The sequence below is a fragment of the Bactrocera dorsalis genome, chromosome 5, assembly GCF_023373825.1.
Source record: "Bactrocera dorsalis isolate Fly_Bdor chromosome 5, ASM2337382v1, whole genome shotgun sequence".
NCBI classification, from domain to species: domain Eukaryota; kingdom Metazoa; phylum Arthropoda; class Insecta; order Diptera; family Tephritidae; genus Bactrocera; species Bactrocera dorsalis.
Window position 1 is genome coordinate 22,476,973 of NC_064307.1, and position 72,089 is coordinate 22,549,061.

The following is a 72,089-nucleotide window of genomic DNA, read 5'->3' on the forward strand; positions in this document are numbered from 1 at the left end:
CGGACTATAACGAGATGCCTCTTGATGTCTCCGTTCCACCTACTCCGTGAGGCCCGCATGCTTCCGGTTAAGGAACATAGCGAACTCTTTCCAACTAGTTTCCGCTGGGGTGTTTTCGAAAAAAGCAGTCGCCTGCTTGAAGCGTCGCCGCCTGGTAGGCACATCAATAGGTCTTTCCTTGACTACGTCGACGATATTTTAAGGAGTACGCCGACCAAACTTCGCAACACAACACATTTCAGACGTGTACTGAGAGCTTGAGTTACTGCGAGAATCTTGCGCAGCTTCGTTCTGGATACAATAGCAGGTTAAACTCTTACTCCTACTTATACAAAATCGACCCCGACAAACCAAATATATGTAAAGCATGCGACCATCTAACACTCCTCTATCTGTAGTCCGACCACCGTCGAAACGTTTCCTGGGCCTACCGTTGGATGACCTCGATGACAACTTATCCAAACCTTACCATCACGTCATAAATGCTGCTTGAAAGCTACAAGAAAAAACTATGTTTATCGGATCGGATGGAGAGTGGATCCACTAGTATAACTCAAGGCGAATTTTCATAAAACCAAGGTAGCACTAAGCACTTGGGGGAATGAGAAGGGCGTGCTTTGTAACGAGTTTCTAAAACTGGCTGAAACCATTAATGGGGAACGCTGCCGACAACTACACATCAAGTTGAATCGAGTGATTGCCGAAAGAATCCCAGAATTAATTTTCCGCAATGACAACGCTAGGTGTCATATTTCAAAATAGTGTTAAAACTAGTTCAAAAACATTAGCTGGGAAGCTCTACCCTTTTATAGGCCAGACCTTGTCCCTTCTGACTACCATTTGTACTGGTCGACGGCGATTGCACTCACTAAATATGGTTCACATTAAAACAGGGTATCAACAATTAGCTGTATTCAACCTTGGCCGCCAAGCCGGCACAGTTCTATGGGGATGGAATCCACAAATCGCCAGAAAGATGGGGAAAATGTTATAGCTTCAGACGGACAATGCCTTGAGTAATACCATTGTACATGTTTTTCGGTTTCGCCGATCAGGCTTTCTTAGGTAGAAAAAGTGGAAAATAATGGTGTGAAATTCTTTCTGCGGACCTTCGGTCACCTTCTCTCTCTCTCATTCTTATTTTATCTAATTATAGTCAAGTCACATAATTTGTCATCCTGACATTCCCTCAGTTTTTGAGATATTGAACCACTATAGCACAAATATGCTATCTGCTATCCAAACTGACCGATCCGACTCAAATTCTGGTATGTAGAACTTTTTTATTTGACGTGGTATCTTCACGCTATTTGGTATGGATCATTGTCCAAGGCAATGCTATAATCAACGAAAATATTTTTCTGATCGAACTACTATAGCATATAGCTCTCATACAAACTTACCGATTAAAAACAAAATAAAGATGTTTTTAGACCTTTTATGGTATAAGATATGCACCTGTGAAGGGTATTACAGCTTCGATACAACTAAGGTCCATTTCTTTTATGTTTTCATTTTCACATCTTCATTTTATTTTCTTGAAGTTTTATATTTTAAATATCTTAAATATGAATCTTGTTTGACTAAGTATTTTTTTGTTTTAATTTTTATTTATAAATCTTAATATAATTTATTTATTTTTTGTTTGTTTTAAATATATTTTTTATATAATTATTCATTCATTAATTTTTTTGTAAATTTTTTCTAATTTTTATTTTTTATTATTTGCTATTTTTTTAATATTTTTACAATTTTAATTTTTTTGTTTTTTTTGTTGTTTTTATTTTTTATTATATATAATTTTAAATATATTTTTTATTGCTTCTTTTTACTCTTCGTAAATTTTTATAATTTTTTGTAATATTTTTATTATTTATTTTTGTTATATTTTATAATTTTAATTTTTTATTTTTTTATTTAATTTTTTTAATTTTTTTTATTAATTTTTATTATTTATTATTAATTATAGCTTTTTTTTCTTATTATTTATTATTCGTTACAGTTATTTAATGTGATTTAACGGCTTGGGCTGAAATTATTTCTTTCTCACTTTTATATATTTACATATACATATGTTGTTGTTTTTGTAATTATCGTTGATTAAAAATTGTTTATATATATTTTTGTTGTATGTGTTTAATTTCATTTTACGCTAATTTAATTGACGATTTTCTCGTGCTTTTTAAAATTTTTATGCTCCGAGCGCAACTGCTGACTGCTCTCACTCTCACTATTTGCACTGCTACAGTTCTCACCACTCCTCAAACTTTACAAATATGGAACAAAAACAAAAAAAAAAGAACAAGTGCCAAAGCTTTCGACACCCAACGCTCACACTCCCTTGGGACCGGTCCGTTGGGTTGTAAGGCAAAGCTTTGCCTCCAATTATCACCACCAAAGGTCAGCGTCGAGCATTCGCGTTATAGCTTTCACACACAATAAACGCAACAAACTACTTATTAACAAAACAACTACAACAACAACATTGGCAAACAAAAACTATCGTCTCAGCTCGGGGTCGAACGCATGTTTCCTTGTAGCAATGTATATACATACATATGTATGTATACGAAAAAACAGCAAGTATGCATGTGTATGTGTCTGTGCTTGTGTAGATGTGTGTGAACAACACATATATAGCTAATTTTCCGCTGTATTCTCTCACTGTCGCCAGAATGTCTTTCGTTTTTGTTTAGCTTCACCATCAGCTATTGTCTTCAGCAAGTCATGCCGGGCCACTTTGGAGTCCCCCCAACTGCGTTGGCACGACTGGCGCGGCGTGGCGTCACAACAAATCAGTGTGATTACGACGAAAGCAGCGCCATCAACGCGCGTTGATTGAAATTTAAATATTCATGCCGGAAAAGGTCTGTCTGGCTGCCGAAATTGCGGGCGTGAGTGTGTGTGTGCATACATACATACAACCATATAAAGGGTGATTTTTTAAGAGCTTGATAACTTTTTAAAAAAAAAAACGCATAAAATTTGCAAAATCTCATCGGTTCTTTATTTGAAACGTTAGATTGATTCATGACATTTACTTTTTGAAGATAATTTCATTTAAATGTTGACCGCGGCTGCGTCTTAGGTGGTCCATTCGGAAAGTCCAATTTTGGGCAACTTTTTCGAGCATTTCGGCCGGAATAGCCCGAATTTCTTCGGAAATGTTGTCTTCCAAAGCTGGAATAGTTGCTGGCTTATTTCTGTAGACTTTAGACTTGACGTAGCCCCACAAAAAATAGTCTAAAGGCGTTAAATCGCATGATCTTGGTGGCCAACTTACGGGTCCATTTCTTGAGATGAATTTTTGTCCGAAGTTTTCCCTCAAAATGGCCATAGAATCGCGAGCTGTGTGGCATGTAGCGCCATCTTGTTGAAACCACATGTCAACCAAGTTCAGTTCTTCCATTTTTGGCAACAAAAAGTTTGTTAGCATCGAACGATAGCGATCGCCATTCACCGTAACGTTGCGTCCAACAGCATCTTTGAAAAAATACGGTCCAATGATTCCACCAGCGTACAAACCACACCAAACAGTGCATTTTTCGGGATGCATGGGCAGTTCTTGAACGGCTTCTGGTTGCTCTTCACCCCAAATGCGGCAATTTTGCTTATTTACGTAGCCATTCAACCAGAAATGAGCCTCATCGCTGAACAAAATTTGTCGAACAAACACATTTCGAACCGAACACTGATTTTGGTAATAAAATTCAATGATTTGCAAGCGTTGCTCGTTAGTAAGTCTATTCATGATGAAATGTCAAAGCATACTGAGCATCTTTCTCTTTGACACCATGTCTGAAATCCCACGTGATCTGTCAAATACTAATGCATGAAAATCCTAACCTCAAAAAAATCACCCGTTATATATGGTTGTCTGTATGTACCGCTGTCTGTTGCTGCTTTGTCAAACGAATTAACACAGTTACTTTCAGCGTTGCAATTTGAATTAGTTCGAACCCCCTCTTCCCTCCAATAGACAGCTGAAGCCTTCACACACACACACACACACACACTATACAACAATAACAACTTGTTTGTTAGCAATGGCATTTGAACATGAAAATTAGTAACTGAATTAATTTTCAATTCAATTTGCTTGTCGAACAGCACAACAACAACAACAACTTTCGCCGAATCTTCAAAACGCCAATGTGCTATTGTTAATGTAGTATGTTGTACATATGTATGTCTGCTTGTGCTTATTTCAGCAGCAACAGGATGCAGCCGGCAACGCAAGCAGACACACATACATATGCATATACATTAGGGTGGGTCAAAAACAAACGAATATAATTTTTTGTATCTATATGCATTAGGGTGGGTCAAAAACAAACAAATGTCATTTTTGTATATACATTAGGGTGGTAAAAAAATCGAATTTTTTTTTCGCTTGATACTCTGAAAAACAGATTTTTAGACACCACTAAGAAAGTCTCTCCAAGTATGAGGGAGCTTCTCCGCCTTGCAGTTTTTATTCCTTTCTTATTATCAGATAGCGAAGTTCGAATCTCGCTTCCAATTACTTGAAGAATTATATATCTCGTTTCATAGATTTACGATTTCTACAATTTTTTCGTACACCTTAACGTTTAAAAGATATTAACGGTTAAAGTTTGATTATTTTAAGGCAAACTTGTTTTCTTCTTTTGAATTTTATATGTAACTCAAAGAGAAAAATCATTTTAAATTGCAAAGCTAATAGTATTGTAGGAAATTTACAGCTACATTTATAAAATTGGTCTGTTATTTTTATTTTATTTTATTTTATTTTTTTCATTTTTATTTATTTTTGGTAATATTTTTTTTTTCTTTAATTTTTACAATTTTTTTTATTTAATTTAATTTAATTTTATTTTATTTTTTTGAGTATTCTTTTTTAATTTGTTTTTTATTTAATGCAATTTAATTTAGTTTAATTTAATTTAATTTAATTTGGTTTAATTTAATTTAATTTTATTTTATTTGAATTTATTTTATTTTATTTATTTTGAGTATTATTTTTTTATTTTATTTTTTACTTAATTTAATTTTACTTTATTTTATTTTACATATTTTTTTTAGTTTTTATTTTTTTTTAATTTTTTTACGTTTAGATTTCTCTTTTTTTCAACTTTATTTTTTTTAATATTTTTTATTTTTAATTTTTTTTTCTACTATTGTTTTGCGGATTTTTGACGTTTGTTATATAAACGCTTAACTTAATCGAAAAATTATACAAAAATTGTTTTTGATTTTTTTTTTACCCACCCTAATATACATAAAAATATATAGATGTACATATATGCAAAAATCTCTCATGCCAATTTTCGCTAATTTTTGTTGACAAATTTAACGTGTTTTGGGTTTTCCAGCATGCCAGCATGGCGTATACGTAACTAGCAAGTATGAATGTAAACATTTTAAATTAATTATACGCAGTGGTGTACACAATGCAGGTAAGCGTTTACCATACACAAATATGTACGTTTGCATATGTGTGTATAACTGTTTGTAAATATATATTTGTATTCGCTTAATTGTTAATATTAAAATGTAAATACAATTATAAAGACAAGCAAAGTGACGGAAACCGTTAAATGGCGTAGCGTATGAGGGCTCGGAGGTATGGACAAATTTCAATGATTTTTTTCTATGCTGAATATCAAACATGAAGCAATAACAAATAAAAAGCTACTAATACTAATAATATTTGATACCAACCGACATATTTTGTTGTCAGATTTGTGATTACTAGACTCAGTATTATAAAGCTTGCGTCACTCAAAAAGTTATATCTCAGCAACCAATTATCCGACAGTTATAAAATGCATATCATATCTTTTGGAGGTTGGGTCTCACTGAAAAACGGCAGAATGCAATACCAGTGAAGCAGTTTCATAAAAACAATACGAAATTTTAACTGCCAGTCCTTCATTTTGACCCGTCTATGCAATGGATCTTCATATTTAGTAAATCTACCCTGTGGGTACAAGGTATAGAAGGTTTGCTACGAAGTTTATTTGTATATAAATGATCATAGTGGCGAGCCGAGTCGATATAAACAAGTCTGTCTGTCTGCATAAGAGATTTGCTTCCTTAGTTTTCGAGAAATCCATCTGAAATTTCGCGTACGTCCTTTTCTCTGTAAGAAACTAATCATTTGTCGGAGCCACCGATATCGAAGCACTATAGTATATAGTTGCCAAGATCCTCAAGTCGCTAGCCGGCAGCACATGGGGAAAAGACAAAGAAACGTTGTTGGCAACTTACAAGGCAATCGGCCGGCCGGTCCTCAACTACGCAGCGCCGATATGGTCGCCTGGATGCAGTGGTACGCAGATGAGGAAACTTCAGACCTGCCAAAATACAGCACTCCGGACTACGACGGGATGTCTCTTGATGTCTCCCATCGAACACCTCCATAGTGAGACGCGCATGCTTCCTGTAAAGGAGCATAATGAACTCCTCTCCAGGCAGTTCCTGCTGGGATGTTTCCGTAGGAATCACCCTTGCAGCCATCTGCTTGGAGCGGAGCCGCCTCCTAGGAGCATCAAGAGGTCATTCCTCGACTACGTCGACGACGTCGTACAGTACGCCGACCGAACTTCGGACGCTACAGACTTCAGACAGGTACTGACCGCCATTCACAGTGGAGCCATTAACACCTTCACCGACTCCCTTCCCGTGAATGGCGTTCTTGGAGTCAAAGCACCACCTATTGCAGATGAAGAGCTCCAGTTGCCGCGAGAAACGCGAGTGACCCTAGCGCAACTTCGTTCTGGGTATTGTAGCAGGTTAAACTCCTACTTATCCAGAATCGACCCCGACATATCCAATATATGTCCTGCATGCAACGAGTCTCCGCATGACACTGGCCACCTCTTTGCATGCCCCACAAACCCAACTCATCTAACACCTTCCTCCCTTTGGTCCGACCCCGTCGAAACAGCGCGTTTCCTGGGCCTACCGTTAGATGACCTCGACGACAACACAGATGACCCTTACCATCCTAACGGGGATTAGCATATCCGTTAAAACAACAACAACATAGTTGCCTTTTAGCTTAGTGATCAGAATCAAGTCCTTGTATGGACTATGCCATAAATAATAGTATAATCGAACAAATAATAAGACAAAATAATATTTAATTAAATTTTTAAGTAATAAAAAATCATAAAGGAAAGAAAAAAGGCAGAATGTAAACAAAAGTGTCATCGACTTCATAAAACATAAAAAGGAAACAAACGGGTCATCGACCTCATATGGAAACAAAGGTTGCTGTGTTGGCTAAATGTAAACAAAAAAGATCATTGATCCCACATGTAAACAAATGTTGTTGTCTTTGGCTGAATGTAAACAAAGGTTGTGGACTTTGCTAAATGTAAACAAAAAGATCATCGACCTCATATGTAAACAATGGCTGCTGTCTTGGCTAAATGTAAACAAAGGTTGTGAACATGGCTAATGTAAACAAAAAAGATCATTGGCCACAGAAAATGTAAACTAACGGGTCATTGACCTCGGAAAAATGTAAACAAAAGGGTCATTGACCGTATAATGTAAACAAGGGGGTCTTTGAAAATTAATATACATATATATATTTTTAGGAATTACTTATATCAATTACAAATTGCTAACTGCGAACAGGTTTTCTAAAAATCAGTATGCAATATCCAGAGACAACTGTATACCAATCTTATAAGACGCCGAGCGGTAAGTGGTCGGCAGCAATAAAAAAAACGAATACATACATACATAAAACGCAAAGGCTAAAAAAAAGAAGCAACATAACCACAACTTATTAGCACAGCTTTATCAACAATTTCTTTAAATTAAAAATAGACACTAAAAATGAAAAAATATCACTTACCAGTCTTAAGTAATATTTGCGGTTAAAATAAATTAGTAATATATCTTGAAATGAACTGATGAATAAACAGTTTTGTATGAGTGTATTTCAACTGCTTCAATACTTGATTGGATTGAAGAAAAATGTTGATACTTAGAATTTCATATGGCTTTTGAAGCTACAAATAAATAAAAAATAAACTGTGGTTGGATTTAATGATGCTGTTGATGTAACATGTGACACTAATAAAATACATTTTATTTTAATCAAAAATAATGGTATTAAACCCTCACCTTTGCACATATGGTGTCTGCATAAATGATTAAAAGTAACTATATTATTCTTCAAATTAGTTTTTAAACCGAAACCAACGAAATTTTAATATTTTTGCAGCCTTTAGTGAACTTAGAACCGAATTTAAATAACGATTAATTTATTTAATTAAATAAAAAAATTTGTATGTAATAATTTTGGTGAAAATGGTTATTGCTTAAACATTAAACTCGGGAGTACGGGCAGTCAACTCAATTTTGTGACTGCTACAAATCACTCTCGGTCACTACATCATGTGACAGATGCTCGAAGTTGTGCGCCAACAATTGGGTCACAATACAATCGGAACATTGATTCAAATATATATAACAGGTATTGCAACGAAAACGTAAACGTGAAATGGCTCTAACGCGACATGTTTCACACATGGCCGCCAATGGATCTGGATTATATCCTTCAGGTATCTTCAATTTCTCATCCTTTATCATTGTCAAAATTTTTATTATACGTTCACGGTCGTCATCGTTTTGCACCTCAATACCGTTCGCAATCGCATCTTCTAGTGGCGTTTCCGTTAAGACTTTACGCGTGTCTGTTGGCAATGGCGAACTTGACGTTTGTAAATCACCCATTAAAAAGTCATCTTCCGGCATATGTACAGGCACATTAAAGGCTGGGAAGAAAGTGGTCGGTCGAAAAAAATGTTTCGCTTTCGATTGTCCACCACGCCGATTTTTTGGCCGACGTCCAGGTATGGGCAAACCAGCATCGTGTAATTTTTGAAAATACTTTTGCACGCGGCTACACACCTGTTGTGGTGTACGATTGCCCAAAGCTTTGGCAATTTTCACATAACGACGACTTTCAATCGCTTCAGCCGGATATTCGATAAGCAATTCTTCGAGGCGACGTTGTTCTTCGCACGACCACAACTGTGGAAAATATTAAAATTATGAATTTGTATGTTATTTAAGTAGATATACACTATTACTAACCTGATTAAATGTCTCGGGCTTAGACTCGTCTATAACGCGCCCACGCACTGTTGCCGGTTTTGTATCAGGATCAGACTCTTCTTTGATTTTGATGTCTACAGGCGGTAGCAAGTCCAAATTGGTAGTAATTTCGGGCAACTGTATGCGAGAAATAATAAAATAATTGAGCGTTATGCTTATAATATATCAATGGGTTTAAATTTGCCTTTTCAATGGTCATATAATTGGGCGCTATAATTTCTTCATTATTCCGCAGTTTTTGCAGCAGCAACTCTGGATCATTTAAATACCGTTGTCTCGCCAATTCCAACTCCTCTAACTGTAATGTTTATTTGTTAATATTGATAAAATTTTCTTCTTTTTTTCTTTTCAAATGTAATGGTTGCTACCTGTTTGTGCACGCGCATTCTTTGCACCTCCAGCATGGCTATTGTACGCAGCATATTTGTGTAATCGGCATTACCTCGCAAGGCTAGATGATCACTTTCAAAATAGAACGTACTATCTTCTTCACAACTATCACTTTCGTCCATATTAAACTGTAAATATTGCGAATATTAACCAAAATTCACTTTTATTAAAATTAGACAGATACTTTTCAATCTGCTGCTAAAGCGTAAGCAACGAATCAGCTGTGCAGTAATATTGTGCAATAATTGACGGCTGTAGATCGTATTGAAATATCGTAACTTTAGTGGCAACACAGTTACTTCATCTTTTTCATTCCAGTTTTATTCCAAGGAAAAATTACAAGAAAGCGATTATTATAAAATACCGTTTGCTTCAAGCACACTTGTATCCAAATATTTGAAAATTACCTGAAACGACATAAAAAGAGCAGCTTTTAAAGAAATGATTCGTATGGCAAGACTTCTAATATCGAATGTCATAACAAACCGCCAGTGCGTAATAAAATCAGTGTTACCAGCGTTTTCCCCTAAATTTTGGAGTCAAAAAATATTTTTATAGCGGGATTCTGTAACCAGTCTCTAGTCTCTATTTGATACATTTGAGGTAAAATCTCAATTTGTGACTAGTTACTATTCACTAAACAGTCTCTAGCGTTAGTCTCAAAATATTGCCTCAGATGTGAGACCTGGTAGTTAGCAGGTCACAAAACCAGAAGTCTTGCCTGCCATTTTGCGTATATTGTATAGAAATCATCATAGATTGTCGTTTTTTTTTTAATTTTGTAAGCAACTCAAACACGAAAAGGTTAAAAATAAATAAATTTTACATAAATTTCGTAAATATTATGAATCAAATTTATTTTTATTTTTGTTGATAATTTGTTTTTTTTTACAATGTTATAGAAAATTTAATATTTGTTATCGACATATTTATTTTCATTCAAGTTTGAAAACATCTCTGAATAATGAAATGTAATAGATTTTGTGACTGTCGCTTACAGAATAGCAAAATCGTCTCAAGTCTCAAAAATTGTCTCTAGCTAAAAATCTCAAATTTTTCGACTTGAGACTGTCACAGTACAGAATCGCACAGTTAGTGCGTTCGGTTTTCATTGGATTAGCATTGGAGGAAATTGAAAGTTGGGGATACTGAATAAAAGCCTTCTGTAGGTAAAGATTAAATTATTATCTAATTTATAGCGGGATTCTGTGACTAGTCTCTTGTCTCCATTTGAGACATTTTGAGGTAAAGTCTCAATTTGAGATTAGGGGCCATCCATAAATTACGTCACACGAATTTAAGGACTTTTTAATCCCTCCCCCTGAAACGAAACTTATGTAAAATTGATTTATTTTTAACCTTTTCGTGTTCTAGCTGCCTACAACATATAAAAAAACGACAATCGATTAATATCTATGATGATCTCTATTCAGTATATTCGAAATGGCAGACAAGAGTTCTTTTTAGTTTTGTGACCTGCTGATTATCAGGTCTCAAATTTGAGGCAATGTTTTGAGACTAACGCTAGAGACTGTTTAGTGAATAGTAACGAGTCACAAATTGAGACTTTACCTCAAAATGTCGCAAATAGAGACTAGAGGATGGTTACAGAATCCCGCTGTTAAAATCTGAAATTTAGAGACTTGAGACTGTATCACATTACAGAATCACACGGTTAATTTATTGTGTTTTGTTGCCAGCTCAGAAAAAAGATCAGGGTCCGCTGACAGCTGACAAACCCAGCTGACAAGTGAGAGAGTAAACAAAAGACTATCTAATCATTTTATCCCTGGTCTATGCTGTGAGACTATATTTTACAATTTGGGGAACTACATACTTACTCAATTATAAAAAAGGAATATTTTGCAAATGCATGACATCAGTTTAGTTCGAGCTGTCGTGGAAATTTCTACAAATTTAACATATTAATATGTCGTCCAAAAATGTTGCTGACTTACAGCAAGAATTTGCTAACAAAAATGGTAAATATAATTTTCTGAAAACTACTTCATACATGTAAAATGTTTAAATAATTTACACATACATATATTTGTCTTAACTAAAAGTGCGTCTATCCCACTTGCCTGTGACAAGAATCCTTATTATTGTGGTTGAAAAAGATGTCACAGATATTCTGAATTGCAAAGACTTCAAGTGCCATCAAGTCATCACCAAGCTAAGAAAAGGCGGTGAGTCACATGTAACTACAATATTTGCTAGAATGATACAGATAGTGATAGAAATTTTCTATCATTCCACTTTTCAACTATTTGTTTAACACGACTGCTGTCACTACATTGTTATATGTACATATGTATGTATTTTAGCAGATGGCGATAGCAGAACTTTTACAGACGAAAATGGTAAAATATATCCTGATTGGAATTCGTATAAGGATGGAAATACGTTGGAGTATGGTATTATGGTTGCGCCATTGAACGGTTATTACGCATTTGATGCAGCTGGAAAAGTGAAACTAGAATATAGTGAAACTCCAGCCGCTTCTGCAGGACCTACGATTCGCGAGGTACAACAAGATTTTGCAAGCGATGGTAAATTTTTTATTATATATTTTTTTACCTATTGTATTATATTGTCCTTGTCTTAAGATGAAACAAGTGGCAGTTCACAAACAATATATGTATTGGTCACAAATTCTAATGACTTGAAAGAAGCTGAAAATTCGCGAGTATTTAGTTATCATCCTGTAATACGTTCCGGTATGTGCATATATGTTTATACTAATTTTGATATGGAATTGTAATTTTAATATATATTACTAAACAATTTGCAGAACGAAATGGAACATTTGTAGACGAAGATGGTAACACTTACAAAAATTGGGAGGCTTACAAAAGTGAGAACAAATTGGATGCAGGCATTTTGGTCGCGCCCACTAATGGACGTTACACCATAGCTGCAAATGGTAAAGTCGAGCTTGAAGCTTGGAAAACAGCAGCTATAAATAAACCAAACATGAACATAAGCCGCCAAAGTAGCTATAACGACAATAACAACAATATCAGCCGTCAGTCGCTTACGATTCATGAATATCATAATCATATTGCGCGAAAAGGTAATGAAAGGAATAAAAATCAAATTGTAGCCCATGATTACTATATTTTTATTTTATTGCTTTTGTAGATAGTGCATCCGATCCTAATCGTATATTATGCTATATTTATGTGTTAGTCACAAAGCAAACGAACATGTATGATGCCATGAATTCACAGGAGTTTACAACTCATAAAGTGCTAAGGATACAAAATACTACAAGTACGTGTAAAATAAGCCATCAATTTGCTTCAATATGTGTAAAACTGTTAAAACTTCTCTTTATAGCTAAAAGTTACCTTTACATGGACGACGAAAAGAATGAATATTTTTGTTGGCAATTATATCTGACGGAAAATAATTTACCCGAAGGCATTATGGTTGCTCCACTAAATGGTATTTACAGCTTCAATAAGGATGGAAATGTCGACTTGGAGATATGTTTAACGCCGGCTTGCATTCCAAAGTCAACACACAACTCGGATAATATTACCATTAGGAGCCTGCAACAACATTACGCAACAATAAGTGAGTAGGAAAGCTGTTTAAAAGTAGTTTATTGTTGTTTTTGTGTGTTACAGATAAATATTTGAATGCTGACACCTCTATTCTACATATACTTGTCACAAACAATGAACATGAAAATGCACTGGAAGCAAAAATATTTCAGGACTTTGTCGTAAAACGAAAGGGGTATACAGGTAAGAAATATTATTTTTTGATTTTATCTTATTTAGACGTGTAACAGTCAAATAAATAATATATATTATACATTACTTGTAAAGTAGCACGGTGTACGCAAGATAAAAAAATTATAAAACTGTTGCAGTACAGGCAATTTGTGTAATCTTATCACATTTCCCAGTAAGTGCTTATACCTTTACTTATCAGTATTTTTAGGGAATCGGAAGTTAGTCAGTGCTATTGCAAAAAAAAAAACAAAAACAGTTAATGAACGATCAAATAATGGTTAAGCGAAATTTACGAAGAACTATTACTTTAGATCCTCCTCGGGGAGTCGCGGTGGTTGTGGTTAACACGCGAATGTGGAAAGCACTGTCACTTTGTCAGTAGAATGTGAAGCTGCATTGCAACCGGGTGTCGGACACAAAGTACAGCAGAGGTTTTAGTTTGGTCCCTACCAAGGTATTTAGTGTGTACATTCTACACTACCAATTGGTACCCTGACCTTTTCAGGGCGCTGATCAACGCATTGAGTTGACCTGTTGTGCTTTTGGGCACCGTAGGGTAAGCCTGTCCTCAGCAGGTACATACGTAAAATACACCGGATGTTGTCTGTATCTACGTCCCTCTGTTTCTATTACAATGACTTGAAATTTTACACACGACCTTTTCTCCACGTGAAACTGCTGCATTATTGTTGTTGTTTCAGAGGGTAACTAGTCCCCGTTAGGATGGCAAAGGATGAACTAAGTTGTCGTCCACGTCATCCAACGTAGGCCCAAGAAACGTTCCTACGACAATCGGGTCTACGTAACCGGAACGGACCCGGATTTTTATCCGGCCAAGGACTGTCAACTCGGCAGAATTCTGCCACTACAACAACAACAACAAACGTACAAAGCAAGAGGGGTATCAGATGAATAGGGTTGGTGGGGCATGCAAAGAGGTGGCCAGTGTCATGCGAAGACTCATTGCACGCAGGTTATCTAATGGATATGTGGGGGTCTATTCTGGACAAGTAGGAATTTAACCTGCACTCTCGTTTCTTGCGGCAACTCGAGCTCTTCGTCTGCAATGGGCGAGGGTCTGACTCCGAATACGCCATTTACTAGAAGGAAGCAGGTGAAGGTGTTGATGGTTCCACTGTATATGGCAGTTAGTGTTTGTCGGAAGTTTTTTGCTACTATATCTATATATATTTTTGGACTACTATATCATATAGCCACTATACATACTGGTCGATCCGAATAAAGTTTTTGTATTGAAAACTTTTTTATTTGAAAAAATATCTTCACTAAATTTTGCGCAAGTTATTGTTCAAGATTATTGAAGCTTCGGTGGAGCCGAAATTAACATTTTTTCTTATTTTTATACCAAAGTACTGTTACTCGCTAAACTTTCAAAAACCATTTTCGAAATGCAAAACGGTCTTAATTTCGTTGACGATAATAATGATTTGAATAAATGAAAATTTATTTACGTTTTTTTAATTTAAAATCGTATCCTTTATATTGTATGTTACATAAGTATTTTAGCCTTCAATATTGTAACTGTAAAATTTACTAACATTTTAATTTATCATTGTTATTTGCGGCAGTTAAATCTATAGCTGAAGTATTTTATGAGGACCAAGAAGGCAATATATATCCGAGCTGGGAGCGTTATCTCAAAGAAAATAACCTACCAGGGGGTATAATGGTTGCGCCACTTAATGGCGAATACACATTAGATGAAAATGGCAATGTAAATCTATACATACAGCCGACGCCAAAAACAGTAAAGAAAATGCGTACAGTTCTGGAAGTGCAGCAAGATTTTGCAAACAACAGCGGTTTTAAGAAGGAAATTATTTGGGACTTGTGAGTACACATACATATACATACTATGTTTATACCGGAATAAATATCCTTAGCATGCTTATTGTTGTGATTGTACTATTTAATTTGCCTTAACCCTGTAGTTGTTGTTTTCGTAGTGGCAGAAAACATTACTGAAGTAATTTCGAGGTATGGTGTCACGTTGACAGTTCTTGGGCGAATAAAAATCCAGGTCCGGAACAGGTCACTTAGACGCGACTGTCGTATGAACAGTTGTCTCAACCCTAGCAATATGTAATAAAAGTCCCTACGACGGTCAGGCCAACGTAACTGGAACGGATTAGGAGTTTTCTACGGCCCAGTACTGCAAACTCGATAGTATTCCTAAAATCTATTTCAGGAATATTTTCTGCCGCTACAAAAACAACAATTTTGCCTATTCGGTGGAATTTGTTACACCCGCAACGAGGCATACTAAATTTGTTTGTATTTGCGAAAGATATTATAGCTTCCGTGCCACCGTAGCTGACATTTTTTCTTGTTTTTTATCTAAATTAATAACTTTTCCTTCAAATATTTACCAAACAGGCTAGCTGAAGATCAAAGTGGAATGTTGAAAGATAAGTTAAACAATCTAATTCCTGATCAAGAAAAAGGAAATAAAAAAATAGAGGAAATGCGAAAAATAATTTTTGACAGTGTTTGGGCACAAAGTGAGTATGCAAACTAAAAAGAAACCTCACCACTTTTATCCAACTTTCAAATTTATCTTTCAGGAAAATACACTAACCGAAACTCTTTGAGTGCAATTATTTATGTGTTTGTAACCGATTGCGATAATGAAGAACTTGCCATAAACGCTAAGAAATTCTCCTGTCATCCCGTCTTTAGAACACGAAAATGTACAAGTAAGTATCTTCGTGAATTATCTCCGTTTATGTGCATATATAGCTTACTTCATATACATATCTAAATGTATGAATGTATGCATATAATTTCTCAGCTGATGGCGATAGTTCGCATTGTTGTATGATATTCATTGATGAACTGGGCCGCGTTTATCAAAATTGGAAAACATATTTGGCAAATAATGAACTACCAAGTGGATTGATGATTGCACCGCTTAACGGTATTTATACCACCGATTATAACGGATGTGTAGAATTAGAGGTGCATACTACACCAAATGGTAGCGCCGCTAGACAGGTACTGGGTGTTGCAGATACAGCGACGGCTGTAGCCGGACTTGGTGCAGCTGCAATACCATTGGCAGCAATGATGGTGACGGTAGCGCCGGCTTTAATAGCTGGTGCTGGTGTTGTTTGTGCTACCACAGCAGCATACTCAACCGTACGTTCAGTATGCAATTTAGTAGATCGTAAAAAACACGAACAGTCTATCGGGTTGGATAGCTCGCAAGCTAGAAATGCTTGGATAGGTGTTGGTGCTGGTGTTGTTGGTGTAGGTGCTTCAGGTGCTACGAATGTCATGACAAGAGCAGCTGCTGCCGGACAGGAGATATCGTTGGTAAGTAAAAATTATAAATTATTATGAATTTTATGAATTTCGACTGCGAAAAACAAATCAGCTACAGCCACAACAAATGCAACGCGTTAAAGAAACATAAATAAGCTTGGGTGAATTGTTAGATATACATTAAAGTTCATCTGCAAGTGGCAATGTCATATTTACTACCAACTTGTGGCACTTATACGCGAGCTAGTGCAGCAGTTCTTCGGATATCGATCTGACATTTTATGCATCTGCTTTCCTCCCCAAGAAGCTGCTCATTTGACGGAGTCGCGGATTTCCGACCACTATAGGATATAGCTGTCATGCAAACTGTCCAAACAAAGTCAAGATATTCGTACATATTTATACTCTCGCAACAAAGTTGCTAAAGAGAGTATTATAGTTTTGTTCACATAACGGTTGTTTGTAAGTCCTTAAACTAAAAGAGTCAGATATAGGGTTATATATACCAAAGTGATCAGGGTGACGAGTAGAGTTGAAATCCGGATGTCTGTCTGTCCGTCCGTCCGTCCGTCCGTCTGTCCGTCCGTCCGTGCAAGCTGTAACTTGAGTAAAAATTGAGATATCATGATGAAACTTGGTACACGTATTTCTTGGCTCCATAAGAAGGTTAAGTTCGAAGATGGGCAAAATCGGCCCACTGCCACGCCCACAAAATGGCGGAAACCGAAAACCTATAAAGTGTCATAACTAAGCCATAAATAAAGATATTAAAGTGAAATTTGGCACAAAGAATCGCATTAGGGAGGGGCATATTTGGAAGTAATTTTTTTGGAAAAGTGGGCGTGGCCCCGCCCCCTATTAAGTTTTTTGTACATATCTCGGAAACTACTATAGCTATGTCAACCAAACTCTATAGAGAAGTTTCCTTCCGGCATTTCCATATACAGTTCAAAAATGGAAGAAATCGGATAATAACCACGCCCACCTCTCATACAAAGGTTATGTTGAAAATCACTAAAAGTGCGTTAGCGGACTAACAAAAAACGTCAGAAACACTAAATTTTACGGAAGAAGTGGCGGAAGGAAGCTGCACTCAGGCTTTTTTAAAATTGAAAATGGGCGTGGCGTGGCCCTCTTATGGACCAAAAACCATATCTCAGGAACTACTCGACCGATTTCAGTGAAATTCGGTATATAATATTTTTTTTACATCCTGATGACATGTACGAAATATGGGCGAAATCGGTTCACAACCACGCCTTCTTCCAATATAACGCTATTTTGAAATCCATCTGATGCCTTCTATGTAAAGGGTGATTTTTTAAGAGCTTGATAACTTTTTTAAAAAAAAAAAACGCATAAAATTTGCAAAATCTCATCGGTTCTTTATTTGAAACGTTAGATTGGTTCATGACATTTACTTTTTGAAGATAATTTCATTTAAATGTTGACCGCGGCTGCGTCTTAGGTGGTCCATTCGGAAAGTCCAATTTTGGGCAACTTTTTCGAGCATTTCGGCCGGAATAGCCCGAATTTCTTCGGAAATGTTGTCTTCCAAAGCTGGAATAGTTGCTGGCTTATTTCTGTAGACTTTAGACTTGACGTAGCCCCACAAAAAATAGTCTAAAGGCGTTAAATCGCATGATCTTGGTGGCCAACTTACGGGTCCATTTCTTGAGATGAATTGTTGTCCGAAGTTTTCCCTCAAAATGGCCATAGAATCGCGAGCTGTGTGGCATGTAGCGCCATCTTGTTGAAACCACATGTCAACCAAGTTCAGTTCTTCCATTTTTGGCAACAAAAAGTTTGTTAGCATCGAACGATAGCGATCGCCATTCACCGTAACGTTGCGTCCAACAGCATCTTTGAAAAAATACGGTCCAATGATTCCACCAGCGTACAAACCACACCAAACAGTGCATTTTTCGGGATGCATGGGCAGTTCTTGAACGGCTTCTGGTTGCTCTTCACCCCAAATGCGGCAATTTTGCTTATTTACGTAGCCATTCAACCAGAAATGAGCCTCATCGCTGAACAAAATTTGTCGATAAACACATTTCGAACCGAACACTGATTTTGGTAATAAAATTCAATGATTTGCAAGCGTTGCTCGTTAGTAAGTCTATTCATGATGAAATGTCAAAGCATACTGAGCATCTTTCTCTTTGACACCATGTCTGAAATCCCACGTGATCTGTCAAATACTAATGCATGAAAATCCTAACCTCAAAAAAATCACCCGTTATAATACGAGTATGTACAGTAGTGTGGCCCATATTATATAGGCGAAAAACTAAATCGGGTTTACAGATCGGGGCACCCCCCAAATTTTTTGCTATCGCCAAAACAAATATTCTGGGAAAGTTTCAATTTAATATTCCAACGGGAAGAGGGTGCTCAATGACATATAACATTAAGGAAAAAAATGAAAAAATCCGCAATTTTGGTAATTTTTTTTTAATAAGTACAACTACGTAGGAAGTAATAAATTCATTTATTTTATAGAATAATGTTAATAAATAACGCAATCTTATATAATAATAAAGAGGGATAAAAAAAACATGGCTTATTTCTTTGAAGTTGCCGACCCCAAGCTTTTAACAACTGCTCTCTTTGTCGTTTTTGTCGGAACCCACTTTCTATTAGCTTCTACCACTTGTAGGAGCAACTGCTTCTCTTCTTCATCATTTGTTAGAAGCTTATTGAAGTCTTCAAACAGTTTGACTCCACGCTCAGCAATATCATTAACAACTTTCAGGTTTCTTACGATTTGTTTCCCTCCAATGTAATGCTGATTGATGTTCCATTCATTTGGATCTGTGTTTAAAAACGTTGAATTTATCTTTAACTTTTCAAACACCTGCAAAGATCTTTGATTGGCAAAATCGGCCAATTCGGCTTGGTCACTTAAAAGTGACGAATCACCTCTTACTTTTCGGTCAGTAGGTTCACACCTTATCTTTTTGACAATTTCAGCCTTTGCATTATTTGTTACTTTATCTGAGAACAAACTCAACCCAACTAATTCATCCGAGAGGTACCAAAGATGGGATTTTATAGCATTTTTAACCACTTCACTTATTTGTGGATCAATAGCTTCATAAGTGGTCATGTCTTTCCATAGAGAAAGGTCTGACCAAGGAGCATTTGCAGCCATAGGAGCCTCAAACCAATATTTCACATATACAAGCATTCCAAATTTCACAAAGCGTTCTAGCTGTGATTTTTCCCTTTGTGTGGTTTCAAAAACATCTCCCTCACGAAACAAGAAGATTTTGATGGCGTATAAGAGTTTTGCCATCCAGCGAGCACGGTGTAAGGCACCCGGAGCTCTCCAATGAACGTTATCTAGAGAATGGCCCAGGCCTAGTAGTGATAGCTCTATTAACTCCATGTGATCGTCTCTGGATTGGGTTTCCGTCATTAAGATATCTAATAAAGAATTTACTGCATTAACATTTAAATTGTCATTACCAGTAGCTTTTTCCAATGGTTTAAAGTTATTTAAGTGAATTGATGGCCATGCTGCCTAAAACCTTTTAACAAGGGAATGTCAGGAGAGCTGGATGGTCCAAAACAAAGAGTAAATACCTTACTGAGAACAATCTCTAAAATATGATGCCTGCATGCTAGCCTTAATAGATCTTTGCCAGTTTTATGTTCCAGCAAAACACAAGCTCCATTTTTCAACCCTGTATTGACGGCTGTAGTGTCAAAACACATGCCGACTATAGTTTTCTCCAAATGCCATTCTGTTAGTACGTCATATACTGCATTAGCCGAGTTATGGCCAGTGCCACTTACAAGTATTGGTACTCCAAGCAATTTTTCCTTACCGTCTGCAGAAACTAATACTGGCACACGATCTACTTTTTCATTGCTCAAAATATCGGGAAGAATCTTACCATCCCAATGAACTATAACTGGATCATCAAAAGAAACAGATTGCTTTATTTCCTCAAATATAGATTTTCGCCCTTGTTTTCTTTGGCGTTGAATAGTGCTGCGTGATAATGGCAACGAGCTAGGGTCTTGGCCCAGTGCTGCTGCGATTGGGACCATCAACCTCAAGGCTTCTCTATCAGACACTTTATTGCGGTCTAAAGAGCTTATCACATGCTTAGAAAACAAGTTTTGCTTAGCAGCCTTCACAGGTTTGTCACTGCTCGGCTCATTAGCATGATGGTCAGTGATCTGGTACCGGGAGCTCTTCTTTACAAAAGTTGAAACTGGATATTCTTCATCTTCAGAGGAACAGGAAGTGTCACTAGAGAGTCCAATTTCGAAATAAGGCTCATACATTAAAGATGTCCCTTTGGAGGTACTAGGTGTTGTTTCTAAGAGCTGGGCTTTTCGTCTTCTCTCTTCATCTTCGTTAAATCTCTTTAAAGTTCTTTCCTGCTTTTTGGCTAAGCTTTTGTCAACTTTAGTCATAGCCATTTTTCGCTGGTCTCGCTGATCTGCTAGAAATTTACGGTCTTCTTCAATCTTTATCAAATTTGAAGCATCTGCATGAGCTATATCAAATAAAGAGTCAAGCTCAGATGTAAATTCATCTTCACGAGCTTTTTGATGTTTTGAATTACGAGATTTATTTTTTTTTAGCAACAACCACTTTGAATGGAGTTTCTCAATCTTATCAACGCAGTGTTTAATTAATCTTGTTGGTATGAGAGCTCTTTCCCATAACTGAGTTACCTCCTCAACTGTCATATGACTTGCACTACGCACTAAATTAAATTTATGCAAGTGCCAGTGAAAACGCAAAAGCACTTGCCGATTAGTAGGTAGTTGATTTAGTCTTAATAGAGATTCCACATCTGTAATACCCAAAAGGAAAACACGGTCACACTGCCTTGTTGCAGGAGAATTGGACGCCATGGTTTTTCATAAGTTATTGATGAAATGTTTAAAACAGGTATCACTTTGGGTACTATTATGAGAATTATTTCGTAATAATATTAAGTTTTGTCAATCTAGATCTTATTGATGATATTTTTCAGCATCTGTTTTAGATATTTGAAACACCTGCAACAAAGAAACAAAAAAAAATTATTAAAATATGGATTTTTTATTTTTTCGACTTTTTGTTATCAATCGTGAAACTTTGGGTTCTTTGAGCACCCTTTTCCCATCCATCAAAAAATCTGAAAAATTTACAGAGGTATATTGAACCCCATTCTAAAAAAATGGAGGGGTGCCCAGGGTGAATTTTTGAAGTTAGTTTTTTTGGGCCACCCTAATGTATATACATTAGGAACCAAAATAAAAAAATATGTAAACGACGGATAATGAAATCTCGATTATCACCTTATCATGCGAGAGTATAAAATGTTCGGTGACACCCGAACTTAGCCCTTCCTTACTTGTTTTTGATAGCCATTTATGTTTTAAAACTATATTATAGCTGCGGTGCAGCCGAAATTATTGTTTTTCTTGTTTTTTTTTTTATTAAAATACTGTATTAACATGCTTTATTTCTAGGCTACCGAATTACTTGTGAACGGTATGAACATTTCATCTATTGTACTATCCGGAACCGGGGTTGCAAATGGAATTCTAGATCTATTAATTGTAAGTTAATATATATATGCTACAATCGTTATAATTAGTTTAAACTTCGCCTTTAACATTTCTTTTAGAAATATCGCGATGATGAGGAGGTGACAAGTATGGAACTGGTGCAATTGGCTGCCTCTTTGGTACTCTTCACACATTCTGTATCGAATTTTCGTATGGCATCAACACTAGTAAATGATACACATAATGCCACAATACAGGACTACCGAAAGTCTTTAAGTAATCGCCAGAGAAAAATATTTGATAAAATGTCAAAGGAAACGATTCGTATCAAAGGTGCACAACAAGGAAAAGTAGATATTATACGTGGAGCTAACGATATGCCTAGCAAACAATATCTAAATGATCTTTACAAAATTAACAAGAAATTAAATGAAGCTAAGGTACGACCTGCATTCGGCGCAGCTGGGGAAGGAGTTGTGCTCAATAATGACGTGGCAGTCAATACCAACGACCTACGCAATAATCTTCAACATAATAAGGGTCCTAATGTGCTAAATTCGGTTAACAAACCCATACCTAAAGCGAATGCTGAAGTAAATGCCGTTAGCAATTCCAAATTACTGTTCTCAAACGTACCCAATAAAAGCGAATCATCAGCTCAACCAAGCGCTGTCGCCATCGGCATGGGTAGCATTATGCTTCCGAATAATATCTTAATTTCATTAAGCGAATATGGTACGCGTCTTTATGAGATTATTGCTAATCCTGGCAGCTTTGATGACATCATAACTACCATGGCTGATGCTTTTTCGGAGCAAACATTTGATTTTCTCATGAAACTGGCACAAGAATTTGTTGAAGGAAGATTAGAAATGATAAGGAATACGATAAAAATTTTTATATCCGCCGAGAACATACTTTATCGCATTTTTTTGTATGTAGAAAATGAATGCATATCACAAACATTTGCATACTTATATAACAAAAAGCAAGAAATATTGAACGCTTTAAATGGCTACTTTAATTCACTTAATCCAAATAGTTATTTAAATAGGAAAAAATGTGATATTTGTGGCGGTTCTTATTCAATATGCGAACTATAACGTTTCAAATTGTTTTAACAACGCACAACGAAATATAAATACCATTGAGGCCTTAATAACAAGCACTTTAGTGCCTATACCATATTGTAAACATTTTTAATGTTGTAACTATTTACTAAATTATTATATTTATATAAACTTGTACTTTACACTTACACGCATATATATTATACAAATAAAATTTATTCCGCATACGTAAAATATTAGGGTTAAAGTATTGTGGTTGTTTGATTAGGCTAATGGGCTGCTCTTGCCGTGACGTACAGGATTACAAATATATTATATATATATGTACATATATTTTCATCCATGATGACCGAAAAAAATCTGATACACCCCGGTGTTGGACCGCCCAGGCTTATTTTTTTTGAAGCGCGGCCGTAGGTGGCCCACGCAAAAAGAAGTTCAACGCGAAAAAAAATCTGATACACCCCGGTGTTTGACCGACCAGGGTTATTTTTTTTTAGGCGCGGCCGAAGGACGTTCACGCAAAAAAGAGCCATACGCGAAGAAGTAGCAACGTCATAGAGGGCATAACAATCTCTTTAACATCTGATCATATTTCACCGCTTGTATATAGCTCTTTATTGTTAGGTAAATAAATTTTAACAATAAGTTAAATATTGAATTAAAACTGTTTTTCAAATAGTGGTAATTTTCAACTTTAAACGCGAATATCTCGAAAACTATAAGCTTCCTGCGGCTATAACTGTATACATTCTTGATCTGAAGAATCTTCTTTAGAGCGCTATTACATGAAGCAACTTTTGTTGCTAATTCTCGGGCGATTCTCTTTTGCTGTCGCCCATTACCTTCACACGAGCAACTTGTGTTGCGCAACTCTGTTCGAGTTTTTTTCTCATTCTCTTTCACCTTACTTTAACCTATTGTCTACTCTTTACTTTAACCCATTGTCGTTTCTTTTTTCTTATAGATATTTGTTCCACTCTATCACATATATTAATCAGTTCTGTCAATTAAGAAATACATTTTATTTATAATTAAAAATTAAAAAAAAGATTATATTACAGACTTTCACATATATCACCCTTTTCACTATCGTCTGAATCAATTTGTATGGCATTCTCCATACATTTCACAATATCTTTAATTAATTCGATTTTTTCGTCATACTCCATTTTCTAAAATATTTATATTATATTATGTATATCTGTATACATATTTGCAAATTATTTGCCAAAAGATGATATTAATTTTTTTAAATATATTCAAAATATTAATTTCAAAAAAATATACTCAAATGCAACTATGTACTACGAAAGAAAGAACACGAATGCCGAAAAACGTCGCAGCGAACTGCTACGAATGAGAACACAAAGCGAGTTGCTGAACACTGGAAACTCGGCGCGATTCTCCTCTCCTCGTCGCCCCCTCGCCTATAAACCAAGAGTTGCCGAGACAAAAGTTGCTGCGTGTAATAAGCGAGTTACCGACCATACTCATTTTATTCCCGAAAACTTAGGACGGTATACTAAAGCTTTCCCATTTATTCTTTTTTTTTTTCAAATGTAATGGTTGCTACCTGTTTGTGCACGCGCATTCTTTGCACCTCCAGCACGGCTATTGTGCGCAGCATATTTGTATAATCGGCATTACCTCATAAAGCTAAATGATCACTTTCAAATAAGAACGTACTATCTTCTTCACAACTATCACTTTCGTCCATATTAAATTGTAAATATTGCGAATATTAACCAAAATTCACTTTTATTAAAATTAGACAGAAACTTTTCAATTTCAGCTGCTAGCGCCTTAGCAATGAATCAGCTGTGCACTTATATGGAGCAATAATTGACGGCTGTAGATCGTATTGAAATATCGTAACTTTAGTGGTAACACAGTTACTTCATCTTTTTCATTCCAGTTTTATTCCAAGGAAAAATTATAAAAAAAAAGCGATTATTAGGGGTATTCTCTTGGGGTAAAATTTAGAATAGCATCCCCGGCTTTCGGGGATAAAATGGGTATCAGTGGAAAGGTGACGTTCTCCAGATCACGAAAATATCTACATATAGTTGCCGCAGACTTATAGTTTTCGAGATATTCGCATTTAAAGTTGAAAAATTGACAACTTTTACATTGATAATTTGTGTATTGTGAGTAGCTTTTTATCTTATATTATGCACTTTTCACTTACTAACACTTCACTATAACGTTTCTGCATATTCATTTTTTTAATATTTGTTGTAAATAAAGCTTTATTTTAATTATTTTATTTTAGTTACAATTTTCTGCATTTGCACAATGAGAAAAGTGCTGCCATGGTTATTTTTTTTTCCGCGCCGCGCTTCAAAAAAAATAACCATGGCAGCACTTTTCTCATTGTGCAAATGCAGAAAATTGTAACTAAAATAAAATAATTAAAATAAAGCTTTATTTACAACAAATATTAAAAAAATGAATATGCAGAAACGTTATAGTGAAGTGTTAGTAAGTGAAAAGTGCATAATATAAGATAAAAAGCTACTCACAATACACAAATTATCAATGTAAAAGTTGTCAATTTTTCAACTTTAAATGCGAATATCTCGAAAACTATAAGTCAGCGGCAACTATATATATATATTTTCGTGATCTGGAGAACGTCACCTTTCCATTGATACCCATTTTATTCCCGAAATCCGGGGATGCTATTCTAAATCCCAGCCTTCTCTTGCTCTTGCAAGATTGCAGATTGCAAAAATACTACACCGAAATATACAAGGGCACGAGAGCACCCATTGCAGAATCTAGTGATATATGAGCGACTCATTCAGTCAATTTATTGTAAATGACTATTGTGCATGTCTATCGTGAATTGGCGCACCTTCTGCATGCATTTTTAACAAAAAACTGGGTAAATGTTCAGGAGAGCGGCTTTTCCGAAAACGTGCACCAATTTTCACGGAAAAGGTCTTAAAATACTCGTTTTTAGTTCTAATTTACGAATATGTTAGGCGCGTGCCTTTAAAATTAGTATTTTCTTTGTTTTTATCAAAAAACATCGTATTTCCCGAAATCAAAAATTCACTTTTGCACTTTACACGTCTTTGGATGTTGAAATTATACTTTCTATAAGTTATATTCACGTAATTATTGATGTTCTTTCGTTAATCAATAAGATAAATAGGTTTTTTGTTATTTTTATAAAAATATGAAAAACTTCACAATAGGGGTATTCTCTTGCTCTTGCAAGATTGCAGATTGCAAAAATACTACACCGAAATATACAAGGGCACGAGAGCACCCATTGCAGAATCTAGTGATATATGAGCGACTGATTCAGTCAATTTATTGTAAATGACTATTGTGCATGGCTATTGTGAATTGGCGCAACTTCTGCATACATTTTTAACAAAAAAACTATAACAAAACTTTATAATTTAAATAGAAATTATAAAATCAAATTAAAATTTACCTTTCTCAACAATTTACCGACGTAATATGTCTTTATGTAAAATGGCAACTACAACAGGGTTGCAATTTTATTTTTGCGTGACATTGCACGCTAATATACACGGGTTTTGGTCTGACATATTTCACAGCCCTTGCAAATATTTTTCTGCGTGTGTTTGTTGTTGTGCCGTTGTAAATTTGCAATGCTTGCACCGTGCACCGGGTTTTGCAAGAGCAAGAGAATACCCCTAATCACTTCACTTCAACGAAAATGGCAAGGTATGTTCGAAATTATGGCACAGCTGTTGTAAATTCGAATGGCCACTATTGATTCATGATCGTTTTCGAATTATCGATACTCTCAATATTTGAGGCTGATCGAGAATTGGTATTGTATTGTATTTCTCATTTTTACCAATTCTCGATCAGCCTCAAATTTTGAGAATATCGATATTTTAATTTATTTATATTTTCCCAATTATTATTATTTTTCTATTGTGTATTTCTCATTTTTACCAATTTTCTTTCAAACTCGAATATTGAGAATATCGATATTTTAATTTATTTTTATTTTTCCAATTAATAATATTTTTCTATTATATATCTCTCATTTTTATCAATTCTTGTTTAGTTTAGAATATCGAGAGTATCGATATTTCGAACCCGATCACTGCATGTATCACTACCCAGCGGGATATGGTAGACATTGGTAAGCGAGCAAGGTAAACGATACAGCATGATTGTATCGCTTACCCCGACCGATGAAAATTAACACGGCGATGTCCTACGAAAAGTAACAGATCACCTTTTACGCTTACCATGGGACGAAGAATTCTTCGATGCCAAAGTAAACGATGAATTCTTCGATGCCATAGTTAACGAAGATTTCTTTGATGCCAAAGTAAACGAAGAATTCTTCGATGCCACAGTTAACGATGAATTCTTCGATGCCACAGTTAACGAAGAATTCTTCGATGCCACAGTTAACGAAGAATTCTTCGATGCCATAGTTCACGAAGAATTCTTTGATGCCAAGGTCAATAGGAAAAATTGCATATTCGTATGAAAATAAGTATTATGTGTACAAAAACTCACCTTATAGGCCACTCACACTTTTTGTTAAAAAGAAAAATGCACTAGATTCAATACAATCGTTATAAAGGTTTTATTTTATGCGAAATGCACTTAAAAATTGTTATAACAAAATGTGTTTAAATGAACCGAATTATTACAAATTGAAATAGTTTAAAAACGTTAAATACATATTATATGTATATGTATGTATGTATATATAAAATGATCAAAGGTTGAAAACAGTTTTAAAAACGTTAAATATACATATATACAGACGGGTAACTAGCGGAAAGAACCGGGATGCTGCCAAAGCGGAGATGTTGGTCGCTACTCATTTAGCCATTATGGTTTTCTTTTAATTTTGTGGCTGAGTCTCTTGCCGTTTTTTTTCAGGCAACGAGACTTGAAGAAACTGCGTTTGGCGAGTTTGATAATTTTTTGAATTTGGTGAATATACTCCGATTCGGTGAAGCCTTCAACTTTCACACATTCTACAAAAAAGTTGAAAGAGTATGTTTATAAATTTGAAGCTATGTCCTTCAATGTTAAAAACACGAAATACTTACCAAATAGTAACCAACTTTTTGCTTGATGATTTGACGAAATAATGAAAAAATTTACTTATAAATTTTATTCCATCAATTTGTATTTGTCGTTTTTCACGTACTTACTTGACTTGTAAATATGAACACAGTAGAATTTAGCCGCATAGCTTACTTTTATGCATTACCTGGTATCGAAGAATTCTACATAGAATTTTTTTCGAAGTATTCTTCAAAGAAAAATGTAAGCTATTCCGCATAGCTTACTTTTATGCATTACTTGGTATCGAAGAATTCTACATAGAATTTTCTTCGAAGCATTCTTCAAAGAAAAATATAAGCAGTGAACCATTATCCCGCATAGCTTACTTTTATGCATTACCTGGTATCGAAGAATTGTACATAGAATTTTCTTCGAAGCATTCTTCAAAGAAAAATGTAAGCAGTGAACCATTATCCCGCTGGGTAGTTCTTAATTGAATTTCGAACAGTGATGCCATTTATAGCGTCAATATTGTGCAAAATCGAAATATTTTTTATTGTTTTTATTGCAAAAATACATAAAATTAGATAACGCGCCATACATATTCGTGAATCGGAATTAAAAACGAATTTTTTAAGACATTTCCCGTGAAAATTGGTGCACGTTTTCGGAAAAGCCGCTCTCCTGAACATTTACCGAAGTGAAACCAATGGCAATGTCTTTTTCTTCTAATATCGAATGTCACAGCAGTTCGCCAATGCATAATAAAAGCAGTTTTATCAGCGTTTTCCCTTAAATTTGGGAATAAAAAAAATATTTTTAGTTCGTTAAATTTTCGTTGGAGTTGCAGGGGGACAAATTTTTGAAAGTTGGGAATACTAAATAACAGCCTTCGGTGGGCAAAGATTAAATGATTATCTAATTTAATTTTACAGTTGGTTTTAGCGCTATTCTTCTGGCATCCCGCCTTTTTTAATAAGTGCTGATTGATGGGACCCTGATTGTGTTTTGTTGCCAGCTCAGAAAAAATATCAGAGTTCGCTGCCAGCTGACAAGTGAGCCATAAAAATAGTCTATGCTGTGAGAATATATTTTATAATTTGGGGAACCCCTTTGCAAAGTCAAGACATCAGTTTAGTTCGAGCTGCCGTGGAAATTTCTACAAATTTAACATTTTAATATGTCGTCCAAAAATGTTGTTGACACACAGCAAGAATTTGCTAACAAAAATGGTAAATATAATTTCTGAAAACTACTTTATAAGTACATGTAAAATGTTTTAATAATTTACACATATATTCGTCTTAACTAAAAGTGCGTCTATCGAATTTGCCTGTGACAAGGATCCTTATTATAGTGGTTGAAAAAGATGTCACAGATATTTTGAATTGCAAGGATTTCAAGTGCCATCAAGTCATCGCCAAGCTAAGGAAAGGTCCAGGTGAGCCAACTGCAAATACAATATTTGCTAGAATGATAGAGATAGTAATAGAAATTTTATATCCACTGATCAACTATTTGATTAACACGACTGCTTTCACTACATTGATATATGTACATATGTATGCATTTTAGCAGATGGTGATAGCAGAACTTTTACAGACGAAAATGGTAAAATATATCCTGATTGGAATTCGTACAAGAGTGGAATTACGTTGGAGGGTGGTATTATGGTTGCGCCATTGAACGGTTATTACGCATTTGATACAGCTGGAAAAGTAAAACTAGAATTTAGCGAAACTCCAGCCGCTTCTGCAGGACCTACGATTCGCGAGGTACAACAAGATTTTGCAGGCGATGGTAAAATTTTTATTATATATTTCTATACTTAATGTATTATATTGTTTTTGTCTTAAGATGAAACAAGTGGCAGTTCACAAACAATATATGTATTGGTCACAAATTCTAATGATTTAAAAGGAGCTGAAAATTCGCGAGTATTTAGTTATCATCCTGTAATACGTTCCGGTATGTGCATATATGTTTATACTAATTTTGATATGGAATTGTAATTTTAATATATATTACTAAACAATTTGCAGAACGAAATGGAACATTTGTAGACGAAGATGGTAACACTTACAAAAATTGGGAGGCTTACAAAAGTGGGAACAAATTGGATGCAGGCATTTTGGTCGCGCCCACTAATGGACGTTACACCATAGCTGCAAATGGTCAAGTCGAGCTTGAAGCTTGGAAAACAGCAGCTATAAATAAACCGAACATGAATATAAGCCGCCAATGTAGCTATAACGACAACAACAACATCAGCAGTCAGTCGCTTACGATTCATGAATATCATAATCATAAGGCGCGAAAAGGTAATTAAATGAATAAAAATCAAATTGTAGCCCATTATTACTATATTTTTATTTTATTGCTTTTGTAGATAGTGCATCCGATGCTTATAGTACAAGCTGCAGTATTTATGTGTTAGTCACAAAGCAAACGAACATGTATGATGCCATGAATTCACAGGAGTTTACAACTCATAAAGTGCAAAGGATACAAAATACCACAAGTACGATTAAAATAAGCCATCAATGTGATTCAATATGTGTAAAACTGTTAAAACTTCTCTTTACAGCTAAAAGTTACCTTTACATGGACGACGAAAAGAATGAATATTTTTGTTGGCAATTATATCTGACGGAAAATAATTTACCCGAAGGCGTTATGGTTGCTCCACTAAATGGTATTTACAGCTTCAATAAGGATGGAAATGTCGACTTGGAGATATGTTTAACGCCGGCTTGCATTCCAAAGTCAACACACAACTCAGGTGATATTACCATTAGGAGCCTGCAACAACATTACGCAACAATAAGTGAGTAGGAAAGCTGTTTAAAAGTAGTTTATTGTTGTTTTTGTGTGTTACAGGTAAATATGCTGACTCGTCTATTCTACATATACTGGTCACAAACAATGAACATGAAAATGCGCTGGAAGCAAAAAAATTTCAGGACTTTGTCGTTAAACGAAAGGGGTATACAGGTAAGAAATCTTCATTTTTGATTTATCTTATTTAGACGTGTAACAGACAAATAAAAAACATATATTATACATTACTTGTAAAGTAACACGTTGCACGCAAGATAAAAAATTATAGAACTGTTGCAGTACAGGCAATTTGTGTATTCTTATCACATTTTTCCAGTAAGTACTTATACCTTAACTTAGTATATTTAGGGAATCGGAAATTAGTCAATGCTATTGCACAAAAAACCAATTAATGAATGATCAAGCAATGGTTAGTTTAGATACACTCCTCCTCGGGGAGTATCGTGGTGATTGTGGTTAACACGCAAATGTGGGAAGAACTGTCATTTTGTCAGTAGAATGTGAAGCTGCATTGCAACCGGGTGTCGGACACAAAGTACAGCAGAAGTTTTAGATGGGGCTCGGACCCTACCAAGGTAGTTAGTGTGTACATTCTACACTACCAATTGGTACCCTGATATTTTCAGTTCGCTTATCAACGCATTCAGTTGACCTGTTGCGCTTTTGAGCACCGTGGGGTTAAAATACACCGAATGTTGTCTGTGTATTTCGCTTCGCCAATCTGTAAGTTCGAACACGGGAGTTCTTTTTCAATGGCATCGCAAAGGACTACTATTAGTCTACGTGTGATCTTTGATCAGCCATCTAACCTAACCTGTATCTACATCCCTCTGTTTTTATTATAAGGACTTGAAATTTTACAACGACCTTTTCTCCACGGGAAACTGCTACATTGTTGTTGTTGTTTAGCGGGTAGTCAGTCCCCGTTAGGATGGCAAATGATTAACAAGATGTCGTCCACGTCATCCAACGTAGGCCCAAGAAACGTACTGTTTCGATGGAGTCGCACCAAAGAAAGAGGGGTATCAGATGAATAGGGTTGGTGGGGCATGCAAAGCGGTGGCCAGTGTCATGCGAAGACTCATTGCACGCAGGTTGTCTATTGGATATGTCGGGGTCTATTCTGGATAAGTAGGAGTTTAATCTGCTATAGTATACAACGTCCGGTGTGTTTTACGTGGGTACCTGTTGTCGACAACCTTACTCCACGGCGCTCAAAAGCACAGCGGATCAAATCAATGCGTTGATCAGCGCCCTGAGAATGCTAAGCATTTTCAGTACCAATTGGCAGTGTGGAATGGACACACTAACCACCTTGGTCGGGTTCGAGGCCCATCTAAAACCTCTGCCGTGCTTTGGGTCCGGCACCCGGTTGCAATGCAACTCCACATTCAACTGACAAAGTCAGTTCTTCCCGCGATTTGGGTTTCAACCACAACCACCACGATACTCCCCGAGGGGCCAGTCCGCATGAGCAGGTTGGAGTTACCTCCAAGGGCTCCTGCTCCCCGTGGTACCAGAATTAAGTCTACGGTCAGACTTCGTAGCCGAATGCTATAGTATACAGAACGAAGATGCGCAATGGCACACTCGTTTCTCGCAGCGACTCGAGCTCTTCGTCTGCATGGCGTGATGGTTTGACACCGAGTACGCCATTCACTGGAAAGAAGTAGGTGAAGGTGTTGATGGTTCCACTGTGAATGGCGGTCAGTGCTTGACGGAAGTTTTTTGCTTCCGAAGCTGCTGCACTGTCGGAATTGCCGATATGTGACTACTATATCATATAGCCGCTTTACATATTGGTTGATCCGAATAAAGTTTTTGTATTGAAAACTTTTTTTATTTGAAAAAATATCTTCACTAAATTTTGCGCAACTTATTGTTCAAGGTTATTGAAGCTTCGGTGGAGCCGAAATTAACATTTTTTATTATTTACCAAAGTACTGTTACTCGCTAAATTTTCAAACACCATTTTCGAAATGTAAAATGGTCTTAATTTCGTTGACGATAATAATGATTTGAATAAATTAAAATTTATTTATATTTTTTAATTGAAAATCGTATCCTTTATATTGTATGTTATATAAGTATTTTATACCTTCAATATTGTAACTGTAAAATTTACTAACATTTTAATTTATCATTGTTATTTGCGGCAGTTAAATCTATAGCTGAAATATTTTATGAGGACCAAGAAGGCAATATATATTTGAGCTGGGAGCGTTATCTCAAGGATAATAACCTATCAGGGGGTATAATGGTTGCACCACTTAATGGCGAATACACATTAGATGAAAATGGCAATGTAAATCTATACATACAGCCGACGCCAAAAACAGTAAAGAAAATGCCTACAGTTGTGGTAGTGCCAAAAACCGTAAATAGAACGCGTACAGTTCTGGAAGTGCAGCAAGATTTTGCAAACAACAGCGGTTTCAAAAAGGAAATTATTTGGGACTTGTGAGTACACATATAGATGTACATCTTTACATACTATGGTTATACCGAAATAAATATCCTTAGCACGCTTATTGTTGTGATTGTACTCTTTAGTTTGCCTTAACCCTGTTGTTGTTGTTTTTGTAGTGGCAGAAACATTACTGAATTAATTTCGAGGATTGGTGTCGTAATAAAAGTCCCTACGACGGACAGGCCAACGTAACTGGTCCCAGTACTGCAAACTCTATAGTATTCCTAAAATCTATTTCAGGAATATTCTCTGCCGCTACAAAAACAACAAGCTCGCGTATTCGGTGGAATTTATTATAGCCGCAACGCGGTATACTAAATTTGTTAGTATTTGCGAAAGATGTTATAGCTTCCGTGCCACCGTAGCTGACATTTTTCTTGGTTTTTTTTTATCTAAATTAATAACTTTTCCTTCAAATATTTATTATTACCAAACAGGCTAGCTGAAAATCAAAGTGGAATGTTGAAAAATAAGTTAAACAATCTAATTCCTGATCAGGAAAAAGGAAATAGAAAAATAGAGGAAATGCGAAAAATAATATTTGACAGTGTTTGGGCACAAAGTGAGTATGCAAACTAAAAAGAAACCTCACCACTTTTATCCAACATTCAAATTTATCGTTCAGGAAAATACACTAACCGAAACTCTTTGAGTGCAATTATTTATGTGTTTGTAACCGATTGCGATAGTAAAGTACGTGCCATAAACGCTACGAAATTCTCCTGTCATCCCGTCTTTAGAACAAGAAAATGTACAAGTAAGTATCTTCGTGTATTATCTCCGTTTATGTGCATATAGCTTACTTCATATATCTAAATGTATGTATGTATGTATATAATTTCTCAGCTGATGACGATAGTTCGCATTGTTGTATGATATTCATTGATGAACTGGGCCGCGTTTATAAAAATTGGAAAACATATTTGGCAAATAATGAACTACCAAGTGGATTGATGATTGCACCGCTTAACGGTATTTATACCACCGATTATAACGGACGTGTCGAATTAGAGGTGCGTACTACACCAAACGGTAGCGCCGCTAGACAGGTACTGGGTGTTGCAGATACAGCAACGGCTGTAGCCGGACTTGGTGCAGCTGCAATACCATTGGCAGCAATGATGATGACGGTAGCGCCGGCTTTAATAGCTGGTGCTGGTGTTGTTTGTGCTACCACAGCGGCATACTCAACCGTACGTTCAGTATTCAATTTAGTAGATCGTAAAAACCACGGACAGTCTATCGGGTTGGATAGCTCGCAAGCTAGAAATGCTTGGATAGGTGTTGGAGCTGGTGTTGTTGGTGTAGGTGCTTCACGTGCTACGACTGCCATGACAAAAGCAGCTGCTGCGGGAAAGGAGATATCGTTGGTAAGTAAAAATTATAAATTTTATGAAAATATGAATTTCGACTGCGAAAACAATATCAGCTACAGCCACAACAAACGCAATGCCTTAAGGGGCTATACCAGTGTGACACTTTAAAAAAATCATTTTTCAAAATTGCTGACATCATAACTAAACGAGATATTGACCGATCGACTTCAAATTAAAACTGAGTATTTTTGAATACATTTGCCATACAGTGAACTACGATCTTTTTGATTGGTTGAAAATTGTCAACTTGGCATTAAAAAAACGACCATTTTTTACTTAAAAACACGATTTTTTTTTTCAAAATTACGCCATTTTGTTAATTTTCGACATTTTTCAAAGATCGTAGTTCATTGTATAGGAAATATCTTTAAGTTTAATAGACTTTTCAATTTTTTTTTCACCTACTCATTTGGCCGGAATCATGCCAGCAGTAGGGGCACTTTTTTTTGGCCCCTCCGTAGACAGCCCGTAACTCCGTTATTTTTCAACATTTTTGTAAAAAAAAAAATCGTAAAATATAGTTGAAAATATACCTTATTACGTTCAAAGAAGTTCGAAATGATCAATTGCGTACTTTCTCTTAAAAAAAAATCACGAAAATCGCCTAATATTTAATGCGTCATACTGGTATAGCCCCTTAAATAACTTTAAATAATCTTGAAGAAGCTTGTGTGAATTGTTAGTTATACATAAAGGTTAATCTGCAAGTGGTGACGTCATTTTTACTACCAACTTGTGGCTCTTATACGCGAGCTAGTGCAGCAGTTCTTCAGATATCGATCTGACATTTTATGCATGTGCTTTCCTCCCCAAGAAGCTGCTTATTTTTCCGGCATGGATTATTTTTCAAGGCGACGCTACAATCCCCGAACAAAATCAAGTTATTTATTTTTTGATAGCCATTTATGCTTTAAGAAAAGTACATATAAAATATATATTATAGCTGCGGTGTCGAAATAACTGTTTTTCTTGTTTCTTTTTATTGAAATACTGTATTAACATGCTTTATTTCTAGGCTACCGAATTACTTGTGAACGGTATGAACATTTCATCTATTGTACTATCCGGAACCGGGGTTGCAAATGGAATTCTAGATCTATTAATTGTAAGTTAAAATATATATGCTACAATCGTTATAATTAGTTTAAACTTCGCTTTTAACATTTCTTTTAGAAATTTGTCGATGATGAGGAGGTGACAAGTATGGAACTGGTGCAATTGGCTGCCTCTTTGGTACTCTTCACACATTCTGTATCGAATTTCCGTATGGCATCAACACTAGTAAATGATACACATAGTGCCACAATACAGGACTACCGAAAGTCTTTAAGTAATCGCCAGAGAAAAATATTTGATAAAATGTCAAAGGAAACAATTCGTATCAAAGGTGCACAACAAGGAAAAGTAGATATTATACGTGGAGCTAACGATATGCCTAGCAAACAATATCTAAATGATCTTTACAAAATTAACAAGAAATTAAATGAAGCTAAGGTACGACCTGCATTCGGCGCAGCTGGGGAAGGAGTTGTGCTCAATAATGATGTGGCAGTCAATACCAACGACCTACGCAATAATCTTCAACATAATAAGGGTCCTAATGTGCTAAATTCGGTTAACAAACCCATACCTACAGCGCATGCTGAAGTAAATTCCGTTAGCAATTCCAAATTACTGTTCTCAAACGTACTCAATAAAAGCGAATTATCAGCTCAACCAAGCACTGTCAGCATTGGCATGGGTAGCATTATGCTTCCGAATAATATCTTAATTTTATTAAGCGAATATGGTACGCGACTTTATGAGATCATCGCTAATCCTGACAGCTTTGATGACATCATAACTACCATGGGTAATGTTTTTTCGGAGAAAACATTTGATTTTCTCATGAAACTGGCACAAGAATTTGTTGAAACAAATTTAGAAATGATAAGGAATACGATACAAATTTTTATATCCGCCGAGACCATACTTTATCGCATTTTTTTGTATGTCACAAAGAGATGCGAATCACAAACATTTTCATACTTATATAACAAAAAGCAAGAAATATTGAGGGCTTTAAATGACTACTTTACCTCACTTAATCCTAATAATAGTTATTGTAGACGGTGGAGATGTGATATTTGTGGTGGTTTATATTCAATATGCCAACTTTAACGTTTCAAATTGTTTTAACAACGCACAACGAAATATAAATACCATTGAGGCCTTAATAACAAGGACTTTAGTGCCTATACCACATTGTAAACATTTTTAATATTGTAACTATTTACTAAATCATTATGCTTATATAAAATTGTACTTCACACTCACCCGCATGCATATTATAGAAATAAAATTTTTCCGCGTACATAGAACATTAGGGTTAAAGTAATGTGATTGGTTGATTAGGCTAATGGGCGGTAATGTACAGTATTACAAATATATAGTATACTTACATCTATGATGGCTCACCGCACTAAATAGTATATTATCAAAGAATACTTGCGTTTTGGGATAAAATTTATCATTTTTATTCTCATCTCTTATCGGATAAAGTCAAACTTACAAGGACCAGTACTGTTTTTATTATTCAGCTTTCGTAACAGATTATGTCGCGATATTTCCGATATGCAACAGTTTCTTTTAGATCCATGAGGACAGTTATCTTTGTCTTACAGTCTTTGAATATAATTTCTAAAGCTTGAAGCATGTTACACTATATTGTACATAAATTCGTTTCACTTTTATTCAAATATGATTTTATCAAATAATTATACAAATTTTTTCCTGAAGTGGAGAATTTTGAATGTCAAATACACAACTTGGCGGTGTTGCCAATTTGTTTAAGATGATTTCAAATCTGACTGCCAAAACCTTGCACAGAATGCCAAATTCTGGTGTGGCATCTATAACTGGAAGGCGTTACCGCCTGATTACCGGAACTGCATTGCCAATGGTAAAGATTAAGCAGTAGAAAGCAAAGATTTCCGTCTGCCTTGTCAGTTTAGCGATTGTAAGCCGACGGAAACGCGTAAAATACTTCCGCGAGTGTAATATTTATTTAAATAAAATAAAAGCGGTATATTAAAAGTGTTCATATAGAGTTTTATGAGTGACTGGCTGCAATTTTGAGGTAAGCTCTCGGCTTCGCAATTTTCTTGAACATTGACAGAAATGAATGCATGTGTATGTTAACAATTAACCAACAACGGCTAATAAGAAATTGCTATGTGTCCAGGTGCTCTTCCACTGAATTCATTAAATGGATTTACATACATTTAGGTGAGATAACCTCAAAATATTCGCCAAATGAGCCTCGCATATTGAATTTATATGTATATATGTACATGCATATACAGATGTATACATGAATGCAATCCGTTAGTATGTACATATGTATATACACATACATATGCACATAGTAATATGAACTGTTAAAAATTGAGGTAACGATGAAATGATGCTACCTAATTGCAAGTAGTTGCTTTTGCTTACAAAAACGGAGTTCTAACCAATTTACATATATACCGACTGCAGCGTTTTTATATACTCATATATTCGCATATATGTATGTACATAATTTCTATAAATGTGATTAAAAACACAGGAAACCACTTGTGTACAAATATTGTACAGTAATTTAGTTCCAATTTTTTATTGTTTGAACTGCATTGCCTTTATATTTTACTGCCATATCGGCTTCGCGTAGCAACATCGATGGAAGCAATTAAATGGTTTATGTTTTAGTGAAATTTATAAATAATAATTATAACTAAAATCAAATTAAAAACTTTTAGTAAATTAGTGTAGAACGTTCTCACTACTGTGATGTGAAGCGTACCTGTATAAATAAGTGTATGTATTTCCAAAAATTATAAACAATAAGTAGAAATCGACTTTCTTTGCAAGGTAAGCCACATCATTTCTAATTTGCTACAAATTAACAATTGCTACCCTTAAAGTGTATTAGATATAAAAAACTAATTAAAATAATTATATAAAAAATTAGAAAGCAGCAACCGACTAAATATGAGAGGCTTGTCTATAATTCGTACAGTTAACGCACTACAGCTGCAACTTAATAAAGTTTAGGAAGAATGTGTTATTAATTTACAGCTCCAATAATATTTTTAGCAAAAGTGTGTTGTTGTACCAGCATAAGCACTATGTACATGAAGTTGAGGTGAAAAATCTTCTGAAAATTTTTCTAAAACTGTATTTACAGTGTTCTTTGTAGTTATGAATTAAAAACTGAAATTCCTAGTTATTAAAACCACAACAAATATGCAGTTGCAATTTTTTCGGTAACGCCCATTGTTTGCAGCTTAAAAGCGCCGCTTATGAACATGCCACAGCTTTTATAATCATTTCCCATGTTAGTCCATTTGAAGATGTTTAAGAAAATATACCGTTCTATCTCAAGCGGCACAATAAATTAAGTTTTAACATTATATGTAAGTTCTAATAACATTCCAAGGTTGTTGTTGTGGCCCCGTATAATAAAAAGCAATTTAAATGCTTTGTTTAATATTAAATTACTTGTATTAATTTAACAATTATATTAGGTAAAAAGCACAATTTTTATGCTTTCTCTACATTTTCTGCTTCTTTGGCATCACCTTCACTCCCTACTTTCTCAGCATTCACCGCCGATTCTGAAGCTATTTTATCGGCTAGCTCTGCTAGCTTTTCACGTCTATAATCTTTTCGTGCTTCATCCAATAAAACATTATGTATTAAATTACGATTGTTTGTATAATCAGGCAATAACGATGGATATGGATTGCCACGCAACTCCAGCACCGATTTTCTATAATACATGCCAGGGTAATCACGCGGTGCTTTGTACATGCGGGTATATGAAAAATTACAGTTTTCCAAACGTGGCACTAGCACTTTGAAAAGTTTATGCACCAATTGTTTTTCGAGCAACCAATAATCCGCCAACTCCATTGTAGCTTTATGACGATCGCCATAACGTATCGCATTGGAAATTAACTGCAATTGTAAAAAAAAAAAAAGAATTATTATGTTAACACATTGTTGTGCTATAATTTACTAACCAATTCTGCATAGCCGCGCGCTTCATCAGCTCTGTTGTAGTATAACTCTATGCGCTCATGCTTCACTAGCGCCGTCACAGTTTTGCGTAGTTTCAATAAACGACCCTCAGGACCATCTGGATTACGTAGGTTACGATGTGGTTTAACAGCGATACGCAATTGCGACATCAGCTTACTAACGTCGGCTTGATTCATTTTAATGTTTCACTTATTTCATAAATTGTTTAAAATGAATTGTGCGGTAATATTAAATGCCGCAATTGGTGTTAGATTTTTACGTAAATATTGCGATGCGGCGCTGCACGAGTGGATTGTCAAATCACAATCAGCTGTTTGCTGTCAAACGTGGGTAGTAGATTGAATTATTGTAATAGCACAGTGCCTTCGGGTACTAATAGAATGGTATGAAGTGTTAAAAATTTGGAAAAATTCAATTTGTTCAAATTTGAGAAAGCCCAAACAAATTGTAGGATTTGATGTACATATATCAAATTTGTTCGTAAGTTGTTTAATAAACAGTTTACGGTAAGAAAAACAAGTTTCATGTCGAAGTAGTATTTTCTGCTGTTGTTGTTGTTTATAAAATTTTTGGGATACATTCCTGAAGGCTTGATACATACGATACTTCTCAAAATTCCTTAATTCACGCAACTCAGACCAAATTAACTAACTGAAATGAATTGATCCATTGTAAAACCTTCCAGTTCAATTTAGCGTTAAGATTCCATCGTAAAATAATGCCTCTTTATATGCTTCAAGTTGCAGACATACTTTCCCTCATAAGGAGGCAATAATGCTGTTCCACTAATAAATAGTGACTCAAGCCCCACAAACTCAGTTATTTGTTAACTTTTCCATTTGCGTGGCATTTACAGCCTCACTACTCAACATGCCAACAACTCATCAGCTTAGTTTGCAACAGATACAACCCACCCATTAATACTAAGGGGGAGTGGGGAGGGCACAACTCACCAACTGAGTTCGATTGCTGGCCGCGGGCATTTTATTGCCGAGGTACAAACAAAATTTAAAAATTCACAGGTAGAAAAAAAGTGAAATGAACCAAAAAGCAAAAAAAAATCATCAAAAAACAAATAGTTCGCAAAATGCTTTCCCAACGCCGGAAGCCTGTGGAGCGGCAACAAATCCTTTTAGGTCAATTGCATTGGAATTTATTACATTCGCATGCGTGCGTGTGTGTGTTGATTGTGTATGCGACTGCATTTTTTGTTTTTGTATTGGAAACGCACAGCACGTATCTATGGCCAGCATTTACTGCAGCAGCTAACGCCTCAAAGGTATTTTGTGCATTTTACGCCCCCGTGTGGCCAATAAAATGCAACACTGTGTTGAATAGTGCATACGTCGAATGGTGCTGTGCGCTACATTGCGGTAGAATTAAAATGGAAATGCTAGCAAAGCGTGAAGTAAATGAAAATAAATGCAAAAATGGCATCCTGACTTGCATATAAGCATGTACATATTTATACCATATATACCATATGTATGTATATAAATATACTTCTGCACTTTATCTATGAACATAGTCTATTTAGGCATATATGAGTGAATTTTCCTAGGCACTTGGCTGCATCAGCGCACTATCGACCATTTTAGATTGCTTGCGCTCATAGCAACTTCATCAAGGCTGGCATGCAATGTAACGGAACTCTCTCATGTACATACATACATTGTTTACAGCAGCAGTGAGGGCGAATGGATGAAAGTTCGCATGAGTGTTGTGAGGCTTGTAAAAACAATTTTTTAGGTGAAGTTTGAAAAAAAAGAATTATAGAAGCAAAAAGAATACATAAGGATTTAATAATCTCCAATTAACATCTTATTTATTTGAAAATATATTTTAATAGTATATACTGAAGATGTTTTTTCCTGTGAATTCAGTATAGATATACAAGGTGCGTCCAAAGTAAACAGGACTTTTTGAATCTAGCGCCACCTTATGGCGCCATCTACATATATGTATGTATGTTGACTAGTGCGTTAGAATTTGCTTTCTTTATCGATTGTTCTGTGAGAATTTCATGACATTTCATAGATTCGAAGTGAAGTTATTGCGTTTTAAGTGTCAGTATGTTTGTGTTATCGGGGCGAAATGAGCTTCGAACAAAGAGCCAACATTAAATTTTGTTTTAAAATTGGAAAAACTTTTACCGAAATGGCGATGATTGCCTATCCCGTAGCAGAGTGCACGAGTGGTTTCAACGTTTTCAAAGTGCTCGTGAGGACATAAATGACGATCAACATGTGGGCCAATCAAAATCCGTGGTTATCGGAAATTCCATCGAAACTGTGCGTGAATTCATCAAAAATCAGCCGAAATCATCATTGAAATTCATGGAAATGGAATTGAACATCTCAAAAACATCGAATTATCGCATTTTGATCGAACATTTGGGCTTACGTAAGGTCTGCACGGTTTGTTTCGCACAAATTGACTGACGACCAAAAATTGCTCTCATCGATCGACACTTGTGACCGATTTTTTTTTACCAAAAATCACATTTTAACCATTAACCACCCCCGTATTCACCTGATATGGCGCCGTACGACTTCTTCCTTTTCGGAAATATGCATTTGCCCTTGAAAGGAAAGCGTTATGCAGTCATAGAGGCCATTCAAAAAGCTTGCACCGGCATACTGGCGGCCATACCGACCAACGTGCTAAAACACTCGTTCGACATGCTTTTTGACCGTGCAAAACGCTGTATTGAAGCAGAAGGAGACTATTTTGAATAAAATAAATTGATTTTGCCGAAAAAAAACATTTGTTTTTTTTTTCAAGTCCTGTTTACTTTGGAACGCGCCTTGTACATAAATGATCAGGATGACGAGACGAATTGAAGTTCGTGCGTCTGTCTGTCTGTCCGTCCGTCCGTCCGTACAAGCTGTAACTGTAGTAAAAATTGCGATGAAGACCATGCGATGTGTAATTTAATAATAAGAAGTATCAACCGATCTTCCTCAGTCTGAACAGTTCATGAGCCTTTTCAACGTTTTCAATAGACACGTGAAAGGACTGATAGGAGTGGAGTCTTTAGCAGTAATGTGCGAGCTTTTAACAGTTTTAGGGATACATGTTATCCTAACCTCTCAGCAAGTCTCCCGGAGATGGTCTAATCTTATCAACTTCATGGCTACTTAATTACACGCCGAGCTACGCAGGTTTGATGTTGTCCAGTTCAGCGCCTATACGGACGTTGCTCATCAGAAAGTTTAAGAAGGCTATGCAGCCTGCTCGAAACTCTCCAAGGGATGCCTCTTTCGCACTTTACTTTAGCGACTCCGCGCTCGCGACTCAATGTGCAGTCATCAGCCCGATTTCTAAAATACCTCAAACCTTAACTAACTTAGGATACGAACTACAAACTACAAATTTGGACCTTGTGACTTTTATATATTTCCGAGCTTGAAATAGCAATTCGTCGGGCAAAAATTTAAGTCGAATGGGAAGGTTATCGTCGCGAAGGAGATCTACTTTGCAGAACTGCCTACCAGACGGCTTATTTTTTAGACGGCTTGAAGAAGTTAGATCATTGCTGAATCAAGTGTAGCGAGAAATAAATCGCATTTTTTTATTTTTTGCAAGGTACCTTTGGGTGAGCTCTTGTTTTCTTCTGCAATCTAGGCGAACTCTCGTGAAACTCCACTTTCTGTATACTTAAGTGTGTGTGTGTGTGTGAATATACTAATATGTATGTAAGTACTTCGAAGCGAGCTAAATGTACAATTTGCAAAACACTTCCTCGATTTGCACTCTAAATGAAAACGTCAGCAACAACAACAATAACAACAACATGTGTATAGTGGAATAACAAAAATTGTGAGAAACAAATTGTATTTGCTTGGAAGGTATATACATATGTATGTGTGTATGTAACCGTGTTCACAAAAATAGTATTGCCTATTTTGTTGAAGGAAAAACATGCTTTACATAGAGTCTATTACCCTGTTCGATCCATGATGGTATAAAAGATGATTCATTTCCAGGTTCCTTACTTTTTCAAAGAAAAAAACGCATAAGCTTCACATCGAGTGGGGATTGTTTATTATCATTCGAAAGAACATTCTTTGGCATTTATTTTTTGTAGATTATATATGTATATGTATGTATATATCTTATATGTATATAAGCAAGTAAATGTGTCCGCGTTGCATGAAAAGATCATTCACAAATTTTTGGCAACAAAGTCGTGCAAGCAACGCACACAAGTTTCCTTTCTTAACAAAACACTTCTGTTCTTGCTTCACACACGCACTCCCCCCCGCTGGTTGCTGCGTCATGCCTGACCGGCGCACAATTTCTTTGTTCATGACCATGCCGGTCGCTATATACAAATTTACGTATATAAGACACAGATGAATCATTCTCAGCAACAAAAGTACAACAAAAGAAGTTGACAACAACAACAACAATGTGTATGTTGTACCTTATATTCGTTGGGTACTTGAGCAACATGTATGCATTTTAGTACATTTATGTATGAAATTGTATGTATGCATACATATAAATATGTATATTAGGGTGAGCTTTATTTTCCAAATTGACTTTTCTGGCAGCATTAAGTTTCAGCTTATGCCTTTAAAAATATTTTTGATATTTTACAAAAAGCAAATAAACCTACAACTTTGAAAATCTTATTTTCTAATACAAAATTTATCAGTCAACAAAAAAGGTCCTAATAATTTTTTCCATAAAATATCTCCTTTTAAAGTTATGCGCAGTTAAAGTTATACATCAAGTGTACTGGCATTCATAGAAGTGATTTATACTACATACATTCTGTGTTGCTCATACGACATGGTGTACCGTATGCAAAGTAAAATGATTTTGCTTTAAATTGAAAATAAAAATGCTGATTTACGTTGGATCCTTGCTTTGGGGCTAAAACTGACACTTCAGGGGGTGTTTACAAAAAAAAAAATCAACTTGGAGAAATAATGAACACCCTAATGTACATACTTGTATGTATGCCATATGTATCTAAATGTGAAGATTTAGGATTAGAAATATTTATGTGTTTATATATACTGCTATAAGTGTATTGTTAAAGACTGTGTCCCTAAATAGCTACATTTCTACACACTTCCGTTCTAGACCGGAAATGTGGTTGTCATGTTGTGAAGTGCAATGATTTGCAAGCAGGCAGCAGACGGCACAGACAAGGGCAATGGGTGAGGTTTTCGTAGTGATATTGCACTTTTGATTTGTTGAAACAATAAATTTTACTAATTGGCTAAGATGTTGTTGTCCGGGCACTTGAGGTGGAACAAGCATTGTGTGCAGTGCTGATTTTTGACAAAACAGAGAAGAGAAAGCAAAATTTACAAACTAAAAACACACGCTGTACGAAGAAGTTCAGAAAACAAAAACATTAACCTTAAAAAGCAATTTTTGAAAGTTGTTGCGATAAATTTTGAAGATTGTGACCAGAAGTGGGCTATTCATATAGATAACTCGTTTGATAGTCCAAAATATTTCTGGTCTTTCCTAAGGGCTTGAGGACTTCCGCTTCCTTGTCTTCTTCTTCCGCAGAACTTTTCTCTCGAAAACTCGTAATGTCGATTCATCAGATATTGTCAGCAGCTGTATACTCTTATAGAAGATTGTACTTGCTCGATTAAGCTCTGCAGCTCGAGTTATGTTCTTTAGCAGTAGATTGAAGAAGTCCATCGAAAGGAAGTCGCCTTGTCTGAAACCTCGTTTGGTATCGAACGGCTCGGAGAGGCCCTTCCCATTCTGACGGAGCTTTTGGTTTTAGTTTTGCGGGGATACCGAATTCAGATATAGTGGCATTAAGGCAGTTCCTTTTCCACAGTAGTTGGTGCAGATTGTGGGGTCTCCCTTTTGTGGATTGGGCAGAGCACAATTCAATTCCAATCGTTGGGCATGCTTTCGTCTGACCATATTTTACAAAGAAGCTGATGCGTGCCCCTTATAAGTTCTTCACCGCCGTGTTTGAATAACTCGGCCGGCAATCCATCGGCCCCGCCGGTTTGTTGTTCTTCAGATAGGCAGTAGACACTAGATCACCTCTGGGGGTTCTACAAGAGTATGATACGGTGTTCTGTTAGCCGCCGCAGTTACATCCAAAAAAACAGAGTTACCACCCTTTATAAAAAAAATTATTAAAACGCAAAGAGCTCAAGAAAACCTTTAGATAAGTATTTGGAGAAACGTTAAGAAAAAAATTGTTTGAACAGGGTTGCCACCCTTTTGGTGTAAAAAATATAAAAATACAAATGGGAGAAAATGCGAAAACCTTTTGAACAAATTTTAATGCAGTTATATTAAAAAACAGAGTTGCCACCCTTAATAAAATATTAAAACAATGCAAAATATTAAAAAATCAATAAAACATTGACTATTCGCTCTGTTAGCTTAAATATCAACATTTGAGAAAATGTAGGGTTGCCACCTATTTAGTGTAAAAAAAATGTAAAACTGGGAATGGGAGAAGCTGCGAAAACCTTTTGGACAAATTTTTAATGCAGTTATATTCACAAAAAAACGGCAACTCTGTTTTTTCTAAAAATAATGACTATTCGGTCTGCTCGTTTAAATATCAACATTTGAAAAAATTCACCGATTTTTTACGCCAAAATTGAAAATAATTTTCAACAAAAATATGTCGGCATGCACGACTACACATTTATTATGTTCAATATTTATCGCGCCGAAATATTTATTTTCGCTTTTTTTGACCACTTTTGAAATATTGCCCTGTGCAAAATCGAGTTTGCGATAAAGCACGCTTTTAATTACTTTGGAGCCGTTGTGTGCTGCACGTGCATGTCGTAACACTCTTTTCTCACTTAATACACACATAAACAAACACACAAATGTATATACATATATCCATATTTTTTTTATTAGCCTGTTAATAAGGCTTTGCGAAGTCATTTTTCATACTTAAATTTGTTTGCCGCCTGCCTTTATGGTTTTACGGGGACACAGCCTGTCAACAGCGCCTTAACAGCTTATGTGCTGCCAAGTCATTATTCATCGGTGACAAAACGCCCAGTTTATAGCGCGTTCAGTCTTCGTTTTTCTTTCTTTTGGAGTCTCCATGTGAGTTGGCAAATTAAAATGCGATAATTTGGTGGATAATTTGTATGGAAGGAAAGAAAGCGATTATGAAGTTTAGCAAATTAAGGGAGAAAATAGTAATAAGGAAGAAGTTAGGACCAAAAACGTAAATTTTTCTATTTTTTTTTTAACAAAAAATACAAAAATAAAAAAATAAATAAATGTAAAAATTTGTGGATGATTTATATATTTATATAGATTATTTTCATTATATTTTTAATTACTTCTCTACTGTTAAATCAATTTTTATCTAACTTTCTATTTTTGTTTTCTTTCCCATTTTAGAACTTGTAAGAATGTGTAACAATTGGCGGAGTAACAGGTAAGTTTTTTTTTTTTTTCAAATATATCGATACCGGATTTTTCATATCAATAAAAAGTAGTGACGGAACGCTACTTCGGTTCGAAAGTCATTGTAATTTTGGAAGTTTCTAGATTTTTCGAGTATACTGTGATCAGTGGCTCTACGCAATACAAAAGGCTGTTATAGTAGCCACGTCAGTAGACAGACAATTTTTCGCCAGTTGTCATATTTAATAAGAATGTACTATATATTTTTTTCGTAAGCCGTTTTTTTAATATTCAACGCTTACTATTTTCGGTCCAGAACTTTCTACATACCATATACTTATACTAAATTCAGGTAATTTTTCGAATACCCTTCTCATTTACTCGAATAACATTTTCACTGCTTCGGTGTTGTAGAACGAAATTTGTTGAACTCATTCATTAATATTTCTATTTCGTCTGCTCTTACAACCCTGCTATGACATTGAGCTACATGTGGAGAAAACTCCTGTCTGTTACACGTCTCACACACAAGCACTGTTCCACCTTACCAAACAGTTTTTTTATTTACTTTTCAATTAGGTAAACTTTATTGACGGCTTAGACAAAATCAACTCATAAACCGCAATAAGCTTAGCTGAAAGCACGTTGATGCGTGGGCAAAAGCTCTCAGCTTCAATCAGCGTTGGGTCTTTCGTTGGCACTACTTGTACGAGGCACCTGTTGGTTACTCACTTGCTATGTGCGGCTCGTCTCTAGCGATTAACGGTAGTGAAATTAAATTGTAGCCGGCTAACAGTAATTTGGTTACAAAATTGCGTAGCTTAATTGCATAGTCGAAATTTAGCGGCGGTTTTAGTAGTTTGATGGGGAGAAAATATTTACTAAACACTTCCTGTATTTAACACCACTGATGGCTGACAGCTGTCTCACCAATCACTGGGCGGAAGTTTGAGAATTCATTTTAAACTGCTGCAGAAAGTCGACGCTCTGGGAATTTCATTATGAATTCATAAAACTATAGGTTTTTAGGCTTTGGGGAAAAAATTCGAAAAACCAAGCGACCAAATACTAAAGATACACTGTCAAATAAAAAGTTTTTCATACAAGGGCTTGATTTTGATCGAACAGTTTGTATGGCAGCTATATGTTATTGTGGCTCCTTTTTGGATAGCGGAGATCTGTGCAAAATTTCAGTTCGATATCTCAAAAACCGAGGACCTCCGACGGAGGTTAGTTCAAGATATAAACAGAATTTCATTTCAATAAAATGGTAATTTCACACGTTCTAAAGTATTTACCACTGAGCCGAATGAGATTGACGTGGGTAATTAAAAATTTTGAGTTATTTTGTCTGTAGTGTTCACCTTAGAGTTCTATTCACATTTTTAAAAAAGTATAGATCAATAATTGACATTCAAATCACAACATATTTTTTTTCTTTTAAAAAGTAGCCTAAATATTATCTTCAGAATGTGTAAAAAATATTTTTTTTTAAGCCAGAAATGTGGTTAATCACTGAAGATCCAACAGAACTAAAGTCTAGAGCTCAGTCTTCAAATTTTAAAAACGCTTTTCCGCTGTAAGCCTTTGATGGTCATCTGTTAGAATTTGCTGAACATAAATACCAATTAAGTATGTTTACTATGTCAGTTTTTGCTCTAGGAAATTCCATGCTTCTACAAGAACACCCTATATTTTGGTAAAATATTTCACGCTACCCTCACTAACATTGCAAATGCCTTCCACTCATTTTGCACACTTTCATTAATTTGACGCGATTATCCGCTTGTAATTTGCTAAGGTTGACATTTCGCCCTTTAAATGTTTAGCGCGTAAGTCAATTTGACGCGTCAGTAAGCCGCAGGCAGTTGCTTAACCACATAAACTCGCCGCAATTTATTATAAATGTCAGAGAGAATATAAATATTTGGATACAAGTTTAGTGACACAACTATGAACACCTACATATCACCTGAAATGCAAAATAACGTCACGTCATTTTTCATAAGTTTACAGGCGAGAGGAAAATAATATAATAGAAACCACTCACAGATACAAAATTTGAGTTTTGGTTATAAAATGGTTATACTTGCATATTGGTTGTCATACACTCACATAAATCGGTTATATATTGGTTATATCTGACAGTGGAAGCAGATAATGATATGTTCGAGGTTTGACAATTAAGTAATGAGACTGATTTTATTGCCGCGCTTGTGGTAAATCTTGAAATTGCCTTTTCTCTTTATATATTTATATATAAAGGGATTTTCCGGCTTCCCTCCCCTCTCCATTGATATATACTCCATCGCTCTAGCTTGTTTAGTTCGCCTGCTGCGCCAAGTTGAGTAGACGTGTGTTTGTAGTGCTCGTCAACAAAATGGAAAAACGAAATCAAGAGCAACGCGTCGCGATAAAATTTTGCGCCAGATTGGGCGAAACAGCTTCGGAAACGTACGTTAAAATTGTAACAGTGTATGGTGATAGTACTCTTAGTCGTGCTCAGGTGTTTCCAAAGCTCACAATGGTTGTCTCCGCGCGCCCCCCGCCCGAAAAAAGCTCGCATGAGCAAGTCGAAAGTGAAAACGATGATTATTGCCTTTTTTGATAGCCGTGGAATCGTCCACAAAGAATTCGTTCCACCGGGGAAAACTGTGAATCAAGTCTACTATTGCCAAGTACTCGAAAGATTGCGAAAACGAGTCAACAGGGTGCGCCCAGACATCGCTCGTAACTGGATCCTTCATCACGACAACGCGCCGTGCCACACCGCCCTCAGCGTGTCCCAGTATTTGGCCTCTAAAGGGATCGCCGTGTTGCAACAGCCGCCTTATTCGCCCGACATGTCACCCTGTGACTTTTTTTGTTTCCTAAAACAAAATCGGTGATCAAAGGAACCCATTTTGAGTCGATTACGGACATCCAGGCGGCTGTGACGAGGGTACTCGCGGACATCCCAGTCGAAGCGTTCCAGAAATGTTACGAAGAATGGAAAACGCGCTGGAATCACTATATAACTGCCGAAGGGGACTACTTTGAAGGGGATGACAGAGTTGTAGAATAATTTTCAAATATACGGTTTTTATGGAATCAGTCTCATTACTTAATTGTCATACCTCGTATACCCTGAACAGAGTCACAAAGTTTGTAACACCTAAAAAGAAGCGTGGAAGATTCTATAAAATACTGTGTAATCCAACAGCGTGAAAAGTTGAGTCGATGCAACAATGTCCGCCGCAATACGCGTACAAATCATTTTTGAACGATCTGAGTCAAGTTTTTGTATGGAAAACTTTTGTTTAATTGTGAAAGGTATATTTAAAGCAATTGAAGTTGACGTTTTTATAAAATTAAATGCGCATTTTTCACTTATCCTCGCAAGAGTCGTGCAGCTCTCAAATTACGTTTCAGTTAAGAAAATTTGCAAGAGAATTTTTCATCTTTGCTAATGAATTGTCACCACTGCAAGCCAAAGTTGTAACCATCTGGAATATAATGAGACCTCTTGACCTGGGTTCCTAAAGTGACCATTTTACATGGCTACATAGTTATACTACCTTACCGTCACAGCTATTCGCTTAACAATGTTTGAAAAACAAACAAAAAAGAGAAAGAGAAAAAAATTCTGCTAATAACCATTTGACTTTTCCAATTGATTAAACAGCACTGCTGGAAAGTCACTCGCAATCGCCAAAAGCCGCACTGCCAAACGATTGCATTGCTAATTCATTATAATAATTTCTTCTATTATTTTCTCTTAGTTGTTTTTATTTCTGCTTTTTGTTTTGTGTAATTTGATTTTCCTCTTACTTTGCCGAGCACATTCATAATAATTACAATGGCTTTGCCTAGAACAACTCGCTGCTTGAAATTGATTTTTATTGCTAACGGTTAATTGAATAAGAATTGACTTGTAATTGAAGTACATGCCTTGTGCCACCGCCCTTGTCCTCACAACCTGCTCCGCCGCCGCCGCCTCTGGTACGCCGTCCACATTACCAATCGGCGAATATTATGCAACTAATGGAGTCGTAAAAGTGTAGCAATGTTAGGTGCTGATGTGCTGTCAACTGCAGCGGCGGCGTCGGCCAAAGCAACAACAACAGCAACGAAATGTTCGCAAGTGAATTTAATTAGCCAATTTGCGCTCAATTGGCAAAATGCAAAAACGACAGCAATAGTCATAACAATCCAAAGCAGTAAGGCCCCCATACGAATTCCTGTACCCTTACACATACATATGTATATACGTGTATTTGTGTTATATCGAAAGTATATTGTTGTTGTAGGTGAGGCAAAGAGGTGGCTAAGCAATTTGTTGCGACTTACTCAAGTGCTGTTATGACTAATTGGTCGGATAAATAAACGCTCCTCAAATTGAATCATTGATTTTTGTTAGAAATGCTTTGATGCTAATGTGCATTTACCGTTAAACAGGTGCTATATTGTCACATTGACTTAGTAGTTTAGAACAGTCTGTTTCTGCTTAATGCTGAAGACAGTAGGGATTAGGGGCTCAACCATTTTATACCAAATTTTATTGTTTTATTCGAAAGAGAAAGAGTCCGACCGTCCAGCCGGCATCTAACACCATTTCCGAACTTACTTCGCAATAGCTCCATCGAATTTCGAATATACAAAAATCTTCATCAAATCTCATATAGAGCTCAAAGATGACCACAAATAGAGCTATTGTTTTTTTCGCTCCAAAATTCTTATGACAATTTTTCCACTCTGAAGGAGACCTAGCAATTGAGAATTTTCTGGCTGCAAATCTCACTTTTCCAAATTTTGTTCATGCGTTTCGTCCATCTAACCTCTGTTAAAATCTCTATGTAAAATCGAAAAAATTTAAATAAATAGTGCTTGAAAATCGTTGAGTTGGCATCAGAAATAAAGTAAACATTGATCTTTTGGTTAATTTTTTGGGTATGTAGTGGGCCAATGCTTATTTTCATTGAGGGTGTTTTTTACATGGCAGGATGTTGCGCCTTCTCAATTTAGCTCGCCTTCAAAAGTATGTTTTTTTGGCTACCCAGAGAATACTTGGTCTAAGATCGCTTAGGGAACTTTCCTCATTTGCGTGAACTTCTACACATGGCTTCATTCTCTGCCGTGTCGCAGTGGATGGGAAACAGACTGCCCACCACGCAACGTTACAATCGAACACAACACTTGTGGGTTGGGATAGATACCAAGAGTTGAAGAGGGAAGTGAGATGCATTTGCAATTGAAAAAAGAAAGAGAATGAATTGCGTGAGAATGAAGAGCTTAACTAGCTGGTCGACAGGCCTAACGCTCTAAATTTTACGAAAAGGTGCGGTAACAAACAGGAGATTTCAAGATCGGAGCATACTCTTGTAGAATCACCGAAGTGATCTAGTAGGTCTAGCCTGCTGAATGGCAGGGAGACCATGAAGAAGTTCGAATAGCAATTAAACGTCTGAAGAGGCGGGGGCCAAAGATTGCCGGCCGAACTATTAAAATACAATCTTACAGAACTGATAAAGAACATGCATCAGCTTCTTTGTAGAACATGGTCGGACGAAAGCATGCTCGACGATTGGAAGTTAAGAGTGTTTTGCCCAATCTACTAAAAGGGAGACTCCACAATTCCCCTAACGTGGGACAAGCGTTCTCAACATCGCATATAAGGTTCACCGTCAACAAACTCATTGGACCTTAAGGGTGTGGCTTTAGGCCTAGAAAATCAACAACTGACCAGATATTTACCATGCGCCAAATAATGGAAAAGAGCTGTGAAAAGAAGATCGAGACACACTACCTATTTTTCGATTTTAATACTGCTTTTGACAGCACACAAAGGAGCTGCCTTTATGCCACTATGTCTGAATGTGGTCTCCCCGCAAAACTTATAAGGTTGGCTAAACTGACGTTGCGCAATACCGAAAGCTTCGTCAGGATAAGGAAGGACCTCTCCGAGCCATTTGATACCAAACGGGGTTTCAGACAAGTCGGCTCCCTATCGTGCGACTTCTACAATTTACTGCTGGAGAAAATAATTCAATTCTGCATCGCTCATTAGAAAAGTACAATCTTCTACAAGAGTGCGCAACTGCTGGCGTACGCCGATGACATGATATCATTGACCATTTCGACCGCGCCGTTAGATCTGCTTTCTCCAGGTTGGACAAAGACGCGAAGCAAATGAGTCTGACAGTCAACGAAATATCTCGTGCCATCAAACAAACAGTTGTTGCACTCGCGACTTGGCTCCCACGTCATTGTTGACAGTCATAACTTCGAAGTTGTAGGTAATTTCGTCTATCTTGGAGCCAGCATTAGCACCAACAAGAACGTCAGCCTCGAAATCCAACGCAGAATAGCTCTTGCTACAGGTGCTACTTCGGACTGAGTGGGCAATTGAGAAGTAAAGTACTCTACCGACGAACAAAAACCAAACTCTATAAGTCACTCATCATCCCCGTCCTGCTATATGCTGCAGAGGCTTGGACAATGGCAACATCAGATCAGCCGGCGTTAGGAGTTTTCGAGAGAAAGGTTCTCTGGAAGATTTATAGGCCTTTGCGCATTGGCAACGGCGAATACCGCCGTCGATGGAACGAAGAGCTGTACGAGTCATACAACGTCATTGGCATAGTTCAGCGAATTAAGAGACAGTCGCTACGCCGTATAGGTTATGTCGTCCGAATGGATGAAAACGTTCTGACAGTATTCGACGCGGTACCCGCCGAGGGAAGCGGAGGAAGAGGAAGACCTCCACTCCGTTGGAAATACCAGGTGAAAAAGGACTTGGATACGCTTGGAATATCCAATTGGCGCCACGTAGCGAAAAGGAAGAACGACTGCTGAACTCGGCTATAAGCGCATACGCGTTGTTTATGCCAAAAAAGTAGAAGAGATACTGTACTTCTCGGCGGAACTAACGGTGTTATTTGAAATTATAATATGAATCTGTCTTCTCTTTGTTAGATTTTTTTCGGGAAATCTTTGTCGAGCTTATTTATATTTGTATTAAATTTTGTTTTCCTGATCCCTCGAACCTCAAAATTAAAATATAATACCAAACAAGGAACTCTTAAGCCGCTTGACGGCATACAGTTGAATTGGAAACTTTTCAACCCCAACGATAAGTCCAACGCCAGCGTTACGAACAAAATATGCAACAACAACTGCAAACAAAGTGATCAAAACTGAAAATACCTTAGCGCAACTTTTCGCCGAGGTACACTAACGATTGCACACTTAAAGTTCCGTTTGGGCTACATTTCGCTCACATAATTTTTACTTTTCACAATTACACCAACTTAGTACCGTTCGTTCGTTGCCGGAATTTCACGTTGCCGCAGCACAAAGTTTCGTGCAATAACAAAAATACACGAACACTTACCGAGTTGAGATTTTCAAAGAGCATACACATACACAGACACACACAAACCAAGCCAACAAGTCAGAAACAAATGAATAAACAACAACAATGTTGGCAACAATCGTAGCATTACCATAATCCAAGTACGAGTACGAGTTGCACGGCGAAAAGTTTCCTCTTAAGCCCCTCGTAGACTTCCTCGTACAAAGCGGCGGGTTGGGCGTCTATTTCGGATTTGGGATGACGACATAACGGGCACAGCGGGGGGCGATGCTTGAAATTCTAAACTTTATCTAAGTCGCCACCTGCAGTTGATGCAGTTAATTAAAAAGTATCATGGTCACAAAACTGGATAGACCAAGACCAAGCCGAGCATCGCATGCGAACAAACCATTTCCCGTTAGCAGGGAATTCCGGCTGGCCTAACAAGTGTTGCGCGCTGTACTTATACTTGTACTTGGAAGTCAAGTTTCAAGTTTCAAGTTGTAACTCATCGCAAGTCAACGCAACAATGGCATAACGGGTTGTGCAGGGAGTGAGTGGAGTGGCGCATAGCGCCAGTTGCTCGAGAAAAGACATCGTCGGCAATGCGCATTGTTGTTATTTCTGTTTATGTAAGCGTAAATACAGTTTCCCAGTGTTGTTTTACTTAATCCCTTTTCGGAAGTTATGGCTGTTTGTAAATTAAATTTTAATTAAGGGAAGCATTTAGTAGGTCGATATGCTCGTAGCGCTAATTGCGTGCCTAATAATTACCGTTATGAAGGCTCGAGTGTGGAAAATCATTTGTTGAAGAAAATTGATATGAATTGAACTTGAGCTGGGCGCTTATTGTAAGCCATAAAAAATTATTGAAAAACCACCTTGTGAGGAGGAAGAATAAAGAAATGAAAATTGAAACTCTCTCAAGGCATTGAAGATTTATTATTTGTGAGATATGATGTTTATTCTTAAATTGTACTACTGTGTCCAAAAAATAAGGTGACATTGTATTTATTATGAAAATTCTTTATTAATTCTTCCAAATCAATTTCATCTCCTTCAAAGTAATTCCCTATATATGCAATGCACTTATGCCAACGGATTTTCCAATCTTCGAAACACTGGTTGTAGTCACTTTCCGGGATGGCCTTCAGTTCCGTCTTCGCTGCGGCTTGAATCTCCTCTATCGTATAAAAACGGTGTCCCCGGAGCGGTCTTTTGAGCTTGGTGAACAGCCAGAAGTCGCACGGCGCCAGATCAGGTGAATGCGGTGGTTGCGGAACGATATGGGTTGAGTTTTTGGCGAAATGATCACGAATTACGAGGGCAGTATGGGATGGTGCATTATCGTGGTGTAAAAACCAAGAATTGTCTTTCCACAATTCCGGCCTTTTTAGGCGGATACCGTTACGCAAACGACGCATAACGTTCAAATAATATTCCTTGTTGACTGTTTGACCGGTTGGAAGGAATTCATAATGCACAACACCACGATAATTGAAGAAAACAGTCAACATGACCTTGATTTTTGAGCGCGCGATTTTTTTGGTCTCGGCTCTCTTTTGGCACGAAATTCGCTCGATTGATCGGTTGTTTCGGGATCGTAAGCATAGATCCAAGTTTCATCACCAGTTATAATGCATTTCGTGATACCCTGGTAGTCGGTAAGCATCGTTTCACATACTTCAACGCGACGCCTTTTTTCCAAAAAATTCAATGTTTTCGGTACCAGTCGAGATTTGACGCGCTTGAGGCCCAAAACATCCTTCAAAATGGTATTGGCTGAGCCTTTCGATATGTCAACTTCATCAGCATAGTCTCTAATTGTTAATCGACGGTTTTTCAACACCAAATCTATGATTTGTTGAACGTGAGCTTCGTCGGTTGAGGTTGATGGTCGCCCAGGGCGCTCTTCGTCTTCCACACGTTCACGGCCGGCTTGGAACTCACTATACCACTTGCAAACATTTTTTTAGACATAGCCTCATCATCAAAGGCTTTCTGCATCATTTTCAACGTATCCGCAGCAGAAAATTTATTCCGTAAACAAAATTTAATGAAAATTCTTCGCTCAACAAATTTCGACATCGCAAAAAACGAAAAACTCACTTTTAGCAGCTCACAAAACGACACGTATCTCAAACACTAATGAATATTTTGACATGAAATTTGACATAAATGTGACTGACAGTACCACCAACCAAAAAAAAAAAATAATAATTCTCCAAATCCTTCGACGCGTGCAGTTTAAATTCAAATGTCACCTTATTTTTTGGACACAGTAGTATAGTGCCACACCCAATTTTTTACTAGATCCATATGAAGTCCTCTATCAATAGCTCGATAGGCAGACGGTCGGTGGATAAAATAGACCACATACTACCGTCACACTTTATATGGGAGAGAAGGTTCGAGTCACGCTAGAAGAGGGTGGATGGCGCATAGACACGCGAACCACATGCGGAACTCTCAACATATACATGGACGGAAAAAAGATGACTGATGGAGTAGGCTTGGTGATCTATTGTACGAAGACGGATTTCAGGCAATCCTTCAACTTCCGCAACACTGCAGTATTTTCCAGGCAGAAGGCCTTGTGGTCAGGAAGCCTGCTGAGTTAGTTAACAACGCAAGAAATGACATAAAGAATATTGAAATAAACGTGGATAGCCAAGCGGCTATTAAAGTCATAAACTCACAACATATATACATATGTCGTCAGAGAATATCCCTAAAACCAGGAAGGCATATCTATTGTTGTGGGAAAGCGGCTACATACATGCTGAGCTCCAGGCCACAAGAACGTTTCGGGAAACGAAATAGCTGATGAAATTACCAAAAGTGAGATCCGTTTGACTACCGAACTATTTCAGGAACTACGCAAATCGTTGAAAACAATACACAATGAAGGCTGACAGACGAATTAAGGTGATATGGAATGTTTTAGAGGCATGCAGAATCGTCAAGATCATGAGCGAAGGACCGGCTGCAGAACGGTTATTGGTCTGGTCGCAGGTCACAACATACTGGGAGTACATATAACACATATGGGTATTATTAACAATGGCACATGTAGAAGGTGCAGGGAAGTAGGTATGAGCGAGATGCTGGAACACCTACTCTGCTTTTGTTATTTAAAACTCAGTTTAGATGGCTAGGAGCTTCGAGTGTTTAAGAGACTGGATGAATTAGGCATTAAGTCTCTATTAAACTTCGCAAATAGCGTTAATGTCCTGTACGACGTAGACTTCAGCTCGTATTAATACATCTTCATCTGGCATTACAAAGGCCAGCTTTGGCCAAAAACATGGATTTGTATTCCTTAGGAAAACGAGAGGCTCTTATAAGCTTAACTGGAAGGTTCTTATGCATTCACCTTATGGGTCTTTTAAGTTTGTCGGACCACTGCAGTATATTTTAAGCTAACATCTTTGCTATTACGAAAACCGCGGAGCTAGCCTCTAATACACCTCCAAAAAACCGCAAGCAAAAGTAATCTTGCATCGGCATATAATTCATAAGTGTTTCCAGAAGTTAGCAGCTTCACTTCTAGTGGGTGTCAGGCCACAAAGGCATCCAGGGAAATGAAATAAGGGACGAAATTGTCAAGAATGGTGTGCGGCTACGAAAACATGATAAACCCATGCATTGTTTACACGACGATCGCGACAGAAGCATGGTAAAGAAAATCAAAAGCCGTTGGAACAAACTACCTGAGTGCATAAATGCAAAAGTCTTGTGCAAAGCAGTAGTTCGGGAGTATACAAAATTCCTATTGGTACTCGATAGAAGAGACTGTAGGAACATGATCGGAATCCAAACTGATCTGATGGCGGCACACGGCCGCAGAATGCCACTGAGAGGTCGAGAAGACTGCAGAATATGTCTAGAAAAAGGCAACAGGGAAATAGGATGGAGCATCTCTTGTGCACTTGTCTCGCGTTGGCACAACTACGCTGTAAGCACCTGGGGTTCACAGGTTATTATAGACTGGAGGAGGTATCGATAGTGAGGTCGCAATCAAGAGCAGGCATCCTAAAGGATGACTATTCCTAGTAGACCTAGAAACTGACTTCCATCTGGTATCGCAAAGGGCCAAACCGGGCTATTCGTGGCTTATTGACGTACGATATTAACCGAACCTATAGCCCAGAACTGGCACTAAGTGATTACTACTTGTTTTTATCTATCGCGATAGCTTTTGCTGGTGACAACTTCGCCTTAAGAGAAGCTTGTGATAATCGACTGTACCAGTGTTTTACCAATATGAACGATGGTCTCTATGAAGCTGGCTTTAAGAAATTACTTTTAAAATGCCAACAAATTATCGAACGAAGAGGAGCATATTACACCCAAATTGGATACTTTTAACTAGAAGCTTCTAATATAATATTTACGTAATGGATTTTTTATTGCTAGGAAGATTTTGGACTGGTCACGACCATGAACTCCTCTTGAGGCTTAAGGGTCTCCAAGAAATTCGACTTCACCCGAATTTATGGACCCTCATAGCTAAAGTAGAGCGATGAATAACGAAAACAAGAACTTGAAAACATCGCTCCAAATAACTTGATTGCATTTGTGCTTTGTCACACACATACATACATACATACATCACTACAAATAAACAAAAGCAACGGTAACGGCTCTTATCTCTTTGTGTGAATATGAGAACGTTTTGTCATTCACCATTCGCACCGTCAATTGTACACCATCATTGTTTGCATTGAAAGGTGCCGTTTTTCACAAGCTCATTGTTTTGATGCGTTTACAGCAACAATTTGGGACAGCAAAAAAATTAAAAAAAAGGAAAAATGAAAATTTAAAGAAAATTTATTTTATTTTTCAAAAATAATCGCACGCCACTCGTGTTTGTGAAACAAACGGCAATGGAGCGCGACAAAACGTGTGGCATCAATGCACAACAACAACAGAAAAAAAACAACCAACAAATGTATTGTAAGCTGACAAACAAAGAAAACACCCGCCTAAATCGACAGCGGCCAACGCCATGGCTAATGTGTATGCCAACAATGGCCACTCGTTAGCAAACAACAACAACACCAACAGCACCAACAATGTCGATGAAAAATCAACGCTATCCTTAGCATGGCATTTATTGTTATTGTACTTCCGTTTCCGCCTCCATAGGAAACAGATGAATGGTAAGCAGCGCAGTCGGCACCGCTGCCATAGCCACCAATGCAATCTCCTGACCACCCCCTCCTCCCGATACAAAGCTGCTGCAAGCAAATACCAAATGAGCTGCACAAACACAAACACATGCACAATAAGCACTGTTTACACATTTGTGTGCGATTGCGGCTGTCTCTCTTTGTATGTATGTGTGTGTGTGTTTCATTTGTTGTTTGCTCACAAATATTGGCCAGTGTTGTATTGTCACGTGGACCCGGGAAACGCGTAAACCAATGTTGGTGCACTTGTGCTAACCAAAACAACAAATACAAATAGTGAGATGGTCGGTGAGCTGGAATAAGAGACGAAACCAAGCTGTTAAATAGAGGCGTATGAATGAGCTGGACGTGATGTTGGTGGCGGTGAAGTACGGGAGAGGTTTATGGGTATATTCAATATATTTAGTGCTTCTGCTTTAAAAAATATTGAGTAAATATTTCTCTGTGCACAAGAGTCGGTCTAAAAGTTTGGGTAATGAAATTTTTTTAAAACAATTCGAAGAAGATTGTTGATCTCTCCAAGTATCTTATTACCAATTTTTAAGAGAGACCAATAAGTAACAGGCCAATTGAACAGTCCACGGCCTACCTTAGTAGAACACATTTTCTTGGCAAAATTCGTGTTTTTATTTGTTTTATTCTACATATTTTGCTTCAAGGTTAATACACTGATTATAGTGAGCCTCCAACGCCTCCTTCGACATCATTATAATTTGTTATTTGCTTCAAAATAGGACTCAGTTTCGGCGATCACCTCTTCATTCGAGGGTAATTTCTTCCCAAAGAGCATTTTTTTGAGATCTGTGAATAGGAAATAGTCTCTGGTAGCCAGATCTGGCGAATACGGTGGATGTGGAAGCAATTCAAAGCCAAATTCATAGGTTTTTACCATTGTTTTCACTGACTTGTAGCACTGTGTATTGTCCAGGTGAAACAGCACTTACTTTTTCTTCAAATGCGGTAGTGTTTTTGTGATTTTGTCCTTCAGAAAGTCCAGTAATGCTATGTAATAGTCGCTGTTGATGTTCCTTCCTTTTTCAAAAGAGTCAATAAAAATTATTCCATGCTCATCCCGAAATATAGACACCGTAGCTTTGTCAGCCGTCTGTTCCGTTTTTTCACGCTTTCTGATATCGAATATTCGTAAATGATATGATGTTCGAGGTTTGACAATTAAGTAATGAGACTGATTTTATTGCCGCGCTTGGAATTCCCTTTCCGGCATCCCTCCCCTCTCCATTGATGTATGTACCATCGCTCTAGCTTGTTTAGTTCGCCTGCTGCGTCAAGTTGAGTAGACGTGTGTTTGTAGTGCTCGTCACGAAAATGGAAAAACGAAATCAAGAGCAACGCGTCGCGATAAAATTTTGCGCCAAATTGGGCGAAACAGCTTCGGAAACGTACGTTAAAATTGTAAGAGTGTATGGTGATAGTGTTCTTAGTCACGCCAAAGCTCACAATGGTTGTCTCCGCGAGCCCGCTGCCCGAAAAAGGCTCGCATGAGCACGTCGTTGGTGAAAACGATGATTATTGCCTTTTTTGATAGCCGTGGAATCGTCCACAAAGAATTCGTTCCACCGGGGAAAACTGTGAATCAAGTCTACTATTGCCAAGTACTCGAAAGATTGCGAAAACGAGTCAACAGGGTGCGCCCAGACATCGCTCGTAACTGGATCCTTCATCACGACAACGCGCCGTGCCACACCGCCCTCAGCATGTCCCAGTATTTGGCCTCTAAAGGGATCGCCGTGTTGCAACAGCCGCCTTATTCGCCCGACATGTCACCCTGTGACTTTTTTTGTTTCCTAAAACAAAATCGGTGGTCAAAGGAACCCATTTTGAGTCGATTACGGACATCCAGGCGGCCGTGACGAGGGTACTCGCGGACATCCCAGTCGAAGCGTTCCAGAAATGTTACGAAGCATGAAAAACGCGCTGGAATCGCTGTATAGCTGCCCAAGGGGACTACTTTGAAGGGGATGGCAGAGTTGTAGAATAATTTTCAAATATACGGTTTTTATGGAATTAGTCTCATTGCTTAATTGTCCTACCTCGTACACGTTCAGTTGATATCTTCAGGGTCTCAGCTATCTCGAACAATTTCACTTTGCGACTATTCAAATTATTTTGTGGACTTTTTTGATGTTTTCGTCGGTAATAACCGCTTTTGGGCGGCCACCGCGTTCACTGTTTTCGGTGCTCATTTCACATCTAATCTAAACTTAGCATACCAATCCTTGATGGTTGACTTTCCTGGGACAATTTCCGGAAACTCCTCATTAAGTCAAGTTTTTGCTTCAATTTTATGTTATTCTCTTTAAATAATTTGTTCACAATAACAAAAGTAGCTTCACTCAAAATGATACTGTGAAACTAAAAATCATATGGATTTAAATCTAAGTGCCGGCTTGGCACTTAAATAGCGCTATAAGTCTGTTATAAGTGTAGAGTTTTACTGCCTTTAGAGAATTTTGGTTTCAACTAATTTTCGATAGATTGTTGCACAATTTCGTCGTTATATTCATAAACTCACGACATGTCGCCAGAATGCTGAGGTTCTTTGTCATCTCTGATGCTATCTTGACGATTTTGAAACACTGTTTCTTTAATTTTTACAATTTTATCATCAATAACAGAGATAGACTTTTATGAGGCTATTGATGACTGAACGACCTTCACTGAATGCTTTGTGGCACTCAAGTGCGGGTCAATTTTTATCTCATGTAATATTGCGTTTTGGGTATGCCTTACAGGGTTTGTCCTGAAAGTAATAGAAACTGAGTGATTCTCCGGAATAGCCTAGTCTCTTGAAGGACAAATTAATGGTGGACGATGCCTTTGATGTCAAACAAGACAATGAGCATCGTTTTCACTTTGGATTTCTCATTCATCAGCGACCTATTCCCGACCCTCCAAACAGGAATGGTGCCACCGAAAAACACCACTTCTTGCTAAAGCAAAACCTGGGTAAGCCTGCTCGATCATATCAAACGTCTCTGTCGCAGATTTACCGAGTTTCACACAGAACTTAATCGCGTACCTTTGGTCTAACGAGCGCTGCATTTTCGGCTTGCACCGCTCACAGAAACACGTCGCGCGAAAATGTTTGTCCTGACTCTCCAGACACGGATACAACGACCAGCCGCTCGTTCGTTAGCTAGGAACGCGCTCTACCGAATCCAGTCGGTGCGTGCACGCCGAAGTACAGTCGCGGCGAAAGAAAATCAGTCCTATTACTTTCCGGACAAACCCTGTATGCTGTAGATGTCTTTCCCTGAATTGAAATATTAGATTACTTCATTCAGAATCAAGTTGAGGACCAAGGATCATCCACATTCCCTCGAATTTTTGTATTGAGTCCTATATTAGTTGTGCTCCAAAACCCTAAATTATTTCCTTTGCCATCTAATGCTTTAATCAACGTTTAAAGAAACGTTATGGCAGTGCCTAGAGCGTTCGCATTTTTGTTACGTTCTGCAGTTCAGAGTAGAGAAGTTTTCTAAGTATCACTGCATTGGTGTAATTATGTCAAGAAATTAAAATTTTAGATTTTATTATTATTTAAACCATATGCTCTTTTCAAGACTGAAATGGACAATGCGCAATCATTTGGCTGTTAAAGCGTCAGCAAATTAACTAATCTGAGAGGATCTGTTATTGACATAATTCCAAATGAAATCAAAATATTTTTAATTAATAAATCACTGCTTCCTACCAAAAGCAATTTCGAGAATTTTGTTGCATGCAATTTAGTTGCAACATAAATAAATTGCGTACCACAATCAAAATGCATAGGATAGGCAAATAAGTGCTTCAGGAAAGATAATAAAAACAAGTAAGTAAGAGCTAAGTTCGGGTGGAAGCGATAATCTATTACTTCCGCGATTTTTGTGAATCAAAAGATTGACCGGATTTTACTCATTTTAGACGAATTATTGTGGGGAAAAGACACTCTCAATGCTATATCTGTATTTTAGTAATATATAGTATATCCCCTATATTTTTGGCAAAAATTCAGTTGTCCATACTGAGGTTCGAATATTCGCTATATGGTGACTTGATATTATAGTTCGATGGCGACCATTCTTAATTTTAGCGAGACCAACAAGAATTCTATCTTTTTGTTTATCCTTAGCGAGGACTACCGTACTAACCTAATAAAATGACCTTTGGTGAGATCGCTGACCTTTTTGTTTGCCTTTAGCGAGGTTTACAACATTTGTGTAGACTATGACACTCAATAAGTGTGGTTGAGTTCCGCCGATTTGCAATACCAACATCTTCTAGACGCAAGGGGATACCAATTAGGATCAATATATCTTAACTTTTACTCTATCGCGTCTGGGGTAGGCCGACGGACGGACGAATAGTTGCACGGATGAATAGACCACGTCCAGCAAGCTGTGAAAAATAAAGCAGCCATATCTGAGAGTGTACATAAAGACCGTAGAGAATCAATTCGACGCCGATCGCAGCAACTCGGGCTGACGTATGGAATACAGCTTGTGCAAGATCTGAAGTCGCTCGACCTTCCCAAGCTTCCTTCCCATCGCTTCGCTCTATGGGTTCTTGAAAAGTTCCAAGAAGTTGCAATGTTTCCGATCCAAATTGATTTTCAGCGGTGAGGCCCATTTCTGCCTCAAGTCCCGCTTCAATTCAAGCCTTGAAGCAAAACATCACGCTTGTCATTTGCCTGTTACTAGTCGAAATACGAATCATCGAAAACTAGAGTCAATGAATGGACCATCTGAGACGGATCCGCGGCCAACATTTGAAAGAGACAATCTTCAAAAAATAAATGACAAAGAATGTTTTTTCAAAAATTAGAAATCCTGGAAATCGATCAAAGTCGATAAAAGTGATGATAGAAAGAGAGAGAGGGAGAAAAAGATTTAAGAGAAAAAAGTAAGACTGATATTTAAATTAAATTTGAAGTTTCTGTGTTTTTTCTTTCAAAAAATAGGGTTTTAGTGGTTACAAACATCCGTTAGATGAACAAAAACATTATGCTCTATTGCAATATGGTGCGAGAGCATGAAAAACAACAACAATAATAATAAATTGATAATATAACCGCACATTATTATTAGTTAAATAAACTCACGAGTGCCACAAAATGTGGCAGTTTAATACGTTAACAAAAAAATTCGAAAACTGAAAGAAAATACAACAACAATGGCAACCCTACCACTCCATTTGTGATTGCAAGTTGCAACACAGGTGTGCTGTTGCATCCACACGCCAATGACAAACGCAAAAGTGTGAGGTGTGTGTGTGTGTTGCACTCTTGCTGCTTGGCAAATTTATAAAGTTGTTGAAATATTTGCGCAACAAAGGCAACAATGGCAACAACAATGCGTGGAGGTGAGGCGTAAAACCACTACATATGCGCACTCGTAAATACTAACATTATAACGGTGCAATATAAAATGAAAATGGAAATATGAAAAATGCATTGACAAAACACACACACACACGCATACACGAGAGTATATGCATATGCAACAACGTATGTTGCATCTAGCAACCACATACGCAGTTGTGGCATGCAACAGCATATGTCAATGTAAATTGTTAAACAAATGCGCACTCACACACGCGCACATTTAGAGAAAAAATTATTTGCGTAAAGCATATGTACCGCTAGATGCTTTTTTTTAGAGTAGATGACGCGCACAGTGGCGGAGTTAGCAACTCTTTCGGAGGGTGGACTAACGAATTCGATGTGACATTTGAACAACACCATTTGGAGATTCCAGCGAAACCAGGTCTTTCTCCACCTTCTTTCTTCGTCTTTCTAACGGAGTGGAGGCCTTCCTATACCTTTACTTTCCTCGCCAGGTACGTCGAAAACTTTTAGAGTTAGAGCGTTTTCGTCCATTCGGATCTCATACAGCTCATTGTTCAGTCAATCAAACTCTGAATGGGGACTCGCCGGATTGTTGAGAACGTAGCTCAACACTAGACTCGACAATCTGACTTCAATCGCCACTCATCTCTCTTGAATTATGTTAGATGAGAAGGAGTTTTAGTCTGTAATGGACATTTGCAGGCAGTCCTTGGCCGCATCACAAAATTATCTTGCTTTGTTTCGGCTCCCTGTGCTTAAGAGTTTGAGCAGAGTTTCCAATGTTTCATTGTGGGAGCGATTTCTTTCATCCTTGTTTCTTTAGGCGGTCTCCGCGCGAGGTCCTGATTGATACCTTTGCAAAAACTTCCGTATTATGTATTAGGCGCTTTATCTTCTCTTCGTCAACTGAGTTGTTAGAAGCCTGATTATTATTTTCTTTCCGAGACTGCGCTCCGGACGAACTTTTCCTCAATTGGTTTTGGAATTTCTTCCCTTTTTTGGCGTTGTAACTCCCTTTGACAGCCAGAGTACTCTGGTTGAAATTCTTTTCTGCTTTGGAGGTGGGCGGTTCCATATCGTGCTTTGGATGCTTTGTTTGGTACCCTCTGTTTATGTTACAGCCACTGCTGACGTACTTTGGCTGTTACAACCGGTAATGGTCTTTATCGTTTCCTGATAGGGGTTGAGGAGATTGCCTTCATCGGAATAATATAAAGTTTGCCGTTGTCCCTGTAGTCGTTTTGGTAGTCATCAAGGTGTCATTTGTTATTGTTATTGTTGTGTTGATGTACATATTTGGTCTCGGAATGCTGAGAGAAGACATTAGTTACTTTCATCCTCGACCGGGCATCGGAACGGGACCGTTCGCGATCAGCTACTCAATTACCGCTGGCTGACAATTCTGCCATCAGCAAGTAACTCCACGTCTTTGTTTAGGGCGGGCCAAAAGCTTATTTTTAACGGGTGATATAAGCTTTTCCAATAGCCTTTTTTTGACTTGTGAGTCCTGACAAGCTGTACCACGTCCATCACGCAGTATGTGAGAGTGTACACGAAGACCGTGAAGGGGGAGGAGATGAAGAGATTCAAGAGCTGCCATTTCAGCCAGAAAAAGCATAGGTTTGGTGTGGGTTGTGGATCGGTAGAATCCTCGGTCCATATTTAATCAAAAATGATGCCGGTGAGAACGTAACCGGAAACGGCGCCTGTTATCCCGCCATGATAACCGACTCTATGATGCCTGAAATTGAAGCTCGTGATCTCGGCGACATTTGGTTTCAACAAGACGGCGCCACTTCCCACACATCGCATTCATTAATAGATTTATTGAGAGAAGACTTCGGTGAGCAGATTCATGGTCTGGGCCAGTCGATTGGCTACCAAGATCGTGTGATATCACATCGTTAGACTTTTTCCTGTGAGGATATGTAAAGTCTAAAGTCTAAGCGGACAATCTCACTTCGATTCAGGCTTTAGAGCATAACATCCCGCATGTCATTCTCCAACTACCAGTTGAAATGCCCGAACGAGTTATCGAAAGTTTGACTCAATGGATGGACTATCTGAGACATAGTCGCGGTTAACATTTGAAAGAGATAATCTTCAAAAAATAAATGCCAAGAATGCTCTTTTGAATTATAATAAACATTCTCCATCCAGTTTGAAAGTTTCTATTTTTATTCTTTAAAAAAGTAGGGAACCTCCAAATGGATCACGAAAATAGGATTGCCACTGCTTCAAAAAAATTAATAATTATCATTTTAATATTTTTTTGGGGAGAGTTAGATTTTCTAAAATTATTTATATGCTAGCTTAATTCAGGCTTCTACGACCCCCCTCCCCAACCGATGCGCCTTCGAACGTCACATCTATAAAATTAAAAACTGCACGCGCCGAACACCGCAAAGGACAAATGTTGACAATATTTTTATTATTTAAAGCTTTTTACTGTTATTGCAACTTTATAACACACACACACATATTGTTGCTCCACACACGCTTTTTACCGCCGCATATGTGTTTGCCTCATTTTTATTTCAAATTTATTACCAACCATAGAATATTGTTTTTGTTTTTGTACTTTTTTTTTGTTTTTTGCTTTTACACACATTCGCTGATTTACGCACTGCTGCGCAACCGCAATTTAGTAAATTAACAATTTCCTGAAAGTGTTGGGCTCCCGCGAGTGTGTGTGTGGGTGTTTGATGACGTCCTTGTTGCAACTCCATAATGGGCTTGATATGGAATTTTAATTTATTATGTGCAACCGTGTGTGGTGATAGGCGTCTAATTGGGCTTTTATGCAAATTAATCCCAATCACTGTACTCCCACTGTATTTTCTATTTTCATTAACCAGAATGAGCTAAAATATTCCAAATATAACTGTGAAGGTTATGTGGTAATGGATTTGAGTTCCTCAGAGATTCCATCGCATTATTTTCAATGCGAATGTTGTTGATATTTCTAATTGATGGAGGATTCTTGTCATCGTAGGTTATTAAAATGCACTTCAGACTTCGGGTTTGATGGAGTGATGACAGTAGAGGTGTTTCTCTCGTTGAGTTGAGAGTAATAAAAAAAAAATTGTAATGAAAGACCATAGTTATTTGACTATTTTTTTTAAGATACAGGTGGGAAAAGTTCAAGTTCTGAAGTGAGTGGAAGTTTAGGAAATAAATCGGATTCGATATTTCAGTGTAAGCTGTTAAATGATTATCTGTCCGGAGTATGGGTATCTAGGGTGCAACCCATTTGGGATCCAATTAGTGCTGGATACGTGATTTTTGGTAAATTATCCTAAGAATATTTTAATATTGATACTCGTTTCATCTTTCCATTCAAAGCATTTGATGTTAATGAAACTAATGATAATGATTTTTTGTAGATGGACATTCAACGTTTTAGTACCTTATGGGATTCCCAAGCGTTCTACGTCGGGTTTGGTGTAGAGCTGACGCGACAGAGAAAGTTTACATTTTCGCTCATTGTCCCCGTATTTCACAAAAAATGGAAACGTTTGGAGTCATTTTCGCTCACAAAGTTTATGCTATGAGTAATTTTCACGTGCACATGTTCTCTAAATGTTACGAAGTTAGCCTGTATCTATTTTTACGTACCTATTTTTACGGAATCTTTCTCTTCTTTATTGGCGTAGACACCGCTTAGGCCCGGTTTATTGCCGAGTGTAAGAACGTACTTCGCCTCGTTTCTTCTTTTTGCAATATGGTGGCCCAATTGGATATTCCAAGCGAAGCCAGGTCCTCTCCACCTGGTCCTTCAACGGTGTGGAGGTCTTCCTCTTCCTCTGCTTCCCCCGGCGGGTACTGCGTCAATTACTTTCAGAGCTGGATTGTTTTCGTCCATTCAGACGACATGACCGAGCCAAGCGTCGCCGCTGTTTTCTGAATTCGCTGAACTATTCAATGTCGTTATATAACTCGTACAGGCTCATCGTTCCTTCGACTGCTCACCGTTGCCCAATACGCAAAAAACTGGAAATCTTCCGTAAAAGCTTTTCTTGCTACTCACAAGTCGAACTCATCAGATGTTTGGCCTTCAAAGTCCATGCCTCTGCACCATATACAGGACCCGGAATAATTACTTATAGAGTTTGGCTTTTTGTTCGCCAAGAGGGACTTTATTTCTCAATTGCCTAGTCAGTCCGAGAAAGCACCTGTTGCAAATATTATTGTGAGTTGGATTTTGAGGCTGACATTGTTGTTGCTGTTAGTACTGGTCCAAGATAGACGAATTTATATACCAAGTGATGATCAGAAAAAACTTTCCTCACTTGCGTGAACTTCTACGCATGACTCCATCCTCCGGTTCTTGTGACTAGAAACCCAAATTACGGATAAGTGGCGATGATCAACCTGTGAGCTTGAAGCCTTCCTATATTTGCTGACTATGGTGTAATTAATCTTTGGCAACGACCAGGCTAGCAAAGCCGCCTGGCTAACTTGTATATGACAGACTGTATACGGTAAAACTCCACAGGCCTTTTCTATGCCTAGTACTTCCACTTGAAAGATGCTTGCTGCGTACGTTAGACAGGTAGAGAGAGATATCAAGATTCTTCGGAGTAGTCAAACCATTTCGTTATAATAATTCACTTCGTTTGAAACAAAAGTTTGAGTTGAGTTCGTGAGGGTATTTAATTTATGACTTTCCTTGAATGACAGGAAATAGATCTGCCCATTTTGTTTAAGGTTACCACATTCCAGTTTATTATAATTGAAAAATCTCTTAGCTCTTAATATATACTACAAGAACATTAGTTAATTAAAATGACTTCTTTCATTATCTCGGAAACAAACACAATTATGATGACAAATCACAATATTCTATGATTAAATGGCCACCACAAGTTCAACCAGCGTGTGTACGGTGCGCGCACAAAAGTATACTAATAAAAAAAATGCGCACACTCATCCGCTCTTATGGAAGTGTATCCTCTCTGCCTGCCATACAAACACATACTTATTACTTTGCGTTTTGCTAAATAAATGTAAACAAAAGAAAATGAAAATGCGAACGCCGCATTTGCTTGCAACTTCATTGCTGTGTTGTAGTTGTTTGCCAAAAAAACATTTGTCGGCATGAGAAAAGAGAAAAATTAGAAAACACATATTTATGTACATGCATTATACACATTTACATATGTACATGTGAGTGTATGAAATAGAAAAAACTGCAACATAACACCAAAATAAATAAAAAGTTTTTATCTGCGCTCAACAAGAGCATGTCTGCATCTCTCTATATATACTATACAAAGTTCATATGTATACATATGTACTGTATGTGTGCCTGTGTAGACAGGCAGGCATAAAAACGTACGCACTGTTTTTAGAAAAGCAAAGATGACTGGCACACAGCGTACACCGACGACGCAAGCAATCTGTTTGCCAACTGCAACTTTTGCCATTAATCACCACACACATATAGGCCAGCATATATGAACTGTTTCTACATATACATATATATAGATATACATACTTGCATCGAGGCTGGCCGTTGCACAAAAGTATTTATATTTTCACATGCTCAAATATTGCTCTGTGGATGAGTTTGGGTGTGTGTATGGCAGCGTTTGGAAAACACCGCCAAATGACTCAATTTGTTTACACTTGACTTTTTAAATTTTTTTGTTTTAATTTTAACTTTTTGTTTATTTGCTTGTATATGAATGTTTTTCTCTTTGAAAGCCTTAACTATGAAATCAATTCTTAATCCTACGAGCGCCTAAAAGGCGATTACGTTTTTCATTGTAAAGTTAAGCATTTTTTTCAACTTTTGAGTACTTTTTGGTTAAGCTATGGACGAATCTATCGACTTTGAGTTGCTTACGATTGGCTGTTATAGTCTGAAGGAGAAGCTAAGTGGGAACACACGCTGTAAGGCTCTGCCGCTTAATTAAGCTGGTTTATGGTGACATTATTTGGCAATTCATCGGACGCTTAGGACTTAAAAATAGCATATATCCAAGCTAATGGCTTCTAGCCGAGTAGCTCACTAAATTAAATCAATGAACCCTACTCCAATAACACGAAAAAATGAAAGAGAAGTTTTAAAATGCGTGAAAATGTATGATGTTTTGTCTGTCCGGTCCAAATTTGAGCAGGTGCCATATATGTTAGAATAAAACTATCTCAAGGTACGCCTTTCATACTCAGCGATATTCAAGCTAAATATATCGTTAAATGAAATTATATCAACAATGGTACTAGGGTAAAAATCATGGCAGTATAGCAACATGGAATTATGGGTATTCAGGAAAAGAAGATTGCTGACTATCTCTGTAGGAAAGCGGTATCCGGTAAGCCAATCCCACTGGAAAGAACTTGGCGGTTGGTCTTTACACCATTTAAGAAGAGCTCAGGAAGAAAAATAAACTGAAAAGGGGTGTGTGCTGCCTACTAATATTTCTAATTTGTGAGGCGAAGCTCTTTCTAGAGAGACACAGCTTGAAAATGGTCAGACATGAATAAAAGTTTTTCCAATAATTGGAAGCGATATACAAATTTTTCTAACTGATAATAAGAAGACAATAGAAAATCATTAGACAAAGGACCTTTCCCTTAAAATAAAGAGCTCATACTTGGTGACCCTACCGTAGAGACGTCTATCAACACATTTTTCAGAGTACCAAACGGATATAGTGTATTACTATCCTCCACATACCCAAAACTAGAAATTTGTTAACGGAAATGTCCGGTTCTCTGACCTAATTGCAGATACACCAGAGTATTTACTCCTTAAATCCGAAGGATGTTATTGCTAGAAGGAAATATTTTATCTTTCCCTCGTTTTCTTCTTTTCATTGGGAGAGTTTTTTACGTAGCCGATCCCAACCCCAGTGGTTGAACCCAGCACACAATATCGCAGTCGATGGAACGGGCTGTACGAGATAC

The 72,089-nt window shown here is 37.1% G+C and overlaps 3 protein-coding genes across 9 annotated transcripts; 1 reads left to right on the forward strand and 2 right to left on the reverse strand.

The window, feature by feature from the left end:
* Positions 1-7,920: 7,920 nt before the first annotated feature.
* On the reverse strand, positions 7,921-24,988 carry LOC105230094 (ZZ-type zinc finger-containing protein 3). Of its 5 annotated transcripts, none has more exons than XM_011210686.3 (6): positions 24,785-24,981; positions 9,695-9,917; positions 9,489-9,638; positions 9,305-9,418; positions 9,100-9,237; positions 7,921-9,036 (listed from the first exon to the last, which is right to left on the reverse strand). In XM_011210686.3, exons 3-6 carry the CDS (start codon positions 9,630-9,632, stop codon positions 8,371-8,373), a joined length of 1,062 nt encoding a protein of 353 aa, XP_011208988.2. In that variant the 5' UTR covers positions 9,633-9,638; positions 9,695-9,917; positions 24,785-24,981; the 3' UTR covers positions 7,921-8,370. The 5 variants fall into 5 exon arrangements, with proteins under 5 accessions (XP_011208988.2, XP_011208985.2, XP_011208986.2 ...); XM_011210683.4 differs by having other exon boundaries at positions 9,695-9,814; positions 24,711-24,981; XM_011210684.4 differs by having other exon boundaries at positions 24,711-24,981.
* On the forward strand, positions 11,224-37,209 carry LOC115066440 (uncharacterized). 3 transcript variants are annotated; one of them, XM_049458590.1, is made up of 15 exons: positions 11,224-11,492; positions 11,577-11,699; positions 11,838-12,062; positions 12,120-12,230; positions 12,305-12,586; positions 12,655-12,786; positions 12,853-13,092; positions 13,146-13,265; positions 14,846-15,107; positions 15,654-15,778; positions 15,842-15,973; positions 16,069-16,592; positions 22,026-22,115; positions 22,184-22,204; positions 36,044-37,209. In XM_049458590.1, exons 1-15 carry the CDS (start codon positions 11,441-11,443, stop codon positions 37,007-37,009), a joined length of 3,405 nt encoding a protein of 1,134 aa, XP_049314547.1. In that variant the 5' UTR covers positions 11,224-11,440; the 3' UTR covers positions 37,010-37,209. The 3 variants fall into 3 exon arrangements, with proteins under 3 accessions (XP_049314547.1, XP_049314545.1, XP_049314546.1); XM_049458588.1 differs by lacking the exons at positions 11,224-11,492; positions 11,577-11,699; positions 11,838-12,062; ... (9 more) ...; positions 22,026-22,115; positions 22,184-22,204 and adding exons at positions 29,201-29,394; positions 29,478-29,603; positions 29,738-29,962; ... (8 more) ...; positions 34,320-34,843; positions 35,865-35,954 and having other exon boundaries at positions 36,023-37,209; XM_049458589.1 differs by lacking the exons at positions 11,224-11,492; positions 11,577-11,699; positions 11,838-12,062; ... (9 more) ...; positions 22,026-22,115; positions 22,184-22,204 and adding exons at positions 29,217-29,394; positions 29,478-29,603; positions 29,741-29,962; ... (8 more) ...; positions 34,320-34,843; positions 35,865-35,954 and having other exon boundaries at positions 36,023-37,209.
* Positions 37,210-39,350: 2,141 nt separating this feature from the next.
* LOC105230096 (39S ribosomal protein L17, mitochondrial) lies at positions 39,351-40,223 on the reverse strand. The gene is made up of 2 exons (XM_011210692.4): positions 39,898-40,223; positions 39,351-39,832 (listed from the first exon to the last, which is right to left on the reverse strand). Exons 1-2 carry the CDS (start codon positions 40,090-40,092, stop codon positions 39,416-39,418), a joined length of 612 nt encoding a protein of 203 aa, XP_011208994.1. The 5' UTR covers positions 40,093-40,223; the 3' UTR covers positions 39,351-39,415.
* Positions 40,224-72,089: the final 31,866 nt, after the last annotated feature.

Coding starts and splice junctions, on each gene's coding strand:
- LOC105230094 (XM_029551882.2), bottom strand. CDS start 24,764: ATGCTGCGCACAATAGCCGTGCTGGAGGTGCAAAGAATGCGCGTGCAC. Junction 9,639..24,710: donor GAATGCGCGTGCACAAACAG/GTAGCAACCATT, acceptor CAATATTTACAG/TTTAATATGGACGAAAGTGA. Junction 9,419..9,488: donor GAATGCGCGTGCACAAACAG/GTAGCAACCATT, acceptor TAAACATTACAG/TTAGAGGAGTTGGAATTGGC.
- LOC105230096 (XM_011210692.4), bottom strand. CDS start 40,092: ATGAATCAAGCCGACGTTAGTAAGCTGATGTCGCAATTGCGTATCGCT. Junction 39,833..39,897: donor CGCGCGGCTATGCAGAATTG/GTTAGTAAATTA, acceptor TTACAATTGCAG/TTAATTTCCAATGCGATACG.
- LOC115066440 (XM_049458588.1), top strand. CDS start 29,343: ATGTCGTCCAAAAATGTTGTTGACACACAGCAAGAATTTGCTAACAAA. Junction 33,464..33,910: donor AAGGAAATTATTTGGGACTT/GTGAGTACACAT, acceptor ATTACCAAACAG/GCTAGCTGAAAATCAAAGTG. Junction 34,231..34,319: donor TAGAACAAGAAAATGTACAA/GTAAGTATCTTC, acceptor ATAATTTCTCAG/CTGATGACGATAGTTCGCAT.